Source organism: Carassius auratus, unplaced genomic scaffold (genome assembly GCF_003368295.1).
Source record: "Carassius auratus strain Wakin unplaced genomic scaffold, ASM336829v1 scaf_tig00215410, whole genome shotgun sequence".
NCBI lineage: Eukaryota > Metazoa > Chordata > Actinopteri > Cypriniformes > Cyprinidae > Carassius > Carassius auratus.
In genome coordinates, this window is record NW_020528076.1 from 1,146,726 (window position 1) to 1,205,968 (window position 59,243).

Genomic DNA, 59,243 nt, shown 5'->3' on the forward strand with positions numbered 1-59,243 from the left:
TAGCACTATAGGCTATAAGTTAATAAAAACGCAATAAGGCTTATAGCCTATAGAGATGCTTTGAAAGATTCTGTAAGTGACTATTCCTGCGTGTATAGGCTACATCTTTCAGCACATTAATAATTACGCTTCTTTTTTTTGTCCCGAGCCTTCATTGTGCACACGGCAGGGTTAAATAACACTTGTCTCTTTATTTTATCAGGAAGAAAATGCATACACATACGGGAACATGCGAAGGTCAAGGGTTTGATCTCACTTATGTATTTGCTAGATGGCAGCAGGGAAGGAAATAATCGAATAATTCAGCAAATCTGTCTCTCTCTCTATCTTAGTCCAGGTATCAGAGCAATGCGCGAGACCTATCCGTGAACTCTCTTTAGTGGGTTTAGGAGAGTGATTTACACGAGATCGTTTCATTAAGGCATGCAAGAACTCATTATTAATCTGAAGAGTAGCCTAAATTAATTCAGATAAATTCTGTAATCAGTTTTATACATAACAAATTAAGTTATTTTTCGTCTGTTTGCAGATATTTTGCTTATGTTGAACTGTATTAATGTATCACCGAGTTTAATCACTTCACGTTAATAGCATATAGCCTACACAATATTTAACAAACCTACAATAATTTTAATTTTCAAAATAGCCTATAGGCTACCAGTTTTAAACAGTTCCCTATGGGAAGATGTTGTTTCTGGTCAGATTATGTTAATTAGGCGATTTCTTGTTAGATTAGCCTATAGCCTATATTATTCATATAAAGGTTATTGAAGTATTCGTAAAATATCTATAAATTATTTATATTATTTATTATTTTTTATAAAATGATTTTAGATCGAGTTGTAATAAATAGGCAAATATTTCTTGTCAGGACCTTTTTTACGCTTGAATACTAAAACAATTACAGACGAATCAATTTCGACGTTTATGATCCTCGTGTAGTTGCACGCTATAAACACGCAAAATTATTATAAACAAGCTCAATTATTAGCCAAAGTTATAAAACAACTCTTCAATTAATGGCAAGGAATTCCGCACTGAGTGCTCGTGGTCGTATTAATTCAGGATGAAACACAAACTGAAAAAAATAAATGAAAATAAAATAATAATAATAACAATCTATTGGTGTTCATTCAGAGGACACCTGGCAAAGTTTGAAAACATGAATGGGCAAGTGCGCAGCTCTGAAAGCACTGATCAGGGCATCAGGCGATGCATCTGACGGCTTTAAGACACGCTAAGAAATGGCCCTTTCTCCAAGCAATTAAAAAGTTTGAATGCAAATGTAGCTTTTGGTGAAAGCTCTGGTCGTGACGTAAAGTGCATTAGGCTATATTCTGTGTTTGATATGATCCACATGCCTTATGTCAAAATGTATTATGCTGACAGGACAAAAACGCAGTTATGGCCTTAAGCGATAAAAAAGCAACAAGTGCCTGAGCACGAGATGGTATGTGCTTGACACGAATGAATATTTAAATAACATTAAATTTACCTGCCAGAACTTTATCATAACAAAATAATATAAATGTGGAAACATTGCTTGAGACTCCATGAAGGTCTGCAAGGAGGAACAAAACAGAAAACAAATATGTCTCGGAGTGTCTGACCTACTGGCAGTCACATGTCTTGACAATGTGGATGTTTCCAGCTTTCTTGAAAAGCCCGGACTCCTTCACAGGGTCCAGCGGTCGCCCCAACAGGCACAGGTCTGTTTAAACAGGGTGCTTTAGCCAAAGCATAGCAGGGTTTTACGATTCTCTTCATTGGGTCACTAGTGGCTCTCTTATATGATTCTCTTATGCAGTAGGCTATATAGATCTGGAGATATGAGTTTGGATTGTCTTTTTCACATAGTTTAAGCCCGGATTGTCCTAAAGGAAGTGTCTATGGATGTATCCTCTCCAAAATGTAAGTCAATAAACATTCTTAATCAAATGAAAGAAATTGGATGACTCTTAATACACGAAGGCCATGTCAATTTACATATTTATAATATATTTACAGTCTTAAGTTTAGCATTATATTCAGCATTGTTAATTATGAATTATAGATCACAATGTTTGATAGTAAGCTATAAAATTGTTTATTTTGTCTGTAGTTTTTAGGCAATTTACCTGAATTCTGCGACTCGTTTTTAGTGCAAAATTTGTGTGTTCTCTTAGGCGGGATAATATCTGAAAAGAAAAGAAATGTTTTCAGAATGCTTGTAGACTGAAGTCGAGTGCGCAGACGCGGCCGGCTGGTAGCGAGAGTAACATGCGAGGTGACCGCACAGTCTGTGTTTAGATATCTGCTTAAAATTAATTAAATCTAGAAATTTATTTGAAAACAATTATTCTCCAATGACCACGTGATTTTTTTGTGAATCTTAATGTTCTGTAAAGTGAAGTTTACCTAGGTCAGATCTGAACCTTTATTTAGGTTCATAAGTGTTTTCGCACTTGTTCATCATTTAGATGTGACGCATTCCGCGTACATTGCATTAGAGATTTGAATCACGCTAATGGAATGCATCCTACTTGATTTCTGTGAAGTTTACAGTGTTTTCCCTTTAGGCAATTGATACAGTTTCTTCTTAAAATCGTATTCTTTTGCTCAATGAGGAAATACGATGAAGGCTCGGTTATGATTAAGCAAGCATATTATGGTGTGTCAGATATTGTTTGCGTATGCCCCATCTGCACAACCCAGCCAAGCGCAAAACCAATGAAACGCGCTCTGATCCGTGACGTCAGTGATTCTGGTGCCCTATCGATGACTTCCTGTCCTGATCGAAGCGACTGACCTCCGCGTGAACCTAACTTTAGTCGCGAGCAGAGGCGCATGCCACACAGTCTCACAGGCGTTTAATTCGGAAAAAGGAGAAACAGATTGTTTATACTCCAGATTGTTCCACGTAAATAGGCTAATGGTCTCAGTACCTATACCAATAAGATTAGCCTATGTTGAAATGTCCCTTTAACGTTTCTTTTAATAACCAATCTAAGAGTAGAGCATGTAACGGGGAAAAATTAAAACCTTAGTCCTTTTCCTTCGTTAATCTGGACAAGGACGTTTGCCTTACAGAACTAACAGCAACAAAAGTTCATTTGAGGCACAGAAAATAATATTTTCGCAAACGAATAGCCTACTTTAAAATTTTGTGAGAATTACCTAACGCAAAACATTATATGTAGTCAAATACAATGTAAAATATTTCTCACTATTACTCGTAACAGGCCTATATGCTAAATGGTAACAAAATATATATATATATATATATAAAAAAAAAAAAAGGATAGAGAACGTAAAAACTCCTTAAAAAATACTCCATGAGCAAATACATGAACCACCGTCTAAAACAGTTATCTGCGGAAAAAATCTGATGTTTTTTGGCAAAATAAATATTTAATAAATCACTCTTTGAACTTCTAAATCAAAACATTTAAAAAAATATCCTTATGTGCTTAATTAATTTACACTGGTAAATGGTAAAATCATTTAAGAGCCCACGCACACACGGCTAAATATCATGTAGAAAACCAAATAAAAGCAAGATTTAAAAGACGCAGAGAGAGTGTTTGATTTTTTTGTTTTGTTTTTACATCAAATTAAATTATAGCTAGCTACATGAAACAATAAAATAGTAGGCTTTCTTAAAATAATAAATTACTACTTTGTATTGTACTTTGCAAAACTGCGTAATTATAAAGAGTAGCTAACTAATTGCATAGACGTCAGAGTGAATTGAGCTAATAATCATATAAAACAAATGTTTATTTTCCTTTTAGATTTCTCTTAGCCTAGTGTATTTTTTTAATGTCATCAACAACAACAACAAAAAAATTCCCAAACCATTTAAATGATCACATTTATCTGATAATTGCCTGCCTTAACTTCAGTTTCAGTAGCTAATTCATATGCGTTTTGTTTTCAAATATTTCAAAGTTTGAAAATGAATAAACAACATATAAATTGCCATTAATGCTAGCTTTAACAGATTGTAAGGCAGATTGATTTTTATATTTTATATAAAATAGAAGCCTCGGTTAACATTACACTGGCCAGTGGCGACCTGCCATTCATGCCATCCAAACAGAGAAGCAAACAAATATATTTTAATGGTAGCGACTCAAGCGCGCAGATTTAGCTACACTTTATTACGTAACATTTATACAAATAGTCTAATAATAACAAAATGTAATAATGCATTATTATTATTATACTTTTATTTTCGACAAGTAGTCTAATAGGCTTCTTAGGCCTACATTATTATGATTATTAGGTTATAAGTAGGCTATAGTAGTAGTAGGCCTATAGCATCGTTTTATTTGTAAAATGCTTTTTCTTTATTAAGAACCTCGTTTTTGTCATTTTGTTCATTCAGTACGAAAACGTCCACATTTTGACCGCAGTTACCGCGTTACTTTCTAGACTAGAGCAATTATTAAATATCTTTCTTGTTCCCCCTTTTTTGTTACATATACATGGCTAAAATGTGGCTAATATTTCTATAGGCTAGTGAAATAATACCGCCATTAAAAAAAAATAGGCTATTTTTGTTGCCCCCTCAGCACTTGGTGCCCTACGCACAGTGCGTCATGCGCGTAGTGGGAACGGCGGCGCTGCTAATATCACACAACGGTTCCGTGAAACCTTTAATCAACAACCTGACACTGAGATCTAAATCATATTACGGTCATATAGGCCTATTTTGAATAACATATTGAAGCTGGGTCATGTTTTTTCTGTAACAAAATAAAAATGGTTAAAACAATTAAAAATACATTAGGCTACTATAAAACAGTTTTATTTTATATTAATTGTTGATGCGATCATGCGACGAATAATGGTGCTTATTCTTCACTCACTTTGCTCACGTTTGCGAGTGCATGTAGTCCCCCCCCCCCATCAATTAAGTTTAATAATGCTTTATCAGATTTATCATTAATTTAATTTAAAAGTCTTTTAAAGGTTTGGGAACAAGAGGTCGCGAAAATATTCATCATTTAACCTCAAGAGGAATGGAGGGTCCTGTTATATTTATGGAGGCCACAACAGCTTCAAGATGGATATTGTACTTATTCCAATTAAATGCGTTATGAAAGAGAAACACTAGTCTCTGTTCTCGCGGTGTTACATCTGAGGTTGCCGAGCAACCGCAGACCGTAAACAAAGCCTGCGGTGACGCGCACATGACAGCAAAGGACTGTAAAGAACAAATTCTGTCATAAACCAAACAACCATGTCATATAAATGATTCTTGAGCCATAGAACAGTATCAAAAGAAGACCAGGGGTTTTACAACTTGAAGAACGAAGCCGCAGAATATTACAGGTCCAACGGGGTCCCGCGGAAGATATAACGAGATTTTTTGGCAGAAGCCAGATGATATCTATGGTTATCTGGTTGGACAAATCAAATAATTATTGCTTTTGAGATATACAGTAGCAGCTGTTAACATTTTATCTAAGAATTATAATTATACAATTATAAATGACAATTGTCATTGAGTCTTCTCCAGTTTACTTGTTAATCCACCAGAATGAAGTCAGTATTGATTTAGTTCAGATCAGACCCTCATAATTACAGACCAACATAATGAACTCCCATCAATAACTGCCTACTGGTCTTTTTCAGGCAAACTATTTTTTCCAGGCTCTCCTATATCTACTCCAGTGATTAGTAAAATCCCTATGAGAGAGGTGTTTGACAGAAGAGGATTGACAGCAGTTCAGACCCAAGTGTACTGCATCATCAGAAATGAGGAAAGGTATGTATATTCAGAAGTCATCAACAAGTTTTTTCCTACTTTTCAGAGCAGCTACCAGTTTGTCCCATGAACTTTATGTGTATAACAGCTGGTAGCTCTAAAGTATCCTAATTAAATTAGCATTGCTATTAAGCAAACAAGATGGCTATCAGATCTGAGTGTCTCTGTTTTGATGTTTATAAGGAACTGGAACCTCATTGCCCTGTAACCTTTCAACGTGTGCCGTTTGCACCATGCTGTTCACAGCAGAAATTTGTAGAGACAGTGACACAATGATGAATTTAGGTCACAGCAGGTCCACATACCTATGCACACACAGACAGCACAGAACAATTAAAGTAGCAGAGCGTGTGCATTTGTACTTTGACCAGAGGCGTCATGCACATGCCCCCTCAGATTTTTGAGCCAAGTGGATATTGAATGCAGCTACCAAAAGACAATAATAGCAGAATTTTTTTAATGATTTCATACAATCACACTGGTGTGATTAGAATGTGCAGTGCTGCACAGCATCAGCTGCTAAATTCAAATCTGCGTTCGCTGGCTGGTGCTGAGCCAGAGACACATGCGTTTTTACAGTGCTGCACATTGTAACCAATCACACACGATTCTGTTGAGTTTATGAATGCAATGACCAATCAGAGGCATTCAGTTTGTGCTTTGCTCTCTTGCTCTGAAGGAATTCTGCTTTCTGACGAATTCTCTCATCAGAAACAACAAAGAGTAGATGTGCCTACGATGTAAATAGGATTTCACATTGTAAACAGCTTTAGTGATTATAATGAGAGTTTTTGAGAGTGCTTAAAATGTTCTTTGATAATGTAAATGTTCTGTTTTCTTTTTGTACAATGAAAGTGTTATAATTATTAAATTACAACATATTTTTTAATTTATTTCACATTTAATACAAAGTCAGTCATATTAAAAATGTTTTATGGCATGACACCCATATCCGGTACTTTAGTAAAAAGAGAGGTTTTTATGTGTAGTTAATAAATTGCACTATTTACTGTAGGCTACTTTGCCCATTGCCCATTATAGATCAACTAACATAATCTATAAAGGTGCAAAATGCATTCGAGACAAATGAGAATCGAGACATCTCATGATATAGTTAACAGTTTTGGGAATATTTAGAATAAATAAAAAAAAATAAAAAAACAAAACATAAGCCTATATCAATATATATATATATATATATAATTTTATTTTCATGACTATGAAAATTGTAGAGTCACACTGAAGGCATCAAGGGCTATTTGACCAAGAAGGAGAGTGATGGGGTGCTACGCCAGATGACCTGACCTCCACAGTCACCGGACATGGACCCAATCGAGATGGTTTGGGGTGAGCTGGACCGCAGACAGAAGGCAAAAGGCCAACAAGTGCTAAGCATCTCTCGGGGAACTCCTTCAAGACTGTTGGAAGACCATTTCAGGTGACTACCTCTTGAAGCTCATCAAGAGAATGCCAAGAGTGTGCAAAGCAGTAATCAAAGCAAAAGGTGGCTACTTTGAAGAACCTACAATATGACATATTTTCAGTTGTTTCACACTTTTTTGTTATGTATATAATTCCATGTATAATTCCACATGTGTTAATTCATCTTTTTGATGCCTTCAGTGTGTACTGTATATATATTTACAGTATATGACTCTTGGCTGCTGTGTGTCATATGACAAGCATGATGAGTACCACCCCAAAAAAAAAAAAAAAAAAGAGTCCATGACGCCCCTGACTGTGACTCACGTGCTTCAGCAACCAACCACTATGTGTGAACATCAGATCACTCTCTGTCTCATTCTCCATTTGCTTGCCTTATCTCTATCGCTCTGTTTGCAAAGTAAGTAAATGATGCCTTCTGGCATGGTGGCCATATTGCAATTGAGTGCTGCTGTTTTCGTTTAGAAATTATGACAGTTTACATTGGGACAAAGAACAGGCCGACTGTAGGCTTGAGCTCAATGTTTTTTGGGAGTGCTTGAACGAGATGACTCCCTTTTCAACAGAACTTTCTGACTACTTTTCCAAATACAATACAGAGAAATCGAGCACAAGCTCTGTCCATCACAACAGCTCTGAAGTGGATCAGAGAGCATCTCAGTCCAATGCTGCAAAACTTCGATGCACTGACCAAACCAATATGGATACAGTACTTAGGTGATTACACATGCAATACAAAATACACAAGCATAAGTCAAAGAACATGAAGGTTGTTATTATAACTAAGCTTTAATACACACATGCACAACAGAGGTTGCGTGTCTTTTGTCGGCATTGATTTCTTCATGGCTCATTACCTGGAGTACAAGGACAGCCTTAATAGATAGGAGGAGGAGGATGAGCAGAGGAATGAATCAGTGTCTGAGGCTCCTACACCTGCCCATGCCGAAGACAAGAAAGAAGGTGATAAATGTAAAGGAGCTTAATGTTTTGCCATTTTAAAGAGTATTTAGCTGTATTGCACAGTGAAACATCACTGATGTTACATTTTATTTGAGCTCACACATTAAATATCAGAATAAAAAAGGGTTCCGAGTCATGTTAAGTGAGGTTGCCACAGGATCAATCAGCCCATCCTTGTACACCAAATAAAAAACCCTGTGGGATTCAAAGACAAGAGGTTAAACAAGATTCCAGCCAATCTTCTGCACTCTGCTGTCATCTCACTGACCTCAGACCTGTTGTAAAAGATTCCACACGTCTCTGTTATCATAGAAATCCTACTGGGAGCTACTCTCAAGAACAGTAGCAGCTTGTACTGAGTCACACGTTTCATTCTATGTGAGATGACTCTGTTTTAACCTTTTAATTGAATCCAACCTATATTGAAATCTTAGAAAAATCAAAGGTATACAGATTTAGAGGTGCCCCAGGTTACCTTTTCTACTTAAAAAAAAATGTATCCCTAAAGAAATTAATAGTACTTTTGAAAAGGATATTTAATATGATGGCCTTCAGTTATATCAGTGGCTTAGAAAAAGCTGTTTTATTCTGCATGGAGTGGGTCTTCTCACATGGTGGCCCCTATGTCGACATTGCATGTTTAGATAAATGTTTCTCCCTTAATTTCCACAACCCCAGCATTATTGGACATTTTTGCTTGAGAAATAAGCAGGAACTAAAAACTTTCATGCTTCAGCTCTCCTTTAAGATTCCGATGACATAGGATAATATAGTGCACTTTAAACTGCAGATCCTTCAGTTTGACATCTCCATCCCCTGCACTTTCTTCTGCAGTCACTGTTTTTGTATCCAGGTAAAAAAGGAAACAGCACAAAAGTTACTTCCACGTTCACCCAAAACAAGTACTGCCAATGTTTAAAATAAACATTTAAAATCCTTTTCTTGTTGTCTTCTAGTGACGTGGGAAGTATGAGGTAATATCTGTCTGTCACAAATCCTCAGATGAATTGGTGGACATATACGAGGGTCTAATTAAGTTTAAGTTAAATGTACTGATGAGTAAAATTCACGCTAATATAATGAGATCACACCAGTTTCATTGAACTTTCCCTAAACATAATTCACTCCTGTTGATCCAACCAGTGTTGTTGCTGTTCAGACTTTTGCCTTTGGGCAGAGTTTTCTGCATTTTTATGAAATAGGAAAGACCTGCTAGAGTTTAAGTTTTTAATGATTAGTTATTTTGAACATTTAAAAGAGTTCGAACAACATAAAATGTTTTTTGTTTGTTTTTGATTTTTTTGGTTACCAATGTGGGGAAGAGTAGAGCTTGTGCTTAGGTTTCCAATAGCTGTCATACATCCACATAAATGTTGTATGATCGTTTGATTGTGATGTGTAGAAATGCTGACAATATAGTCTGTGTAAATCACGTGCTGACCCTCAAACTGATTTATTTTATTTTTTATTTTAATTACCATATGTACTCTTATGAAAAGGTAAAAGCCAACACGTGTTCAATACTAAGTAAGATTCTTGTAGCATGCAAGTAATGATCAAGTAAAAATTTTCTCATGACATTAGCACAGTTACAGCTCATGTAGCCTATAGCTACATGAGTATATACTTCACCATAAAGGTAACCTCAAAAATCAACATAAACATAAACTCTTTTAAATGTCAAAAAATAACTAAACAAAAAACTTTAATATGTCTTTCCCTTTACCAAAAACACATCGAACAGCACTTCATTTCATCATTTATTTTCCTGGTCTCTCCCTATGCAAAGTGTGCTGGGAACTAGAAATCCACTGCCCAGTCAATGCAACATAAATGATTGGGTGGGTTGACAGTTCTTTTTTTATCTTTTTTAGGGAATTCATTTCTTAGCTGTATGTGTGCATGTACTAGTCTCTGATTAAGTCTTTTTATTAAGCCTGAAATCAGATTCATTTAGTTCCTGAATATGTGCCAATGAACATACCAGCCAAACAACTGATGCAGCTCATGAAATTACATTTTTATCATACTGTAGATTAAATGTGTTGCTGAACACAAACCAAATGTATGACAGAGTTCAAAGACCCGAGACCAATAATTTTTCTAATTAAGTAGAACATTTTTCATTAAAAGCTATGCTATTATAGGATGATTTGCACAAAAAGTGCAAAGAAAAATGTTTTTTTTTTTTCTTTTTTTTTAATTAACATGAATGTCAGAATTTAGCTGATTTGATTAGTATAATAATTACTGAAATGGAAAATCTTATTTAATTCTTAGTTTGATTTGTTTAGCATTTTCTTAATCCAAAAACTTTCAGGTTTAATGAAATTTTTAGGAGCAGATTCTTTCTTCTTGACCTGACCATTTACAGTATGTGTGCGTTTAAAGGCTGTAGGGTCTGGTGTATCCTTTCTCAAACTGGGCGGGCTGAGAGGTTGAGAGAAAATGGACAAATACAGTCGTCTGATGGCGACAGAAGAGGAACTGGAGAAGGAAGGGATCCTGGGTACGGTTCTATCTTTCACACATTCTCACACTTACATAATGGCAACTACTATAAGTTGCATCTATATTCAGAGAACAATGTATACCTTTGTGTCTTTCAGGTGCTAGAGAGAGAGAAAAAAAACAGCATCTTTCCATACATTTAAGTCCGGAAGCGGCTGTGACTCAATGTCGTACAATGCATGGCAAATGGTAACAGACTGTGACCATCTCTACTTGATGTGACTTCATCTCCTGTCTGTCTGTCTGATATTATCACAGTGTTTGTCTGACCTGACTGCATGACATCAAAATGCATATTTGTTCCAATTCACATGAAAATATATTTTTAAGTGAAAGATGACTAATCTTCACATGCACCATATTCCTGTGTGATATACTTTAGTGCTTGTACAATAGATGGTTTATACATTAAACAAACATATCCAAAGTTAAATTAATTGTGTGTGTAATGTGTCAGTATTTTTTTCATTCCAGGTCCTCCAGATTTACCTGTAAGAAAAAAAAAAAATTACAACAAGTTATTTTATATATATATATATATATATACACACACACACACACACAGTGAAATAAAATATGAATATGAATATGTAATTAATTACATAAGTATGTAAATATTTTTTGTATAAATTGTTTCAATTTGTAAAATACATCTGCAATTGGAGAAAACTCAGACAATGAACTCCGTCTCCCTTTTGTCTCCCCCACACAGACAGGTTTTTAGAGAAATCAAAGGTATTCTTCAATAATAAAGAGGCATGAAACAGCCCATCACTTCCTTCTCCACATCCTCTGCTCTCTATATACAGTACAGACAGGAGATACTAACACACACACACACACACACACACACACACACACACACACACACACACACACACACACAGACACACACACACACACACACGGTGACTGAATGGGGCCAATTATCCAGCCTGTTCAAAAGGGCAGCAGTGTCCGCTTCATACAAGTGTTTGTGTCTGTTTATGTGTTTGTGTGAAAGAGTGTGAATGGACTGTTTTGTGTTAACAAGTGAGAGAAAACACAAAACCACAGCTGTGCTGCTAAACTACAGACCACAAGAATGTGACATGTTCAGCTTCTAACCAACTCGTGACATGTTCGTTATCTTGTGTACCTCTCAATTGATTCATAGAAATCCTGAATTTACTAACATTTTAACTTTTAAGTGTGAGAAACAAAGCCCTAAACGTACATGATGCAGACCAGAGAGCATTTTGTAAGTGTACAATGGTTGAGATCTGTGAAAAAAAATAGCTATTTCCACTCGGCGGGAGTGGAATGGGTCCTGACAGCATCCGCAGAGACACAAGAGAGATTTCAGACCAGCATTACAAGTTACTGTGGCCACCCACCATGCAATCATTCTGTTTGAAAAATAAACAAAATTACTTACAAAACAGACTAAATTAAGCGTTTTACACACACAAGCTAGGCTCTAAATTTTGGATTTGTCAATAGAGGTCGCTTTGTGTTGCTTGACTATGGTTTTGAAACAAGTGCAGGACAAGTGTTCCAGAACACCATAAAAAAGGAAACGTAAGAAAGACAGAAACAGCAGCAGAGCAAAAGCTCAGCATGGCGTTACATGATTACAAGCTTGTTGAGATTGACAGAGTGTTTATAGTACGTCGATTAAGAGAAACACGGAGACCAGAAGACAAGAGAGAGACTACAGTTGAGCAAGACGTTTACTCATTTACACCTCGCATCTTCAACCATGGCCAAACCAGAAACATCAACAAAGCAAAATACACTATGAGCAGGACAGAAGAGCTAGTAAAAATCTGAGTCAATTATTGATTGTATTCTGAGTGCTGTTGGGGAATGGAGTTGAATTCGCTCTAAAAGGAACTAGATGCTTTCTAGAATGTTTATTGTCCGGGTTTATGATCTCTTCCATATCTAGTTTTAAGGTCACACTAAAGTCCAATAATAATAATAATAATAGTAACACTTCACACAGTAAGGTCCAATTAGTTAATACACTAACAACTATCATTAAGTAACAATGAGCAATACTGTATATTTGTTACAGTATTTATATTTTATATATTTTTTAACATTAATTGTTCACTGCTAGTTTATGTTTGCTAAATGTTGAAATTACCATTTATCTAACATTAATACATTAAACATTTTTATTGTTAGTTAGTTGTTGTTGATAGTTCACCTAAAAATGAAAATTATGCCATGATTTACTTATTCTCAATCCATCCTAGGTGTATATGAGTTTCTTCTTTCAGAAAAATACAGTTGGAGTTATATTAAAAATAATAAAGGTTAATAAAGACCATCTAAAACAAAGCGATCTGTTTGTGAAAGAATAATATCCATATTTAAAACGTCAAAAACCATAATCTCTATCTTAACTGCCGTACGCATGTTCACAAGAGAGTGGCGTCCAGCGGATGATGTAGGTGTAGTGTTAGACACAGGATATTTTTATGTGTGTGTGTGTGTGTGTGTGTGACCCTGGACCAAAAAAACAGTCTTGAAGGGATAGTTAACCCAAAATTGAAAATTAGATGTTTATCTGCTTACCCCCAGGGCATCCAAGATGTAGGTGACTTTGTTTCTTCAGTAGAACACAAATTATGATTTTTAGCTTCAGTCGTTGCAGTCTCTCAGTCGTACAATGCATGGCAAATGGTAACCGAATCTATGAGAGTAAACATGCACAGACAAATCCAAATTAAACCCTGCAGCTCATGACAATTCATTGATGTGTAAAGACGCAAAACGATCTGTCTATGCAAGAAACTGAACAGTATTTATAAAGTGTTTTTTTCACCTCTGATTCACGCAATGTCCCAACCGTTAAAAAGCGTGTGAAGCATTATTCTTATTCTTCTTGCATTATGGTGGATCACAGATTTATGAGTGCATTACCGCCGCCTATCTCTCAAGTGGACCATTGACACTCCTAATTGAGATTGTAGATAGATCCCTTTAAGTTACTGGGGCATATTTTTAGCAATAGCCCAAAAATCATTGAATGGGTCGAAATTATTATTATTTTTACTTCATGCCAAAAATCAATAGGATATTGAGTAGATTTTTTTTAGTGAGATTTTTAACATGTTTGTGTGTGTGTTATCATATGTTTCACCATTGAATGTACAATTTCAGCTGATCATTAGATGTAACTTAAATTTAATTGGACATTAACATTTATTGAATATGATTTAAATGAATATGTTTCAGCCTGTCTGAGTTTATCCTGCAATAACAACCTGCTGAATGTACATTATCCCACTTATTAGACGTAAAATATTGATTTGAGTTGAAGTATTTGAACGCAAAGCTTCCATGAAGACAGCAGTTGCGAGCAAGCGGCAAGTTCACACTAGAGGTACATTTAAGGGAAATGGTGCAGTCAAACCACTTATTACACAACATTTCACCAAAAAAATAATAATATTATGGTGATATTTTTCCAATATTATGGAAAAATTTAAGACGAAAATGTTTTAAAATCTTTTTGAGTTCGTTAGATCTCTTACAATCCATTACAGCGTACAAAACATTATAGCAAAATGGCAGTAGCTGCGTTTGTATGAAACAAGAGCAAGACAGCGATAATTGTAAACAATCCTGAATCAAGTTTTTATAATTTATTAGCTAAACAAATGCAAAGCTTCCACAAAGAAAAAAACAGGATAACATACCTCGGAATGTCGTGACTGACCAATCAGAATCAAGTAATCCACAGAGCCCTTTAATAAAAATAAATAAAGTTGTACCAGTAGAACGGCCTAAAAGCTGTGAGGAAAAAAAATACTAAAACTTACTAGACAATATACAAAATACTTTTTTAATATAAACTTGAAATATCTCTAATATTGACTTTCATGCTATGTGGGCTTTAGTATACAGCAAGTTGACTGCATGAACTTTTCATGAACAACAGTAGATTAATCAATATTTAACATGGTTGTTTACCAGATTCACAATGTGTGACATTACAAACATCCTTGTGGCTTTCAATGGACCTCAAAGATTCAAAGCTAGATCTGAAATGGCACAACAGCATTCCACAAAGCTCTTCCATTCTCACAGCACAATGACAGTCCACACTAACACGCTTTTAAAACACTTCTCAAACACAGCCTTGAATTGGAGTATACAGTGCGTGTTATTCCCTGTTGCAGGCCAGGGTCAGGCAGGTAAAAAGAAAAGAGAAAAGAAGAGGGAGAGGAAAAGAGAGAGAGAGAGAGAGAGAGAGAGAGAGAGAGAGAGAGAGAGAGAGAATAAAGTTTCATCTTGTGTCCGGGAAGATTTAACCCCATGAAGAGCTGTAAGCCTAGCTGGAAATTGTGCCTAAGTTTGTGAAAGCCGTGGAGAGTAGTGAGTGAGCCTCAGCACAGATACACACATCTCCGGTTTCACAGCACAACATCACAGCAACTGCAGCTCACCAGAGGGAATGAAATGCTGTTGAGTAACGAGGCATGACAAACATCACACCATTCTGTAAATCTGATCTAGTATGTGATTTGGACCGAATAAAATGCTTCTCTGTGGACTGGATGGGGTAAGATACAAAATTTCAAGGATCAGATTTACAGTGGAAAATGTGAAACTTAGAAAACGTCTCAAACTGCCAGTGAGTAAACACTTCATCACTGCCCTTAAGTCAAATGTGATGCTTTAAACCCATCCAGAATAATATTCTAGCCTTGTAGACTATCAAAAAATACCTTCACATCAAGGTCTAATGTTTTTACATTTATTTACTTATTTTTAAGCATACACACTGCCATCAACAATTGGGGGTAGGAAGATTGTTCTTTATTCTATTTTATTTTTTAAACAAAATAATAAATTTATTTAGCAATGTTAAAAATATTAAGCAGCAGCAAATCAGCATATTAGAATGATTTCTGAAGGATCATATGATACTGAAGACTGGAGTAATGATGCTGATTCAGCTTTGTCAACAGGAATAAAACATTTTCAATATATTAAATATATTCAAATAGAATTGTTATTTAAACAGTAAACTATAATAATAATTCTCAATATTACTTTTGAAATAGTATTTGATAAAAAAAAAAAAAAAAAAAAGCCAGCATTGGTGAGCATTAAAGATGCCTTTCAAAAAACATCAGAAATTTTACCTTATATAGTTCTACAAAGTTCTGAAGGGCATTAGAACATCATTAGCAGTATTTTACTTTTTTAAACAGTAGATTGCTTGTTATTTAAAAAAATTAATAATTAGTTATCACAATTTGACAATATAAACATTTTGAATTCTGCATTTCAAATAAAAAGAAAAAGTCATGACGTTTCCAAAAAAATCTATCTATGTCATCTTTGCTGTAAGTTAATATGACAAAAGCAGGTATGTGCTCAGCTCCAGAAAATGGGTTTGGAAAAGTATTCTGCTGTATAATAACACCTCACAAAAGTCTGACCTGCTTTAATGAAGCATTTAGAGCATCACAAAGATCAGCCGCCTCTCACAATTTCTCCTCAGGGAGACATAAATGAAACCTCCGGGCCCATGACTATACATATACCTGTACTTTCAAAATGCTTCACTTAAGCCACCCATTTAAACTAAACTGCTTTATACATTTTATTCAGTAATCTGTTATTGTCATGTTAGCATGTCAACAATTTGAAAAAGAATAACACATTTCATTATAGCCCAGTCAATAAATGTACAAATAGCATCAATTCATGTCTTTTATTTTAAAAATTTGCCTCAGGAATAATAGTCTTGTGAGATTGACGACCTGAAATTGCCTCTCTTCTATACTGCTGTAAAAAAAAAAGCCAATTTCTTTGAAAGAGCAGTGCTAAACCTGAAAAAAATATCCAAGTTCATGAAACAGTAAAAAGATTGTTAAAAGGGGATATGTTCACACCAGTGCCTTGTAATTACTAAATGGGATGCTACAAGGTTAATGCTAGTCTAGCCAAAGCCATTTGAAAACACACAAGGTTGGCACATGTTCAAGGCTATTCACCAGCGCCCCTCCAGAAATTCTTCTCATACAGACAAAGCATGTGTCAATAACTTTGTTCAGTGGGGATGGTCCAGCCAATGTATGAGACTCTTGATTTAGTTTCAATACTATTACACACTCAAAGGCATTCAAAGTTCCTCAAAGCAAAGACAAAAAAAACACGACTAATGTGCTTGTTCCAAACAGTCATTTCTTATGGGGTGCTCTTTCACATTTCCCAGAGACTTTGTGGATTTCTGAGTATTTTTCAAGCATCAACTTTTTATTTTTCTAAAACAGACTCAAATTGTTGACATGCTGTAACAGCATAAAGCTATAAAATGTAGGCCGACTGACAGTTGAGATCGATTGGTTTTGTCCTGAAATCTTTATCCCAAAGTGTGCTCAAATTTGCTATAGTGATCTCTTACTTCTTTCATTCTGACAGTTTCTTGTATAAGTGGCATGTACACTACCGTTTAAAAATTTGGGGTCATTATTGGGATTGTTTTTTTTTTTTTGTAAAAAAAAATGTTGAAACATTTGCTCATGAGGTTATACACTGAACAAAATTATAAACGCAACTGTTTTGTTTTTGCCCCCATTTTTCATGAGCTGAACTCAAGGATCTAAGAATTTTTCTGTGTACACAAAAGGCTTATTTGTGTCAAATATTGTTCACAAATCTGTCTAAATCTGTGTTAGTGAGCACTCCTCCTTGCTGAGATAATCCATCCACCTCACAGGTGTGGCATATCAAGATGCTGATTAGACAACATGATTATTGCACAGGTGTGCGTTAGGCTGACCACAATAAAAGGCCATTCTAAAATGTGCAGCTCCATGCATTTTGATTGTGTAGTCACATGGGTTTGTTAGTTTGGATGAACTACACTGTTTCAGGAAGAAATGTTCTGTTTGTATGTAACTTTACAGCTCTACATAAAAGAGCAGATACTCACAACCCATGACCTATGAAGGCTAGAGTTTATCAGTGCATATTGTGGTTGTCGGGTGCCGCAGTATGTCCTGGTCCCTTGTGTCCTGGCCTGGCTGTGGTTGAGTTTGCTTAATCTGGGGGAGATCCAGAGCAGTACTGGAATTCACTGGAGGGGAAGATTTGAAAAGTTAAACAGATGATTTGGTTCAAAAGACTGAGAAAATATGCTGAAGTGTGTGTGTGTGTGTGTGTGACTGACTATTATTCTTTGCAGCCTTCAGCGCTTCCTTTCGTCTATGCAGGGCTTTCTCCAGCTCAGACTTTGGTGATGGCGATGGAGGGCGTGTCCCAGGCAAAGAGGAGGAGCCGGGACACTTGACGGAGTTCTTAACAGAAAAACTCTGTTATACCAGCAGCTATTTTTAAACATATTTGAATTATATTGCAATATGTTTGTTAAATTATTTTTTTATTAAAAACATATATACTTACATCTAAAAACACATGCATTTTAAGTGATAATATTTATAATCAGTTATAAATAAAATAAATGAAGCACTCCTGATTTCCTGATGTTCCTGTACGGCAGAATCTGTCTTTTCTTTCTGCAGGGAAAACCCATCAAAGAAATAATTAAACAGACTATTTAAGTCGGTGTTATTGCTGCATATTTATAATGTTAGTGTAATAATAATTGTAAAAAATAATTTTACTATGCTGATTTGGTGCTCATGAAACACTGTATATTATTTTCCATGTTGAAAACAGTTGTGTTGCTTATTATTTTTGTGGAAATCATTCTGCTTTTTAAAAAAAAAAATCTTCAAGAGAATAGCATTTATTTGAAATAGAAATCTTTTGTAACATTATTAATATTTACCGATCGACTGAATGCGTCCTTGCTAAATAAAAGTATTTATTTCTGATTATATTTGATCGGCTAATAATATAAGTGATTTCATTTAATGGCACCGATTCACTGAATAAAAGAATGTTTAAAGTAGTGAGTGTTTTTGTGTTGGTATGAGTTTGTATGAAATGTGTACCGGTCCTGGCCTGCCTCTGCTGGTTCTCTGGGAAACACAGAGTTGAACTCCTTTTTTGATTCGCTGCATCATCTCATCCACAGCTTGATGTCTGATGTCCTTTTCTGTCAGACACACACACACACACACACACACACACACACAAAAATGGGATTTCTATTAGAACACATTTAAACAGATCAACACAGATGTAGATAAACACATCTGCTGCTTTTCATTAGCAGTCATTTCATGCACAGAATAATATCAGACATACTGACACCACTAAACAGAACTGCATGGGCTTCTAGTTGCGCTGGCATGCATATTATCATAAAAAAGAAATCAAAAGAAAGTTGATCTATGTTTTTTTTTTTTTTTAAAGTGGCCTTGGCAAACGCTTTTAGTCATTCTGTCATTAACTATAACAAATAAATGTGAATATTACCTGCTCACCATTTTTCTTACACTATAAAAACCTGTCTAAATATTCTCTTTTACAAAGGCTCTAAACTGGCATTGCGTTTCAGAGCAAGAGCAGAGTCAGAGCAAGAGTCCAATAAAAACCTTCTATTTATATGAGATCATAAAAATGTTGTTCAATATTAACAAGAACACCTGAAAGAAAACTGAAATGATTCGAGAAAGTATCTAAGCTTTGGCCCGCACTTATACTTATTATAGGAAGTGAAAGAATTTTAGTCAATCCATTCAAAGATCACCATTCCCTGTAAATATACAAACCCAGTGAAAAATAAAATCAAGCGTTAGTGATAAAAAGAAGGCTAAAGTTTAATGGTCATATTCTGTATGAATATCATGCCAATAATTGAAAAAATGTCAACTTTTAAGCATAAATGGGTTATGACTTATCCAAACTCTGTACAAAAGTGTTTGTCCTTCAGCAAAAAAGCTGCAAGTCTTTCATTTTTTTCTCGCAACTTGTTTTTTAGTATAAGGCTGAAAGAAATGCATGGCTAAGGACAAACTTGAACTCGACCAGATCTTTCATTTTTACCCACTGTGAACAGAACAGAAGTTTACTTTATGTGAAAGTGTACATTAATTACATTCCATCTGGCTGCATGCACTGCAGATTTTTCATTGACACTTAACGCTGATCAAACAGGTCAACATAACCGCCTGAAATCTTTCATATGGCTTGACGGCGAACACAACTGTAGGACAGCCCTGCTAAAGAAATGAAACAATGAAAAAAGCCTTGAACCATCAGCCATCTATGATTACAGGTGCTTTTAAATGATCAATCTATGTAATCTTTGCATGTCCTGTGTGAATTATTATAAAGCAAAAGGTTTACAGATTGGAAGTGAACTTCACACTTTACCTTCACATCTTTTTTCTTATGAAGTATAGACAGTAATGAGCTTAAAGAGAGAGAGTCAAAAAGAAAATAGAGAATTAAAGCAAAATGTCCTGTTTCAACAAGAAATATGTAATTGAAAGTTCCCAATGAGTAAACAGCCTATTGACCAAAGTTTCCATCAGATCCTCATTTGAATGGGTTTCATCACAAACAGACACTCACCTGAGTGGGTTGCTGGAGGTGGAGGAGGTGGAGGAGGGTGTCCTGGGGCAGCTGGTGCATAAGAGACCTGCTGGATCTTCTTTTTCAGTTCCTCCACTACAAAACACACAAAGATACTAACACTGGGTTATTTAGAGTGATGTTCAAAAGTTTGGGCCAGTAGGATTTTTTTTTTTATAAATTAAATTAATAGTTTTATTTGGCAAAGATGCATTAAATTGAAATACCAATAAAAATGCATAATGGTACAAAACTTTGTATTTCAAATAAAATACTGTTCTTTTGAAATTTCTATTAAGGAGGTGGATTTTTTTTTGTCACATTTTAGAGTGTATATTGTAGACCTTTTTAAAATGATGCATGGCAGATCTTTCTTTAAGATAAGTAGTAAGTTATTGCAGTAAAGCCTAAGATTAAATGCCTTTCTACCATACTTCCTGTCTAATTTGGCAGAGCTGCTCTCTTGTCGTCTCCAGATCGATCGTAATCTGCTTCTTCTCAGCCAGGATCACCTAGTTTATCCCTCAGCTCTAACACCACTAGCACAAATAAACAAGAAAATTATTTATTAATTAAAAAAACTGTACAAATAATCCTAAATTCTCAAGTGTCTTGTATCCAAACATCATGAACTGAGAACTGCATTGTTATGTAATGAAATTATACACTTCTCCTATCAAATTAATCTGCGGATGCAAAAAGTGACAAAAATATTTTATTAAGCATTACATTGTTTGACAGTGCACTGACCCACCTGTAATGACAATCGGACAGTGGGAGGAGTTACAGACACCTGACTCCTCCTCCTGTGGATCTTCATCATCATCTTCTTCCAGACTGATCTCAGCGATGACATCGGCACCCAGGTGGGACATATAGAGCACACTCTTCCTCGTCAGAGAACGGTTCTGTTTGTTCAACTGAGAAAACGATAAACATCTGTATATTTGAAAGATACTTTTATCCAAAGCAGCTAAAAGTGCATTTAAAGTATACATCTGAACTCATGATCTGAGTGCTGCTAGCATTGCAAAGTACCAATTGAACTACACTATCAAACATGAATTGTATCGGTCTCAGGAAAGAAAATGAAAACCCAGTGTCTATTGACAAAGCAAAAAAAAAAAAAAAAAAGTTAATCTAGTGAGGTCAGTGTCATCGCATTTATAGGAATAATCACAGAAATGACACCAGTAACACCACAAATGATATAAAACCCAAGCCGGTGATTTTCTGTATTTGCCACAGAGTGAAAAGATATGAGAAATCAAATCAGCAGCATGTAGACAGACCAGCCCACTGGAACCCCAGCAGGCGCCCATGCAATTCCCCTCAATCACACAGCCAAACACACACAGCACGAACACTCTGGAAAAGAGCAATAATCATGGGCAAAATAATAGACATTTTATTACAGGAGCAGCGGCAGCAGACACTCCTGTTTTCATAAATAATTACAGCATTCTATCATGTGCGGCCATGGACCCCCTCCCTCGCCACATGAACGTACCTGCATCCGAGAATTTACATTTTTTTGAACATCCAATTAAAGTAATTTAAGACTGGTCATTCACACTTCAATTAGGGAGGCCACTTAATGGAAATTCAGAGAGCCAATGGGAGTGGAGGTATTTAAATTAGTCCTGGATGACATTCCGGTCAGAGAGAGAAATAGAGTGGCAAAAAAAAAAGCCCCCTCTTTAACAAGCCTTTATTAATGATGCCGTCCTTTCTGCTGAATGCATCTTTTAAAAACCAATCAACAACACATAATATGGGGATAAACACACAGACACACACACACACACATACACACTCGCTCTGCGATAATCATCTGGCATTGATGAGAGCGCAGCAGTGAAATTACACAGTGTCAGAAATCAGACGTGCGTCCCGAGGTGGCCAGGCCCCTCATCTCCTCTGATCACACATCAAAACAAAATGTCATATGTTTGTATTGCACTTTGATTTGACTGCCACCACCCACGAACCCTCATCCATTACTGCTTTTTAATTCAAAATGTTCCAGAGTTTAAGAAATTGATTGTGCTTTTTTCCCCCTCTTCTTCTTTTTTGTCTGCCTCAGGGTCTCTTGGCAGACAAAATTACAGCCGTCATACACAATAAATCATACCGCTGAAATGTTGAGACTATTTGAGACGATTCCACTTGCCATCCTCCAATCGCACCTACCAAAATCTTTTGACTAATTTAAATGTAAATTTGGGATGAGTCAATGCTGTAATTTTCACAACGTATCCTTCACTCTTTAAAAAAAAAAGAGGTGAGATTTATTTTCCATTCTGCAGGCTGAGATGTAAAACAAATCAATGTCTTCCACACTTATTTTATAAATGTTTTCAAAATTAGTTCACTAAATTCAGTAACAATCAATATTTCATGTTAGTTATTTAGTTATTTACTGGGTAAGAAGCCTGAAAATAAGTGGAATAATGTATAGCCTGCTGCTCATTATGACAAGATATACATAAGAATGCAACAATACTACAGATATAAATAATACCAATAAATACACCGGTGATAATTATTTTCATGGCAGACAAATGGCCAGCATTCAAATTGAATACAGTTTTCTATAAAAAAGATTAATACAAACACTAAAAGCTAAAATCAATTGTTTTAAAGTTATCCAATTTAAGCCAATAATGTACATTATGAAAAAAATGATGATTTTAATGCAAGAAAATTGGACTTGAGAAACCAATCTAATGCAAAGTGTTTCCCGTCTTATTATAAAGACATGAGATATTTGAGATAAATTGACTGTGTTGAAAGAGCAACTAGTGACAAACACAAGTGCATCCTCAAACAGTCATGTGTCCTGACAGATGGAAGATGAGCAAACCTGTGGAGGCCGAAACATACAGGACTCTCCTGCTGTTAGTCACATGGACGTGAGGGGCTCGTTGCGGGGGTGTTCACAGAGCAGCCAGGACAAAGGGCATCGGCACCAGTTTTCATGCGCAGTGGCCGTTGGTGAGCACAGAACAAGCTGGGCTGTGCATTTAAGGATGTCAGGAAACCATTGATTGGTTAAATCGAGCTTTTATCCAACACATAATGCTGAAGCACAAAACGGCCCAGCTGCAGGTCTATTTCCTCCGTACAAATGAAATGTTCTGCGGTCTTCCTCAACTGCAGGTCTCAGAAAACATCTGTGATGGCTTCACATACTTCAAGGGGAAAAATGTAACTAAACCTCAAGAGAAATCTAGCAAGCGATTCTCAAAAAAAAAAAAAAAAAAAAATTGCAGGACAAAAATCCTGTCATCCACGCTAAATAACAATAAGGCAGCAGGGTTTTGTCTCCTCAGTCAATTTTGTGAGGTACAAAAAAAAATTGTCCATTTTCATATGCACAGTGAAATGTCTTGTTTTTTTTCAACACAGAAAGTCATCAAATGACAGATAGCCTGCTTCTAACACACAGGACAACAGTGTGCTTTTTCAATTTAAAGACTATTTTTCTCCTGGTCTTTATCTCTTTTATCGGTGTCTTTATTTCTTTCACTGCTACTGCTCTCTCATTTCTCTCTCTGTGTGTGGTGATCAGCGCTCATCACCGACAGACAGCAGAAGAAAGTTGATTCATCCATCAGAGAGACGGCAATGAGCCGGTAATCGTCCCCGCTAATCTGCCTCACACCTGGGCTTTTAGAGATCCATTTACCTGCTGAGCGCTCCGTGTAGATGCCACTTCACTTTTCAGACCTGACTGAGCCTGAAGGGCAGAACTGAAACCCAACTAAACAATGTGCTGAGCTGGGACTGATGGCAAATTGAATACCTCTGTAATGAGCGAGTCTGGTGAGGTGGGCTGGCAGGCAACACCAAGATGCAGGTATATGGGAGGGAGACAGTCTTTAAGATTGACTCCAGCATGAACTGAATGGATTGACTGCACATGTGGAGTACAATTGTGTGTACTGTGCTCAGGATGAAGGAGGAAATAAATGAATGTAAGGGTGGTTTGATAGAGGCATGATGGACCCCAATTTATATACCATGAAAGCGTAAGCGAAAACATGGGTATATGATACTGGAAATATTGTTTTTGAGAAGAGTAGAGCAGAATTGAATGAAACAAAGTATATCAGAACAGAACATAAAGTAACAAGAGCAAACGAAAAAGATAAAAAAGATAATCAAGAGAAACAGAATCTTATCGAACAAAAAAAGAACACAATGAAATGAATCAGAAAAGAACAAAGGAGAATCAAACGAAACAAAAGAGAACGAAATCAAATGAACCAGAACAAAACAGTAGGAATCGAAAAGAGAATCACATAAAAAAGGGCACAAGATAATTGAATTAAACATAATCAAATCATAAAAAAGAACAGAATCAAATAAATAAGTACAGAACAAAACAGAGAGCAGAAGAAAATCCAATTGATCAAAACAGAACAAAGGAGAATCAAATGGATCAAAACAATGCTGAGTAGAATCAAATGAATAAGAAACGAACAGAATCAAATAAAAAGAACAAAAGAGAATCACATCAAACAGAGCACAAGATAATTAAATGAAACAGAATAAAAAATAAATAAATAAGAACAAAACATGATTAATCATATCAGAAAAGAGAAGAACAGAGCAAAATTTAGTTAAACAGACCAGAACAAAACAGAACATAATTAACTGATACAGAACAGAATTAAATGGAACCAAACAGGGTCAAATGAGCAAGAATACAACAGAAACAAATGAACAGAACAGAATCAACTGATTCAAAACAGAACAGAGGAGAATCAAATGAAACGGAACATAACATAATGAAATAAAACAACACAATTAAATGACAGAAAAATAATAATCAAAAAATTCAGAACAGATGAGAATAAAATGAAACAGAAGAAATTTAAATAAATAGAATTGTATAAATAAACAGACAAAATAATACATTTGTACATGTTGCATTTAATACTTTCAGGTGAGATCATACTTAGAAAATCACGATGCCTGCAACAAAAGCAACTTCTGCATCAGACAGTTGCGGTCTGACACTCACAGACAAGGTAACAACTTCATACGGTGACACTGGCAAGAGCTCTGAAACTTTTCTTTATCAGTTAACATGCTCTCCAGACTGCTGTTAATGTAAGTTGACTAGGGACAACTGGTGTATGAAGCAGCTGAACCTACAGTTTTTATGGTGGAAACAACAAATGCTTACACAACGCTAGCAAGGATTTGAACTGTGTTTTGAATAGCTGATGTCACAGTAGTCATACAAGTGCTCTGTTGTGGGACATGCTATCCTTCATCTAAAATTACTTGAAACATCTTTGCAACTCTTCTATAATTATTATACATTTAGTTTTATTTCATATAATTTAAAGATGAATATGGACATGGAAGATTTGTATACATTGCATCACAATGAGAATGACAAATTAAATATCACCAGAATCAGCATTACCCAGGGCATGAAGGGATATAAAATCAACAACATCTGGATAATGTTTTCAAAAGTTATAAGCATTTTTGCAATAATCTTTATATCTCTAGAATGCAAGGTGGCGCTGTATTAAAACCTATTAGATACTTCCGGGACATCCTGTCAATGAAACCTACCTAACTTCTGACTAACAGTTGTAATGGAACAGAAACGGATGAAATTTTGACAGGAACAGAACAAGAAGCAAAATAAAATGTTATAGTTCCGAACAGAATTGAAAATTTGAAATGGTCATTTATCGCTGCATATGCAGTAAAAAAACAACGTGCTCAGTTGTAAACTCATCATAGGTAAGTTGCAATGGTAATGCACCAGCATTTAAAGTTTATCCAAGGATAGTGTAAGAAGGATTTAACAGATGTAAACAGAAATATAATTAAATCATTGACCGATTAACAAAAATAAAGAAAAAAAGTGTGCTGTAGTTCAATATGACACGTTACAAAGTTCTCTGAAAGGAAAACTAGACAGCAGAAAGTAGTATTCTTTTTGAATTATGAATAATGTGAGTTATAATGTGAGAATGTTGAGTTTTGAATAATGTGTCGCTTCTATCTGTATAACCAAAGACTATAGAAGACATGTCACTTGAATAGTTTTGAATGGGGAAAAATGCAACGCTCAATATGGCCGCTCAATTAGAGGAAGCCCCGTCTTCTGAATGAAAGAGCCAATCGCTAATCGGTAAAGTCAGCAGGTCACTACAGCAAGAGTCAGCAGGACTGTGCAAGTGCATTGGCTGATCTTACCAGAGAAATAAGCTTCTTATAATGGTATTTGAGCAAAAATAACAACATTTTATAACAACAGTCAGATTTCTTTGGTGATTTCAAATATGAAATTTAATCCTAAAATTAGTGAACAGTTTTGGAGAATTTTATGTTTCCCCATTCAAAGAGATTTCAAAGATGGCCACTGAGTGACATGACTCGTCTTAAAAAGACTTTGGTATAAACAACCAGAGTTGGTATGACCATTGCACCGGTGCCACACGCTCACACAAAACATTTTTGCAACATTGCAGCCGGTTCATTATCAAAAAAAAAAAAAAAAAAAACAGTTAAAGAAACAAATAAAAAGTAATGTAATGTAATAAGGCTAATAAAAATGTGACGTGAGCCTATTTTTTCACTCTCAAAACGCAATCTTATATAAGTAGCATTTTTTTTTAACTATGCAGCAAACAGATGATTCTGTATTGGCTGTGACTAAGCGCAGCGGGTTATAAAAACCCAAAATAATATACTTTTCAAAATGGACACTACAGTAATGCTATTGAATGTGATCAGCACAAAGAGAGTAATCAACTGTAATAAGTTAAATGTTTCTAGAGCAAAGGGTTCAAAAGTAATATATGTTTGAATAGCAATTTTTTTTACTTTTGGTGGCGCTACAGAGTTGGTCATAGAGACCCCAAAGTTGGTCAGATCACAATTCATGAACATCACCACAAGTGTGCCAGTTTTCAGCATTTTCCTATTTTCCCTTCATAGGGCTGCCATTGACTCCCTTTTGGGAAAAAAATAATCATAACAAGAAGAAACATACAGATACAATAATTAAATAAATCAGAATAGAACAGAATCAAATGAATCAGAACAGAACAAAGGAGAATCAAATGAACCAGAACACAACAGAATCAGATGAAACAGAACATAAATAAGGGCAATCAAATGAAACCGAATAAAACAGAACAGACAATTATAACTTTATTGTAAATCCCACCTTTGAGGCCAAAGCTTCTACACTTTCTCTGCATGTCTTCTCGATCTCTGGATTCTCCTGAATGTTGTTCCCCTCTTCGATCACCCTGTGTGACACTGAAGACAAGCAATATGTCTAATATGTTGATGTTTTCTTTGACACAAACACACTACAGTTGTCACTACTGGCAAGCACACAACTAATTTTCTGTCATGCACACGCTGGAGCAGTCAGCATGGTACATCGTGACAAGGTCACAACATCATACAATTACTCTGTCCAGAGCACTGAACCTTACAACAGCTCTTTATCAGTTATCATGCTATCCAGACTCCTTTTGAGCAAGTCCACTGGGGACATATGGTGTATGAAGTAGCTGAAACCACAGTTTTTATGGTGGAAACAACACATACTAACAAAATGCTAGCAAGAATTTGAACTGTGTTTTGAATAGCTGATGTCATGGTAGCCATTCAAGTGTTCATTAGTCGGACATGCTGTCCATCTAAATTTACCTGAAACATCTTTGTAGTTCTTATATAATTATTATACATTTTGTTTTATTTCATAATTTAAATTTAAAGATTAATATGAACATATTAACTCCATCTATCATCGTTTTCCATCATCATCTGCATATTTGAACCATTTCCAACACACACTATTTTTATTGTATTTATGATAAAAAAAAAATGCAGATCTGAAGAGCATAAAGAGACTTATTTCAAAAACATTAAAAACGGACCCCAAACTAAGTACATAAACATCTTTATGCTGAAAAAAATCATTTGTCCTTCTTTCAGATTTTCTTTTCCACTCAATCACCTCTCCAGCTTGGCCTTCACACAGCTGTTATCTATTCTATAGATCCGTTTGAATTAGTTCAGTGCTTCCCTTCATACTGATCCTATAGGGACGGGAGACTGAGATCAGTGCAGGCCTGTTTACCCAACGCTCATTGTTTGGGTTAATCAAATGATCTGCTGTGTTTCCTTGCTTTCACCGGCAAATCCAGTCTCTCTGAGATATATTTCTAAATGCTTAGGATTAGTCTGTCATGCACAAAAAGAGTCTCAAAACAAGCTGATTTGAGACTTAACTTAAAACATTCAAATTCAAAATGCAGTCAGTCTGATGAGAAACCGCAACCTATCATCTTCCAAAGAGGCGGAAGATGGCGAGATGCTCTTAATGCCTGCAGCTCTTACCTTATTTATGTCCGTAATCACCACAGACTGGCCACGGACCAGCTCACAGCCTCTTAACTAATTCCACATTGTGGATGAGAGGCAAAAACAGGAATTAGCCCCATCACGGTCAGCGTCTGCCTCCCAATGACACCTAATTAAAACTTGATGAACGCCCGTGTCTGCGATATCCAAGTTCCTGCTGTAAGCCTTTCCCTGTCACTCATTAAACAGTACTTAGCTGCCAGTTAGTCCCCCTCCACCCCATCTTTCATTTCTCTCTCTCACGGTAGTACTAGCACTAAGTGACAGGTTAATTGTAATAGCTGCTACACATAAACCAGCCTAATGTGAGGCAGTCGCGGAGCAGGAGGGGGACGAGGGAGAGACTTCAGACGTCGGGCTTGGCAGCTTTAATTGTAAGTTTTGGCCTCGCCATCAACATTACATCTTCAAATCTCTTTCTTCTCGCGCCGTTCCTCCATTTCCCCCACCCCCGGCTCTTCGTGCACGCGTCTTCTCGGAGACAGACAGTGATTACGTGCATGAGGACGTCCAGTATAATGCTATCGGGCCTGGGTGTTGAAGAAGTGAATTAAAGCCTCTGATGCTGTTTCTACAGCGCCGAGCTTGATGAGGGGGCAGATGCCTTTGTGGTTTTATCATTAGAACACAATGGTCATGTTGTCATCAACCTTGCCATCCCCAATTGAAAAGACATGATTGTGTGTTGGGGGCTTTTTCCTCGCTTGTTCGCCCCCCACCCAGCCAGCCTCCCCCTCAGTCGCTTTGCGCTGAATAGAAGCAATTTTCCAAGAGCTATGAAATCACGTAATAGCTCCTAATATGCAGCTGCTCTGCTAGAAGCTGCAGCCACTATTTAAGTGGAAGTCATATACAATACGTGTTTATGGCAGAGGAAACATGAGCAAAGGCCAAGATTATTCACAAAAACACACACTCTTCTCTATCAAATAATGACCTATTTCGTGCATTAAAATGAGAATGTAATGGATTTTCCACTCCTCCTCCCCCACACCACAGGCCATTTGTTGTGCTTTTTAAAATTTCGCCTTTTTATTCATATGTTTGAATTCCACGTTTCCCTGGTGAAGAAAAAGAAGGTGACATTTGTATAGACGCGCCAGAGAGGTGAAGTGTGGCAGTTTGACGAGGGAAGGACTGCCGATTGCCGAAAAACCCATTTGAGACTGAAACCTGTCGCTTTCAAGACTCAGGTATGTGTGATTGATATCAACCCCAAACTTCAGACTAAGAGATCGAAAGCGGTCGATAGCTCCACTCATGTCTGCAAAAAGAACATCTCAGATCTGAATTAGGTACCTAATGTGTTCATCAAAAAATTATACCCAGAATTTCACACCCATGTGAGCACAATCAGTGTACTCTCAAATACATAGTTTGTTCACAAACAAGGAATTTTAGCAGGATTTTGAGAACTACTCCAGTTGCTTTGATTTAGTGCAGTTTGAGTAACATTAAAACATGTCTTGTTGGAAAACAGGGAACTGGTGATTACAGGAATTACTAGGTCTGTCTGTATGGAACGGTGTCATAGTTCTCGTAATATCCTGTGATCAAAGTTCAAAAGAGCAAAGCTTATACTGTAGCTTGTATTTCCCCCAGAAAATCAATGGGATTGACATTTTTGTTTTAATGTATTACACAGGAGGATGTCTGATTGACAGTAAGTGATTCTAAGTGATTAAGATCTTAAAAACTAACCTTGTTCAAATTCTTTCAGCTTCTGTAAGGCCTTATGTCTCTCCTCTTGCATTTTTTTTTTTACACTGAAACAAATTAAATATGAATTAAAATTAAATAATTGTTCATAAAAATAAATAATATATATCTGGTTCTGTGGCAGTGAGTAAAGTATGTACAGTACTGAGAGAACAGTTGTTGTTTTTTATTTGAAACTTTAATTTATTTACATTTTTTAAAAGCAAAACAATCCCAAAATATAATTGTAAAGGGATAGTTTACCCCAAAATAAACATTCTGTCATCATTTACTCACCTTCAAGAATGTATAACTATTTTCCATTTTATATATTTTAAAATGTAATTTATTCCTGTGAATGCAAAGCTGAATTTCAGAAGCCACTATTTTACTCCGGACTTTAGTGGCAGATGATCTTTTAGATAAATGCATTCTTTGTGAACTTAAAAGTCTTCTTTCAAAAACACGTTTAAATACAATGAAATTCAGTGCAGTGCAATGCTGTTTTGACACCACTGACTTTCACTTTATGTAAAGAAAATGCTGAAAAATATTGGGGGGGGGGGGCTATCCCTTTAGTGACGTGCCATATAGACAAGTATGGTGACCAATTTGTGCTCTGCATTTAACCCGTCCAAAGTGCACACACAGCAGTGAACACACACCTGGAGCAGTGTGCAGTCATTAATGCTGCAGCACCCGGGGAGCAGTTTGGGGTTCAGTGCCTTGCTCAAGTACATCTAAGCCGGCCCGAGCCTCAAACCACAACCCAAGGGTTAGGAGTAAAACTCTCTAACTATAAGGCCATGACTTCCCCACAAAGACAATGCACAGGTTTTATAGAAGTGCAAGGGAAAAAATTGGGGCTGAAAGAAAGGACAGAATGACAGCAAATGTCTTACCTCCTCCTTTTATTTTTCTCATATTCTCTTTGGAGGCGTTCATCCTGGAAAATTACTGCTGAAATACAAGGACGCCAGTTTAACATGTCTTACAACTTCCCGTGAACTACACGGTCAGTTAAAGCAACACACTATAAAGGAGATCAGCTCCGGAGGAAACGTCTACTACAGCCCACAACTCATGTCTAGCGTGAGGACTGCTCATGGAAACTAGAGCTAATATAAACACAAGTATTTTTAATGAATAGCGGAAATTCTTTTCCAGGATGAAAAATACAGGGTAAGATGATAACTGTTATACTCATAACTCTACATTCTGCCTGTAGTATGAATCAGCATCAGCTCTACTGAATATGCATCACTGTCTCTGGGTTATTAATGTCACAGTGACCCAGACTACCATGGAAAAGGCCATAGCAGACAGTTAAAAAAAAGGGCTTTTGAACAAAAAGATGTCATACAAATATTGCCTTACATATTTCAGAGTGATTTCAGACTTGACAGTCTTGATTACTCAAATGACTAGAGCTTTCAGTGATGGCATCATAAAACGTCAAATCCAATCATATTAATTTTTCCGGACTATAAGTCGCACTTTTTTTTTTATAGTTTGGCTGGTCCTGCGACTTATAGTCAGGTGTGACTTATTTATCAAAATTAATTTGACATGAACCTAGGGAAATGAACCAAGAGAAATGAACCAATAGAAAACATTACCGTCTCCATGCTGCTCTGTAGGCGGTAATGTTTTCTCTTGGTTCTTGGTTCTAAATAAATGCGACTTATAGTCCAGTGCGACTTAAATATGTTTTTTTCCCCTCATCATGACTTATTTTTGGACTGATGCGACTTATACTCAGGTGCGACTTATAGAAAAATACGGTACTCAATTGAAACAAGTCATACAAATAATGATCACAATACATGGCATATAATTTTAATACACATTATATTAAAGTAAGATGTCAAGACAACCTGCAATAAACGTTTCATCTTTAAATGAAAACAAAAGAAATGCCAGGATGCTCAAAATGTGTGCTTATGTCCAAACAAGCCTCTCAAAGCAAAAGGATTTATGTTGTATTTGTAAATGCAACAAACAAGTAGGCTACAGAGAATGCTATAATACAATCTTTGCTCCACTTCAGAATTTGGTTGGTTGGTAAATAGATTATCTGTTTCCCTTGTACAATAACTATTATGGGCTTTTTCTGTCTGATAAAAAGGTTCAAATTAAGTCGACATCAAGATGAGTGTTGTAACTTCTTTCTGTTCTCCTGTTGACGCCATTGAGAGTTCCTGTGGTTACGGATTTAAAAACTCCAGGTTAAGCGTAACGCGAGAGACACAGGAAATGACACCTGGTCACACACCTATGGTCATCAGCATGCTCCGTTAAAGTAAAAATTTACTTTCGCAAACCATAGTTCTCCCTCGAATATAGTTACTAAAAAGTGGTTACATGGTACTATCAAAAATGGCTAAAAAAATAAAAGAGTACAAATTACACGATTTTTTTTTTTTTGTAGTTTTTCAACTATAGACAGTTCTAGAACTAGTATGGACTTTGAGAAAATAAATAAATATATAGTTTTACACACTTTCGTTTAAAAAACTTTTTTTTTTTTCTTGGTAATCATGGATATTTCTATGAGTTTAATTTTCACATCTTAAATGTTATGTTTTACAGCATTATGTGGCGGAAATTTTGGTGGTGTAAATGACTTGTAAATATTTTTAGAATAAAATAGCATTTTATAAGTAATACACACAATAACTATAATTTTCATTTTTTGCTCAGTTCCTTGAAATTATTAGATTACGCATTACACAAACAATAATAAGAATACATTTTAAAATAGATATTTACATTAATTTTTCCAGTCTTCTTTACCCATCAGATTTTAGATTTCCTCTCCTCCCTAAACAAATTCACTGAGTTAAAAAAAAAAAAAAAAAAAGGGGCAAGATTTTTGGACCTTTATAAAATGAGGCCACACTAATAAGAGACAGTAAAAAAAAATAAAAATAATATATATATATATATATATATATATATATATATATATACATATACATATATTTATATTAACAGTATAAATCTGAGACACAAGTAAAACAATGAAATCGAACATAAAAGCATTTAAATAATAGCACAAATAATATAACAAAATGAAATCTGTTACTTTTAGTAAAATCAACCCACTGGGGCATAAAAGTGCCAGAAGTTGAAGTAAAACCAACTATAAGGAGCTATAATATTGTTAAAACTATCTATCTTGGTAGATTTTTGCAAGAACAGTCCCTAAGCACAGAAAACAATCAACTGGCATTTTCATTCTCTTCAACTGATATTGCTATTTATTATGTCAAATAACTGAAGTAGTCAGCCAATCAGGATATAACAATATAATTTAATTAATCTGAGAGGTTTGACAGGTTTAACAGCAATCAACACAGGTAAAACGCATTTACACATACAGAGTAAGAGGGGAATATTTAATCAGTCTCATATTTCAGCACATAATTCAAAGCACAGATGTTGTAAACATCCTCCATCCTCCTCTAACAGGGAAATAACAGCTGTCACTGACAAGCATACACACTATATGATCATTCAACACCTATCATTTACCTGTCCGTCAGCATAACACAAACTAAGTTTGGTACGCAAACATTCATTTGGATTTGTTTTTTGGATATTAAAATAAATAAAAGTGTTTATTTTCAAGGGAAGGGGCCTAAATTCATTTGTAAATCAAATATTCTCATGAACTGCAAGGGAATGTTTCGAAATATGATTTTGTTTGGGCACTCGTTTCAAAATATGACTTTGTTTGTGCACTTGTTGCAGTGATGAATTGAGGATGTGAATTTTTCCCTTTGAGCTCAAATGTTTTTAATATTCTCTTTAGGCTGTGGTTAGTGAAATAACTCTCCAAAAAACAAATTCTTAAAGAAAAAAAAAGAAATGAACGACAGGAAATTGTATGCATTTTCAAAACGAAACAGTGAAACAAAAGCAAATCACGATTACATATTCTATCCACAGTAAAGCACACACAAACATGTATAACACAACAATGGGGGACAATGGAATAATCTCTGGTGGTAATAACACATGGGATAATGTCACACATGTTTCTGAAACCTTTTAACGCATATTAAATGTGTATTATCCCAGAGTTATGCCCTGTAATTCTAAACACCACTTGTCAGAGTATAGGTGGACACAAGGGATGAGGTTTTCTGAGGGAGAAAGGTCATGTGACCTTTAGCCCGGTCCTCCAGAAGCTGTAGTGGTCTTAGGAGTCTCAGTGACGGGCAGCGGACTCCCTCGGGTAGAATTCGGCCAGTGTGCTCTGAGGAATTCTCTTCAGCATTTCTTTGGGGAAGATTCGGAGCAACTGCCAACCGATGTCCAGCGTCTCGAACACGGTTCTGTTGTCATAGGGACCTAGAGAAATAGACACATACCTCATAAACTCAAAGCCACATGACATAGCACTCAAGCTTTTATTATGCATTATAGCTTTTGAATCATTTGTCACATACTCAAAGACTTATATCAGCTTTGAGCCATGGCCAACAAAACATAGATCTATTATTTCATTCAGTTACAAAATGTATGCGCCAGACTGTTCTGATTGCGTATGCTATACATAAAGGTTTAGTCTTACGGTTTTCTTAAAAAGCATTAACAAAAGGGGGCTTTCAAAAACCTTAAAACTCCCATAGACTTATATTGGCATAAATTAATAAATTAATTGTGCGCTCATATGTCAGAGGCTGTACCGCACTCATGGGAAGTTTTGTTCTCTGTAAATAGAAGCAATAAATGAGATTGTTGGAGTCCAACATGTGTCAGTGGAACTCATGTCCTTTTCTAACATTGACAGTAATGAGACAGAAATGTCAGAGATTTCATCCCAAAAATAGGGCTGTGATCAATATAAAAGATGCACATACATATATATATATATATACATTTTTTTTTTTTTTAAGTGAAGTGGAGGGTTTGATGGGGACGGAGGGCTTTGCACCTCGTGCCACACTGAAGAGCGACAGCATTGAGAAGAATATTCACTGAGGTGAAAGAGCTTTATGACAGAGCAAGAGCAGGTGCTGATAGAAATAGATGCTGTATAGTGGTTTCCAGTATACAACATAATAGTGTTGGCATACACACACAGTTGAGAGATCCTCTAGTGTGGCAATCTCTGCTTAAAACAAAACAACACCTCCAAAGACTGGTCCCTTAAAGACTGGTTAAAATGGCAAATTTGGCACATTTCTGCCAAATTTAGACCTATATAAGGTAAATGAGCATATGCAGTATAGAAAATCGCATGCTAGGGGTTTGTACCTTGAGCAATGAAATTCTTTTCGAACTTCTGCAGGAACTCCAGGTACAACAGGTCGTCCGAGGTCAAAGCTTCCTCACCCACAACAGCCTTCATAGCCTGAACATCTTTACCAATAGCATAACACGCATACTATGGGATTAAGAGAAAAACAGAAGGAGAATTAACCTGAAAAATCACAATTCAATGGCCAACTTTGGTATGAACATTGCACAACTTATCTACCAGCTGGTTAGAGACATCAGCATGATCTTTGCGGGTCATGCCCTCTCCGATGGCAGATTTCATCAAACGAGAGAGAGATGGCAGTACGTTGATGGGAGGATAGATCTTGAAGTAGAAAAAAATTAGAACAATGAAGAGTCTGGTTATGAAAAGAAAATAAAAACTGTATTTTAACTTTGAAAAGGTTCACCTTAAAGATGAATGATTAAATATTGATAATGATTTCATGTGTATGAAGCACATTAATGAGTCCTACTGTACTTTTGCAGATTTTGAAGTGGATTATGTACATCTAACCAATTTTCTAATCACACAAAGCTTTTCAGCTGTTGTGACCGGTCAAACTTCTCACCTGTCTGTTGTGCAGTTGTCGGTCAACATACACCTGTCCCTCTGTGATGTATCCCGTCAGATCAGGGATTGGATGGGTGATATCTGTAAATGGGGGCAAAAATGTAATTGTGAATTGATGTATGCCAAAGTATGGTGATCCATTACTCAGAATGCATGATCTGCATTTAACCCATCCAAGTGTGTAACACGCACAGTAGTGAACAACACACACCCAATCTTCGGGTTACAAGTTTGATTCTCTAACCATTTTTATGCAGTCAAAACTTGTTATTCTAGTCATGAATTTAAAATTTTATTATGCGTTATTAATAGCATTTTTAGACCATTTAGTTTGCAGACTTGATCTAAAGATACTAAAAGGTATAGTCATTTTGTGGTGTTCTGGACAGCACAGAGATATAGCGAGTTATCAAGATAAGAGGGCAAAGAAAGAAGAAAGATGGAGGTTTCCTGGTGCTGCTATTATAGGGAGCACCCATTCAGAAACACACACAGGTCCTTCACAGGGACGTTTCTATAGTAACCAAAGCCATCAAGAGTGCTAGTTACTGAGCGCAGATGCGGTCTCTGGCCTGAACACAAAATAAAAGTAGTGCACATTTTATATCATTGACCATCCACAATCATTCTAGCAAGGTTTTAACGGCAGAAGGACACTTTCATCACTGAAGAAAACTAATGAAACTTCATTCAAATCATATATATTTTATCCAGCAATCAAGTGTGCAAGAATGTGTGAATGTACTTGGCTGTAGCTTAGAGACAAAACTGAGAAGTGACCTAAAACTTGCGAAACCTTTGTTAGGGCAGATTACAGGATGTCCTCATTTGAAAAATAAAAATAAACGTACTTACAAAAATAAATAAGTAAATTAATAAATTAACTAACACAAGAACTGTAACAAACTAAGTAACTAGAATAAAGCTAAATAATTAAATACATATCCAAATAAATTACTTAAACTAACAAATGAAATAAATAAAAAATACAAAAATTAATAAATAACTGAATAAATAATAAAAACATTATATATCTTAATAAATGACAAATTAAAAATTAAATAAATGAATAAATAATAAAACCATTATATCTTAATAAATTACTAAACTTTACCAAATAACTGAATAAATAACAAAAAAAAATCATAATTAAATATAAAAAAAACACAAATAACTAAACTGAAATAACTAAATACACCTAACTAAAATAAATAATAAACTAAATTAAATAACTAAAAATACATTTAATTAAAAAAATAATTAATAAAAATAACTAAACTGGAGAAAAAAAACTATAGTAACCAACTAAATGTTAAATGATTTAATATTTGTTAACATTTTCTTTACATTTATTTTTACCAGGCTGTTTCATAGAAGTTTCATAGAAAAGTAATAGCACACTTCTCAACAAACTGCTTAAAAGAACAGGATGAGATACATGCTGAAGTTGAATATTTGATCAAATGTCTTTACGGTACATTATCAAAAATCAGTGTTCTATGAAAATGTGTGTTCATGTACCATCATTAGGCATGGTTAGAATGGGGATCTGAGTGATTGATCCATTCCTGCCCTCCACTCTTCCAGCTCGCTCGTAGATCGTAGCAAGATCAGTGTACATGTAACCTGGGAAACCACGACGACCCGGCACCTCTTCACGGGCAGCAGACACCTACAACCAGACAAATAAGACAAACAAAACATATCATATTAATTAAAATTCTGTGTATGAAGTTACACAGGAGCATCTCATAACCCTCGAGTGTTTTCAGCTTTTTATTTTCTTATAATTACATGGAACATGGAATTCAGTTGCTTCAAACAATAGCATAAACATCATTCAACGTAAATTTTGATAATCGTAATTATAACCGCATTTACAATTTCAAGGGAATAATCGACAATTACGATTGTTGTCAGCCCTACTAAACGGTTACATCTGCTCCACACCAACCGATCAATGACTGTCATTTCAAGCCGGTCACATGATGTTAATCTGTTTTCTACTTCTGCATCTGCAGAGCGAGGCGCTTTTATAAGCAGAAAATACGCTCAGATCTTCTCCCAAGGTTAAAACAAGTGTAGACGCTGTTCTGAGCCTCACCTTTACCAGGCTGAATGGGAGAGGGAGTTAAATGTTAATGCTCCCGCCGCTCTTTGGAAGCGGCTGCCTATTGCAGGAGCCAAAGCAGGCAGCTTCGACAGGGCTGAATGTATCCCAAGGTTACAGCGGCACAAAGACAGGAAGGAATGAATGGTCCTTTCACATGCACGCTAACTATTTCAAATTGTGCGTTTGACACATTTAGACATCAAAACATGTTTGTGGAACAAAAATGATCATCACTGGCATTAGGGTTGAAGAAAGGAGATGCTGCTAGAAATAAAACATCTTCGGAAGGCTGAGGAACATATGTAGTATGGAATGAAGTATATGTGAATCTGTTTGTCTGTCTAAACATCCCACTGTTAGGTTTAGAATGGCACACTACCATACAACTCATACTATTTTGCCGTTATGTGGACGGTTACTTAATAAATTTACTCAAATGTGCAGAATACCTCACTTTATGGTATCAAGTGTCTCTAATGCAACACACTCCATTTTCCTCACTCATTCAGTGCGACGAATCATTAGCAACATCCACCTTGATTTTTTTTTTTAAACATATTCACTCATGATTTAATTCCAAAACTACATTTTGCAACATTTAGTTTTTCATCATTTTTTGTGCAAGAGCATTTTTTTTTGTAATGTTTTATTAGAATGGTGCAATTTTTTTTATTTGTAATTTTTCATATAAAGCAATTCACTGCATGTTGTTCTACTGTATATGGTTGTGTGCGTGACCAATAACATTTTACACTGGGTTTTGTTTAAAACACGATTTTTAAACTTGCTGAAATCCATTCATTAAGATTGGACACAGTGGCTCTTCTTCATATGCCACGCAGAAAACACGATACTAACCGTAACACTGGCCATTGCTCCAGCCTCAAACATTGTTTCAAATGTCAAGAGAGGTTTACGGTGCTTTTGTTACACGAGATTGTGCTTTTCATAGCCGTCATATCGGTTTGTTGACTCCCAAACAGCTGGAATATGATATAAAAGAAAATGGCCCTGTACATGCAGTCAACTACTCATTTTGCTAAGCAGAGTCGAGAGATGCTAAGTAAAGTTATTTATATGGTACATGATGACGCAATATAAATGTGTTTGCTGTGCATGTAGCCTAAAAAGTGCACAGTAGTACGATGGCTAGGTAAATATAAAATGATATAGAGACTAGATAAGGAGATTTAGGATTATTTACTTGACAAGGTCAATTATGTTTAAGCAGGTATGAAATTCAAACGGAGAACAACACTATATGCGATGAAACAGGGCACTGGAAATATCACCAAAAAGCAGAGAAAATGTTTGCAGATTTGCTTGCCCTTGCATCTAATAGAAAAACCTACTTTTCCCTTGAGTGTCAACATGAACAATTTATATGAGATACAAGTGCATTATGTCTCTGTAAAGGAGACCTTCAAATATTTTTGTTGAAATGGCTGAATTTATCATAAGATTTAGTAAATAAATTAATAAATAAATAAAAGACAAAAAAAATGCATTGAGTGAGTTCCTGTAGCTTGTCCATTTACCAATATAGCCTAATCCCTTTATTTGATCCGATAGTGCAGTGAAAAGAGTAATATTATGATATACTGTTACAGTTTAAAATCACTGTATCTATTTGAATACGTTTTAAAATATAACTTATTCCTGTGATGTCAAAGCCGAATTTTCAGCAGACTTAACTCTAGTCTTCAGTGTCTAAAGTAAAATTCTTAAAAAAAATGAAATAAAAAAACAAAAAAAAAGTGATCACCATGCATTTTTGTAATGTGGAAAAAGTAGGTGTATTATTTTATTCTTCTCGGATTACATTTTAATTTTTTTCATATACACATATATATATTAAACCCCTTTCACACAGGGGTAAAGTGTTCCTGTAATTGTTCCCTGGTCGCTAGATTTGGCACTTTCACACTGCCAGTGATGACCCGGTATATGTGCGTGCTTTCACACACAACCCTTGAAGATCCCGTAACGACACGTGACATCAGCGCGTGACGTGTAATGTACGAGTCGACAACGCTAGGCACGTTATACTTTCACTGAAGCAAGCAAACGATCTTGGCGTCAGCGCGGAAAGTGAGGAACTAACTGATATCTGCTTCATTTCAGTTTGCACATATGTTTTCGTCGCGAATGTTGATCTTCCTTCAAAAAAGCCGGTAAAAGAGTCGCGCGATAACGCGCGTCATCACTTCGATATGGAATTAGATCTGGCTTTTGTTCACACAGCGCTCGTACCGGGTCGAACCCCGCAATGTTACTAGGTCCCCGATCCGGGTTCAATTCGGTAATCAATTCCAGGACGTGGTTGCTTTCACACAGAAGGCTACCCGGCAATGTTCCGGAAATATTGCGGGTCCGACGTGCAGTGTGAAAGGGGTTTAATTAAAATATATTTTAGTACTTTTTTAGCAACAATCTTTTTTTATTATTTTGTATGGAAGCTAATTAAAATACTTCTCTCAAAAATCTGAGGCTTTTGTACTTTAATGGACCTTGCTTCTGATATCAATTATGAGGAAAATTTATTTTACGGATATGATATCATCCTCACCTCTCTCAGAGCCTCTGCATAGGAACTCATGTCCGTAAGGATGACCAACACGTGCTTCTCACACTGATAAGCTAGATACTCCGCAGTGGTCAAAGCCAGACGTGGGGTGATGATGCGTTCAATGCTGTGCAGAACAATTCAAAAGAATAAAATAGTCAATGTTATACACAATATACAAATTGCATTACATAAGAAGTCATTAATAAATTCTCACGTAGGATCATTGGCCAGGTTCAAGAACAAGCACACGTTGTCCATAGAACCGTTCTCCTCAAAGTCGGACTTGAAGAAACGTGCAGTCTCCATGTTGACCTGGGATTCAAACAATCAAACAAACAAACAAACAAACATGTAAAAAGCCAAACAAATCCAGAGTAAGACCTTCACTTCCAGTTCCACCAGACTCTAAAGAACCAACAATGTCAGGTACTTTCTTGTTCATTATTCAACCAAAATCTCCACAATTCAGTTCAAAATGACCTCTTGAAGTACATTTCTTGCTTAAGGAAAATCCTTTGGCTTAGTATTTTGACCACCCGGCACATGAAATCAAGATCTAGAGTTACAGGGCGTCAAAAGCGAATGCATTAGTCTGCACCAGGAGCCCGTTGGCCACAGGACACAAGGCTGGGTCAGTGACATTTCAAGCACAGGTTAATGGAAGCCATTCACACATGAATACACAGGCGAACCTGAAACCGGACACAGGTAACACCCGTCTGAGAGGACAGACCGCAGCCACTCAGGTGACAATAACAAAGGTTTGGAGAGGAAGCTGACAGGTGAGGGCAGAAGGTTAAGGTGGTGTTGAAGAGCAGGATTAAGCCACCTATAAGGACCAACATTCACCCACTCACACAAAAGAGACACAATTTTACATTCTGTCCGCTAAGAGGATCATTTTACACATGCATCCTGAAAGTCATGAAAACAGTTGACCAATGCATAGACACCTAGATGTAAAACAGGATTTACTGTTGTAAAGAAAATGAACACGCAAGAAACCTCAAGTAAAACAAGCTTTGACCATGGTATAAAAATAAAATAAAAACATATACTTGGAAACTGGCACAGATTAAGAGACAGAAAACCACTTACCCCCATAGCAGCAAAGACAATAGCGAAGTTGTCTGCACTGTAGTCCATCACATCTTTCTGTTTCTGCACCAAACCAGCCTGACGACAGATCTGAGCAGCAATCTACCAGTCAAAAAGCACAGAACCAAAAAAAAAGTTAGAGTAGTACAATTTGATTAAAAAAAGTAAGGGGTCGGGTAAGTTTAAATGTTTTTGTAAAACGTTCCTTGCACTAATCATGGCTGCATTTATTTGATCAAGGACATAGTAAAAACAGCATGTTTGTAAAATGTATTTTACAATTAGTAAAATGTATAAAAAGTCATTTATTTCTGTGATGGCATTAGCCTTTACTCCAGTCTTCACTCTTCAGTGTCACATAATCTTTCAGAAATCATTCTAATAGGCTTATTTAGTGCTCCAGAAACATTTCTTATTTTTATCATGTTGAGTTCTTTGTGGAGTTCTCTGATCAGTTCTCAGATGAGTCCTTTGATGAATAGAAAATAGAAATGGTAAAGCAGCATTATTTGAAATGGAAATGTTTTCTAACATTATAAAATGTATTTACTGTCACCTATGATTTATTTAATTCATTCTTGTGACACAAAAGTATGAACTTATTTAAAAAATAATAATAATTCTGATGCCAAACTTGCGAACGGTGGTGTATAATACATTATTTGAATCTCAAATATTATTTTACTTGATAAGAAAAAAAAAAAAATCTGTTTAGCATATTGAACATAACACACTATAGGGGTAAAATGCCCATTTCTATTATGTACAATATGTGTGTGTGTGCGTGTGTTTGCAACAAAGAGATTAAGACCACAAGCATCAGGAATTTCACGCTTATCACTTAATATAATGGTCCTGGACGTCTAATCCAGCCTGACCCATGACTGAACTCTGACCCAGAACACCTGTTTCTCTGAGGGGATAAAGCCGGCTGTGACCCATGACTCCGGTTTAATGAAACGAGAAACTTTTATATCACAGTACAGCAGCTTCATTAGTGAGACACTGAAACCCACTTTACACTTGGGCTGTTGGAAGTTCACACCATTCAATCTTGGCCTTTGATCGTATATTTTCAGAACTGACAACCACTAGAGCTTTATGCTCTTTTCAAAGTCTATATACTGAAAACGGTAATTTTTTCCCTCAATTTAATCCAATTCATTAACTACTGTCCTGTTCTTCTTATTGCAATGACAGAATTCAGTACTCTCTCTTCCTTGATGATTCACTCCTTAAGACCTGGAACAGGTTTCTTCAGACATGGAAGAGATCTGAATGTACTGTACTTTTCACACTCGTAATTGTGTTAACTGTAACTCTTGAAGCGATTGTAATTCTGTTCCTTAACTCCAACATTCTAGCAGAACATTTTAACACTGTATTCTTCTCAATTAGCAGCGCAAAAGCAGAATTACTCTTGGTATTATGCATTATATATATATATAAATTTGTTTAGCAAAAAATTATTACTTTAAATGAAGATATGCTTTTTAGATGTAATGTATAATGCATGTACAATGTTTTTCTAAATATTTGGAAATGATTATGGATCATCTGTTCATAACTGAAATGTACATGTCTTTGAATGTTGGAGGCACTTGACTGAAGGTGGAAACTGTTTGCAAAGACTGCGCCAAAACTGAGGCTGAAACAATGGCAGTGAGGTTTAAAAATGATTTAACCTTGAATCACTAAGAACAACTTCACAAAACCTATTTAACACAAAATTAATTATAGTTATGAGAGTCAACCAGACTAGTAAACTAGCGACAAAAATGGTAGACATAATTGACCTTCCTACACTTCCTACAATTCAAGACAGCCTACTTATATCCTTAACAGCTCATGTCGTGGGCTATTACATTCATTTTCCAGCCTGAAGGCGGATAAGTTTGCAGCTGAGTCACTTACAGTCATAGCTGGAGGGAATAACCGACTATAATAGCCTATTTATGATCTCTGGGACAGAAATGACAAACGCAAACATCTTTATAATAATGAACAGAGTGGTGTTGTATACAACGAAAGTCCTTGTAATTTGACTTGAACATTATGTACCTACTTACGTGTGTATTCCTCTCCATAACTCATGCGATACAGAGTTGGTAGCAAAGAAATCATTTATGACCCCTGCTCTGTCCTTTTAAAGTTTGAGGAACCAATTTAGATTTCAAGAATCATTAATGGCTCTTAATATTATTAAGTTCAGCAAGGACAGCAAACTCATGTTGGAATGAAACAATCCAGCTGACCTAAAGCATGTACTGGATGTATTGATCAGTACTAAGTGGTTGGTTTTGTTTGCTTACTCTAGAGCTCTCGAAATCATAGCGTTTCCTCCCGCATTCACATGAGAGGAGAATGTGATGAAATGAACTCTGACCCACCTCACTGTTTCCACAGAAACACCACAGGGTGAAATCAATCACAGATCCCTCTCAAATTAACGTTAATCACACAGCCTTGTCTCACTTGCAAGCGTAATACAGAAAAAGGCACTGTGGCTGCCTCACTGCTGCACAATAAAGCACTACGTTTGATCAAAACACCTCAAATGAGGGAATTTAAATAAATCCCTCTAGGTTTTATTCAAATTATTTAAACACACTGGCAAGCAGCAGGGCCTGCATTGTATCATCTGTTCGTGAATTGGGTATAAAGACACATTTCTGCAGTGCACGTCAAAGACCGTTAAAATCGGACTAGTTGAATGCAAAAACAAGATGAATCGATTAACGTGACGTGACCATGCACTGAAACAAAAGTACAGGTAATGTGTGCTAGTGATGAAGTATAATAATTATCCAATACCATTCATCTCAAAATCAAGGCCAGATTTAATACCATGTAGTGTTCTTTTAATTTCTCTATAGATTATACTATAATATGAATTATTTACTGTGTGACGCTTCAGAAATCTTTCTAATATGCTGATTAGCGTTTAAGAATTTATTATTATTAGTAGTAGTAGTATCAATTTTAAAAACAGTTTTTGCTGCTTCCTATTTTTGTGGAATTTGTGATGCACTACCTTTCAAAAGTTTGAGGGTAAGCTTTAAAAATATACATTAATTAATTTATTAAATGTAAAAAGATTTCTATTTAAAATGAACACTGTTTATTTTATTAATCAAAGCATTTAAAAAAAAAAAAAAAAAAAAAAAAAAAAAAATCAAAACAGGAATTACCTGCCACTTTTTTTATATCAGCCAAACAAAATTTCATATTGGATGCCAACCTGCAGAGCAAAAATTAATGCTGTATAATGCACTGGCTGTGCTGTTACAAACACACCTCATTATGTGGTAGCCCCGCAGCGCTAAAGATGGGGATCTTCTGTCCACGGGCGATGCTGTTCATGGCATCAATAGCGGAGATGCCAGTCTGGATCATTTCCTCGGGGTAGATACGACACTGAGGGTTGATGGGCTGACCTAAGAAGAGTCAAAAAGAGTACAGTGATCTCACCTGAGCGGGAAAAAAATCCGGTACAAAGTACAACTTCTATTTCTAAAGAAGGAAAAGAGGGCTGCTGAAAAAAAAAAAAGAATTCTTTAGGCTAAACTATCCACAATGGCCATGACAAATGAAAAATGTTTTCTCGTTAAAGCATTTCAAAGTGCTACACACCATTTGGAGTGGTGTGACCTTGAGGCCTGATCAACCTTTTATTACACCCCCTCTCATCCATTCAGCTCATTCAGACGTTGCCCTGAATCGCCATTGTATACCTTTGATAGCTGAAAAGGTCACCTTTGCCATTTCAGTTTAGCAGAGATCAGGGTCATGAGGTCAGTAAATGGCTTAAAAAGCACAGAAAAATCTCAAAACATTCAAATATCAACAAGGAGGAATTTGAAGCATTTATGAACATATTCTGGCACGCTGGCCTCTCAGTAAGCTGCAGACTAACTGAGTGCACATCGCACAAACAAAGACAAAGAACATTTAACATGGCTGGTGGCAGCCTAAACTTTAAAAATCTAAAATCAGCTAAAAAATGTTAGCATTTTTATTTAAAACAGACCAAGAGTAAAAAATAAAAAATAAAAAGAAATCACAGAATTGTTCAATCATTTATGTCCCTCTCAAGAAGACACGTGTTCCTGCAAAAGTTACATAAAGTAAAAAATAAATAAATAAATAAATCTCTTACCCATGATGTCCAAATAGTCCTCAGCCAGAACAGTAGGACCCCGGTCAATGGGTTTACCTGACCCGTTGAAAACTCGTCCTGAAATAAAATGACACGTTTTTCATGACATCCATATTGGTTATGTAGAAAACACTTTGAGACTATCAATACATGAATAGCATTAGTTAAATGCTTACCAAGCATGTCCTCAGACACAGGTGTGCGCAGGATGTCACCAGTGAATTCACATGCGGTCTTCTTAGCATCGATACCTGAGGTGCCTTCAAACACCTGATGGGCACAAAATAAAAATAAAAAAAATATTTTTCAGTTATGACCTGATCTTGGCCTTAGAAACAGCAGATATTCATATCTAACAAATCTTTACAGAGAACAGTTATATTTGGCCAAACATCTGAAAATGCTTCTGAATGAAAACGTGCCTGAACGACAGCCTTGGTGCCAATGACCTCCAGAACCTGCCCACTCCTCTTGGTCCCATCGGGTAGGGTAAGGTGCACGATCTCTGCATAACGTGGAAACTAGAGGAATGGGATAAAATCAGAAATTAGGATGAGGATCAATATACAACACCATTCTAAAGTCGATTCATTATGCCGGGTAATTTTGTCAATTTAACTTAACAGTTTAAAGTTAATTCAGCTGTACCGTAACAAAGAAGTGACATAAAAAAAAAACATATATTTTTACATTTTAATAAAATTTCACAACATAAGCAGTTCTGATCAAATAAAAGCATCTTTCACATTTTGTTTTTAAATACAACATTTTTAACTGTATGTTATTGCTTAAACATAAAAGACCCTTAAAAAAAAAAAAAAAAAAAAATGATATATATATATATATATATATATATATATATATATATATATATATATATAATAGAAAATCTAATGTTCAGAAGTTTAACTATAAAATGATTTAAATTTCATATGTTAAAAAAAAAAAAAAAAATCAAGTTTACAACTCGCATATTTTGAAATGCTTTAGTTTTTGTAAACACTGAAAAGTACTCACTTTGACATTGTCCAAAATAACCAGTGGCCCATTTACACCAGAAACAGTAGAGTAGGCTGAAGATGACAAAAACAACACAATATGTAAAAAACTTATACAACAAACATTTATTTTTCTGACTTTTTACTGTCTGCAAAAGGAAGCCATATAATATCTGAAAATTAATATTCACATTTACACCTTCAGTTTGCATTTTTATTTGACCATTTGAAACACCCCTGAATAGCAAACATGCAATTACTAAACAGACATATGGGGAACTTTTATTGATTCTACGTTGCTGCATGTCTTTTTGACAGGCGTGAGTCCAGGCACGCGCACACACACGCACATAGACACACAAATGCATATACCAACTGTAAGCAATAGCTATTACCAAAAAAAGTGCATGAAATTTGCTACAAAAGCCCACAATCACATGGAAATGAGGACTCTTTCTCTTGACACCTGTGCATCTAATTGTACACAGTGACCTTTACTGGAGCATTCTAAATGGCTTTCATAAATTTCCATGTCCAAATGTCAGGACTAGAAGAATACTGTTAGCACATTCAAGGTGGCTTTTTCAGCAGATGTCAAGATGGGGGACGACATCTTACACCCTTCCATGAGGGACAATTACGTGGCTCAGACTATGGTAATTTATGATGGTTCCAGCTGCCCAAAAAGTCTCATATAGTCTATATAAACTATTACATTCATTTAACAGGCCAGGGAGAGTGGGGCACAGATGTCACTTTGAAAGGACAGTCCATCCAGAAGTCATCATTCATTTATTCACCTTCATGTCGTTTCAAACCTGCATGACTTTCTTTCTTCTGTTGAACATTAAAGAAGATATTCTGAAGAGTGATGGCAACTAAACAGTTTTGGTTCACATTGACCTACACTGAATGGACAGTGGGAACTGAAACTGTTTGATTACAAGACATTCTTCAAAATATCTTCTTTTGTATTCAGCAGAAGAAAGGAATACATATACATTTGGAATAACATGAGGCTGAGTAAATGATGAGAAGTTTCATTTTGGAGTGGACTATCTCTTTAAGATGACACTTTTTTCCCCACATCATAACTGAGGCTCATGTGATTCCTGAATCACTCCTTAAACAATGACTCAGAAAGCCAGCATAGTATGCCCAAAATATAACAGAAATATTAGACTTGAGAGAGAGAAATTGCTAATCGTCATAGCTGTGGTGTTCATCTGAGTGAGGAAGGTTCAAGTCTTACCTGCAACCTGTCACATTACCTTAATTTCTGTCCAATCTTTCAATTAATTAACTAATTACGCAGGAGCAAGAAAAAAAAATAAAAATAAAAAATAAATAAATAAATATATATATATATATATTTTTTTTTAATTTCCTTAATATAATAAGTGCTTTTTAAAGGAACACGCATTTTTATAAAAAGAAACCAAGTGTTTTTGGTAATTTGGTCTTTATTTCCAGTCTTCAGTGTGACATGATCCTTCAGAAACCTTCCTAAAAACCAGAGCTTTGGTGCTCATAGATGACAAAGGTTCGAATCTGACCTGCAACATGTCACAATGCCTTCTTTTCCATCCAATCTAATCATGCAGAAGCAAAAATAAAACTAGATTTTCTCATTTCCTCAATTTAATAAGTGCTATTTAAATGAACTCTTAAGTTTATTTATGGAAAGCCAGACAGTGTTTGTGGTCCAGGCTGCAGGTGCATGCTCAGGGTGGGCTCTCATTAGCAGCAGAGGGTGTGATCTAGTTTTGGCCTTTTACTTTGCATGGGAAAACATTAGCCGTCCTGTCACAGGAGCCAATTTGGTGTATGTCCTTTCACTTTGTTTCAGCGTGTGTGTATACGTGTGTGAAAGAGAGAGATTGTGCACGCTAGATGGAGAAGAGTCCGCTTTGTCTGCTCTGGGTCGTCCATCTCGCCTCAGTGTGTCGGTTTTGTGTGCACCGCAAGACTGCAGTCTAATATCAAAGGCAGTAGGAAATGAGAATGGACTGTCTCTAACGCCCAACACAGCAGCCCCACAGGGAGCAGACACTATGCCACTAATTAGGCTTCAGACAGCACAATCATTTGTCAGTGCACTATTGCCGTTTCCCACACACACACCTGCACATCATGACTTTCCTTACTGGCTGAGGAGAAAAGGAAGGGTGAAAAAGAGAAACATGGTTCTATCCTTAAGTTTTTTCCCCCTTGCAATTAGTATAAAATATAAAAAATATATGTAAAAAATATATAAAATTTTACCATTTTAGATACATTTTACCATGTAAAAAATATATGGCTTTATGTTTTTGTTGTGATACATGCAAGAGTTAAATATACACACGCACTATGATCAGACATTTGTTTGTTTTTAATACTTTTGAAAGAAGTCTCTTATGATAACCCATGTAGCATTGTTTTGACCTCAAATACAATTAAAACTTTGGTCCCACGTTATACTACTACGTACGTACATTAAAAATAAGTACAATGTACGTATTGTGTTCATATTGTATTGAAAACACTTTTACTGCTATTGGAGACAAATTTGGTGGTATGAGTTAAGGTGTTACGGGTGGGTCAGTGTAATTATAAATGTAATTACAGAAATTAATTACATGCAGGTAACATGCAATTACATGCATTTTTAAAATATAAGTACAATGTAAAAACATATGTACACAATAAGTGCATCGTACCAAATGATTAATTTAAATGCAAGTACACAGTAGTTAAGGCCACTTAATATTCAGTGTCACATGATCCTTCCAAAATCATTCTAAAATGCTGATTTGCTGTTCAAGTAACATTTCAATTTCAATTACTTGATATTTTTATGAAAAGCGTGATACTTTGTTTTAGGATTTTTCGATAAACAGAAGGACTTTATTAAAAATATATATATTTTGTAACAAATGTCTTTACTGCAACCTTTAATTAATTTAATTCTCTGTTCCTGAATAAATAATAAAAAAAAAAAAAACTTTTAAAATGTAGTTTATGCATTGAAAAAATATGGAAATACATAATAAAACTTGTGGAAACATTATTTTTTGTACATATTTTATTTTGGTCAGATGATTATCAATAGAATTTAAATAAAATTGTTATCATATTGAAATTCAACTATTTTCATTTAAGTATTGTCACAAAATTCCATTTTACCATGAATACTATAGACTGCTGATATTACAGCAAAATTATATGCTGTCTTCCAATATGTCTAATACAATAAGAAATCCCACAAAAAAGATGAGCAGGTGAAAGACTTCAGCTCCCATTATGATGATTCCCTGAGCAACACGTCATCCCTATATAAATGAGTCTCATAATTGTCGTTATTACAGTGAAAAAAAACCAGTAGTCAAATCACCCCAACACTGAATATTCGCTCTCTCAAAACACACAAAAACAAATGCGTTCCACAAATTCGCAAAACTCCCTAAAATGCATGCTTCCTGCAAATTCCATCATTTTTCAAGACATTATGGCTTTTCCTTCCCTCCGTCCTTTTTTGCCCAGACAAATTGCAGTATGTGCTTCACCGGGAGGTGCTTATAAAATGGATTTAATAGCTACACTTACCCTACAAATTGCCCATATGTTTCAAAGGAGATACATATGTCTATTTACTGAGAGGTGATCATAATTATGAGGCTGGAAAATTGCAGCTATATAATTGTACATCAACCCCTTAAAAGTCTCTCGAACACAACACAAACTGCTAATGGAAACAGTGAGAAGCTGAAATCTTTACTCAAACAGCTTCTGACATGCTCCGATATTGTGCACAACATTAGACGAACGCTAAATGAAGGCACGCAGGTGCTAATTTGCTCTGCCAAAACAGGACGCAGCTTGTTTTTTGGTCAAATAATGGAAGCAAAAATAAACATGCACCTAAATATGCTGGAATAAATGAACAAAACTGTGTACAGTGTACGAAAAATCTGATCATAAGCAAAACAAAAACAATAAAAAAAAAAAATGGGAATGACAAAACGACCCTGGCGAACCATGAGCCAATCGCCTTCCAGCTCTGTGGTGAAGATGGCGGCCCACTTCAACTCCACACACAGAGGACTCAGTGCCTCATAAGAGGCCTTGTAAAATAAAGATTAAAAATGGCTATACATTCACATGGTGTGAAGTAGCAACATTTCCCATTAGGCTTGAAAAACTTTCCCCACCCCTCCCAGGACACTTGAGTTTGAGTGTGTCGGTCCGAGGGCTAGGCATGCAACACCAGAGCGGGTCAACATGAGGCCTATGGAGCTGCCTGGCCCTTTTGTGTGCCGAGATGTTAATTGGTTCTAATCCGACAGTAGAAGCTGTTTTGGTAGCCTGACCCCGCGCCCTGAAGGACACCTTGGTGTGAAATACTAAAGGGCCCATTCAAGTGGTGCTGAAAGGAGGCATGGAGCATTCCAACACATTTCCATCTCTGCTGTGAAAGAGAAGCACTGACGGCGAGGGGTAGGGGGTACGGTGGTACAGGCGTTTTTTGGGGGCTGGTAGCATTGCACTGAAACTGAATTAACGATACAAAAGCACAGGCAAAGGTGGCAGGCTTGTCTCATTCATGCACATCCTCCTGTGCTTCTTTTTCTTTTTTTTGCTGAGCATTCCCCACAGTGGTTTCCCATAAGACGTAATAAAAGAGAGCGCTAATTGCCCCATGTTTGGGATCAGATAGACACAAATGCAACCGTCATTAAACAGACAAACAAGGCTCACACAATTCCGCCATGAAGACACCCGCTAAACTTAACCAATAAGAGAAACATATCACTTGATAATGAATTCTGAGGCATTGTGTGTTATAGCTGCACAAGTGTTAGAGGGGACAAATGTCCGTATCCTTCCATGGACAATCTATGAAAGCATAAGGAACAGTCAGGGTTTAAATTGAAGACTGGGATTTAAATGTACAACTATTTTTCCCCTAAGAAATTCTAAGGAAAAATTTGTTCTGAAGACACCAAAGTGGATTTTGCATCAAAATCGAATTATCGAACCTGTTGGCAATGGCTTCATAACTCAGATTCATAATTTGGAGACTTGATAGGACATCTACATTCTGACTGAGAGAATAATGAACAGACTATTTAAGCTGTATAGATGAAAAAATGTTCAATGACAAACTTAACTGAACCACCTGCTAAAACACTACAAAACTATGCAGTTATTCTGCAAGTATGGACAATGTTCAACTGACCGGTCGTCGCAAACATAAATGTCACAAAACGTATAACTGTGCTTTTGATTAAATGCACGTTAGCGCATTTCTGTGAAAAATAAATAAATAAATAAATCTATATTTTTGTGACAATAATTGGGGCCGCAGCCCTATAAATACCTATAATAGCTGCCGGATTCTGAACTCAGTGTTACATCTATTCAGAAATACGATGAACACTGAACAAATGTTAAAATTGGGGGGACACAATAAAATCCTTTTAGGAAAAAAGTGAGAAACGCTGGATGACCGATAGATAGATGTATGAAAGAATCAGCGCTCACAGGGGACCTTGATGGTATTCTCTTGGACTTCAATGCTAACAGAGGGAATCCAATTACGGCACTGACAGCACAATGTGCTTCACACTCAGAAGGGCAGGTTTTGAATTTAGTGCACTACGTATCAAAATAAACGGAGCAAAATTTGTATTGAAAGATGATCATTTTGCATGCATAAAATATGGATGACAAACTGGAGATGGCCTTCATGATTTCACACACTAACATATTAATATAGCCTCCTTGAATAACTAAAAAGTGCTAGCTAATTAAATTTGAACAATTCCCCAGCAAAGAGTTTTACTGTATGATTATGAACTGAAAAGTCACTGGCCAGAAAATAGTCAACGTGATAATTAATTACACATTTTGAATAAAAAAAGTATCAAATAAATGTTAAATTATAAAATAAACAAGTTTTCTGTTATTGAAAATAATGTAATGCCCTTTTCAAGAGACATTTCAGAGATACATTGAGTCTGAAGCTACGTTTGGAATAACGCAACATTAGGATTAAATGAGAAAATAAATTAACTTGACATATCAAAACTACTAAAGCTACCACCCGCTAAAAGTCCTCTAAAAAATAAACAAAAGCAAGACCTGCATGCAACACACAGATAGTCTGATAAAGACGGACACGTACATACACGCACAATTATGGCTGTTCATCTGTCCTAACAAAGACCTCCACAGTGATGACACCCCATCAAACAGGAATGCTTTTAACCCCACAGGTAGAGGCAGAGGCTGTAACGGAGGACTCCCCACTTGCATGCACTGATTGGGTCGTGTGTAATCAGACGACTGTATGTGTGTGTGCCTGTATGAGGGGGGAACGGTGGGAAGAGCTGTAATCTGTGTGTGTGTCCTGGCGGGATGCAGACTGAAGGGGTGCAGCTAAACTGAGACAGCTGGTTAACCCTGCTGCCTCTCGAGGAGAGGTGGCAAAGTGGTGCAGTTACAATAGATCGAAACAGCCGTAATGTCACTGCAACAGTTTGAGAGTGATTTGCAGGGATAGGCGGGTTTTCACCCATACGCTGCCTAGCAACAGACCTATAACAAAAGTCCAAAGCGGGCCCCCTATGACAAGGGAAGTTTAGGATGTTTGTCATATTTCATATTCAACTCCACGGGAATGGAGTACTCTTTGATGACTGAATTAACCAAGTATTTCAAATCTAACTTTCTTGTCTCAAAATCTTGATTTCTGAAAAAATAGTTAAAGACATGAGTTAATTGCATATTTAACACCTTTAATTCTTCCATTATTTCTGTACATGTAAACTGTAAAAAAAAAAAAAAAAAAAAAACTGATTTTTTTTTTTTAAATACATAAGACAATGAAGGGCAATTCATAGACAATCATCAGGCGTTTTAAGATGGACAGACTAAAGACTATAAATTATTATCCTCTATACAGACTTAATCTTATATTTTAAACCACAAACTAAAATATAAATATCATATAAAACATAATTATGAATGAATAAATAATATATAAATTATTAGAATTAAAAATATAATGTAACGTGTTATGTAATTAGGTTAGATTTAGATCATATTTATAAATAAATAAATGAAACATTTTATTATAAAATATAAATTAATTGTATAACACACATACTATGTAACTATGTAACATTTTGCATGTTCTGTAATGTGCTTGTCAGGTTTTTTCCTGCATCATCCTCCATCAATCTGTTTTTGTTTTTTTTGCATGATTTCTGTAAATTGTGCTGAAATCGTATGTAAATCTTATGTAAAAAAAGAATTAAAACTTTTAATCAAAATTGCATCCATTTATTCAAAGCTTACTAAAAACACACAATTTTTTTTTTACTTTAAACATACAATATGCTTTTTAAACATAACCATAGATCAAAAAGGACGAAAAGCAGTGCGTCTTATGTGATGCGCATAATGGGATAAAAAGGCTTTTTTCCCCTTTTAAATCTAAGTAGTCTATAATTGTATATACTTGGATACTATTTTTGAAAGTCGACTATTCTATACTCATCTTTCATTTACTTTTCTTTGATGACAATATGAAGTCGAACGCCCACCGGGGGCTTTCTTTTTCACTGTCACGACAATTGATTAATTACAGGACGACAAAAGGTTTAGCAACAGGAAACAGTGGATACAATAAAGGAGGGCTGAGACATCTGAAAGATTTGTTTATAACCATGTCATTACGGGTAATTGTTTCTTCACAGAAATACCATTACCATGCTGAATGTCTTTTCAGCACATTTAAACGTCTATTCAGCATTAAAACAAAGCGAACAGACAGTCTGGGTTAATTGCTTTTGTTGCAAATGACGTGATTAAGACAAAAAAGGCCTCTGCTTCCACAAAAAAGATGAACGCACTGTACGTTTACTTTGTTTGTTTGTTTCAACAGGCATCTTTGAAATTTGACCGGGCACAAGCATGCTAACAAATTACTTAAACACACCAGCCGATGAAAAAAAGTTATGTGGGGGGAAAAAAATGTGATTAAATTGCAAATATTTGTATAAATATACTCTAAACCTGCATTCTCTACATACCAAACATTTCGTAACAAAATGCAAAAATACCTTCCTGCTGCTGCGTCCTTTCAATGGCCTCAATATTATTGTCTTGTTTTTACATTTTGAAAAAAAAAAAAAAAGTTTTAAACTTGAAGGTCCGTTCAGGGTTTTTCAGCCTTTTTTTAAAGGACAAAGCAGGACCAATCAGACCTGCACTCACGGACACGGCCTCTCGACTGTGATGGCATATCAGGCACTGCAGGGACTCATGGGTACAGATCTGTGTGTTTGCCTTCCCATCAGTCTTCATTGCCTTCAATCACAGCCCACTATCAGCATGCACTCTGCAACTGATGAGGCACAAAATGGTGCTGCTATCTGGCATGCCTACATTAGAGAGGCTTTTTTTACAGTATCCTGAGAGGCGTTTCAGATCGGGGGTCTTTACGCATGCAGCTTCTTTGGCTTTCAGAAGGGAAGGCTTCAATTCTTCCATTAAGTAATTTATTTTCTTCCTGGTTTGCTAAGAGGCTTTTAGCCTGAGCTTTCCTTTGACACTCTTTAAAATAAAAATAGAGAGAGAAACATGCTATCTGTGCTCCGCAGTATGTTTTGAGGTCTAAATTAATGAGATTTACAGTGAATGACATCAATAATACACATTAAAGGGGAAAAATGAGAGAAAGATGCCAGACGAGTTGTAATTTTAGCAAGGTTCTCCATTAAAGGGGTAAACAAAATTAACTACTCAAGTGCTGAAACATCGTACACAAGAGTCAAATTCTGTTATCGAAGAGAGATGCCAGTGACTATGTGGCATCATCTGATGTTTCAGCAGGCTGAATGCAGGATATTGAGAGGTTTCAAGAAAAATGGAGAGAATAAAATATAGGTTATTAGGAAAAAAAACTACAGCTAGACCTACAATAAAAGATAAAATGGAAAAAAGCAATCATTGATCATACCGGTACATCTCCTATGAGTGTTTGTCTCATAGGATCCTACGTCCCCCATAAATAAAATATACACTTCCTTTAACCTCAACGCAGAAAAATCTCAATCTCTACCTCCAAACTCAAAACCAGCATACTAACATTTATTAGTTTTTTTTTTCTTCTGAAAGAAATTAATGTTAATTCAGCAAGGATGTATTAAATTATTAGAATGATCAGTTATATAACTTGTTGTAAATGTTACTTGAGCACCAAATCAGCATAGAATAATGTCTGAAGGGTCATGGGTCACAAAGAATGGATATATGGCTGTTGAAAATATATTACATACATTAAATATATTGAAATAGAAAACCGTTTAAATTGTACACTTCCAGTATTACTTTTTTTTTTTAACCTTGTTTTGATCAAATAGTTGCAACCTTAGTGAGCATAAGAGACTTCTTTAAAAGAAAACTTTACTAACACAAAACCTTTGAACAGCGGTGTAAAACAACTAAAAAGAATTAAGAAAAATACACAATTTTGCAAAAATTGAGTCATACGCACTAAACAGTGTACTTAAGGTCTACTTCCTCCATTTCGGTAACCATTGCATCAATCAGTTTTTTCCCTTGTTATAGCTAGTGCCAGGTTCAAATCTGACCATATATTGCACTGCATTACAGACCTCAAAAATAATATTAGATTTCAGATTAGCAACCTATATGACACGCAACTCCTAAACATTGACAAAGTACACTTTAAGCATACACACACTTACAATATACAGCACAGGGGCCCCTACAGAAAAACTGATGACTCGTCCTGTACACCACTTTGTCCAATCAAATGCTCCAGAATGACCCCCCCAAATAAGACATGATGGACAAGGATGAAAAGCACTCTTCAGTAGCCCATATTTCTGATAAGACTAAAACAGCACGAGCAGATTAAAAGATGGAGCAGAACCAGTGATCACACAGTAAAATTAGAGCCTGGCAAACCAATACTCTCATGTATATTTGTTAATTAACTTCCTGACAGAATCATTATGATAAACACTATTTTGCAACCTGGTAGTTAAAATATTCTAACATTATTCCAGAGGAAAATATGCAGAACAGTAAACTCCTTTGCGGCATTTGAAAGATTATGAATAAACATTAAAAATGACTACACCTCTGCAACAAGGGCTTTCAATCAGCCTTATTAAAAGAAACAGATGTAACTTTTTCTGTTACAAAAAAGTCACATGATTTGAGGGGAGCTGAAGGTTCCTCATTGCACATTATTCAGCAGCGCGGATGGGTGTCACGTGATAATGTCACATGAGAGGGATCATCACTCCATCTCTCTGTGTGCATTAGCTATTGCGTGAGAATCGAAAACAAAATCATAAAAACATCCATTACGATTACCAAATACACACCTTAACTGCATATACAAAATACATAGACCACATTATCAGTATTTAACTTATGAAGCTAAATAAACCATTCACAGATGGAGCCTTCAAAAACTCATGTACCACAGTCAAATACCAACCTATATAAATATATACCAACAACAAATATAGGATGTATTGTAGTTTTTCGATTTCAGGTCTCAGATTAAGCGATCTGCCTATAAATAATGAGATTTAATCCTGCTTGGCTAGCTAGCATGTTTACACTTGCTTAGACCTTCAAAGACACCAAAGGTTATTCCATTTTTTTAATTAAAATTAGCTTAAATACAACAATAATTTTGTTTATTTACACAATTACCGGTCAAGAAATATATATATATCTTTTTAGGCAAAGGTGCTGATCGATTAACGTTACTATAAACAGCTCAAGCTAGTGTTAGCATGACAGCTGTGCTACTTTGACTCCGATATGACACAACACTAGCAATAGATAAGCTCTATCCTGCTGGTGGTTAACCCCGATCAAATGCAAAATGCATATTAAAGAGCAATAAAGAGAATAAAACTAGAGAAACGCCAGATGTGTTGTTGCTATTAGCTGTATGAATGAAAAGTGAACGCCACTCACTCAGTCTGGGCTGGGAGATGTAGTTCCTGACCACGGCTTGAGCGTGCTGCCGCGCCGCTGCTTCAGGGCCGTTCAGATCCACGGGACGATTCGCTACTAATGTAGACATTGTTATTATTTTGCTTAATTAAATCAAACAGTCTAAGTGTAAACTGATCTGCGCTGAGTGCGTATGAACAGGCCAAGTCATATGACAACCGTGGTCAGGAAGTAGAACTCGTGCACGCTCACGTAAATACCGTGCGCGTCTCGCCCCTGACCCTCTTGTACAAGCGCGTTCGTGAGTAACTGTGTATTGTGTTATTGTATTAAAAGGAAAAAATCACAGTTTCCAATAATTTACACTTTGGGGCCCCATTTTATTATTGTTGTTTTTATTATTTCTTAAACATAAATTCTACGTTGTAACATGAAAGTAGCCAGTTATTAGATTTTGAGATGTTTAAGTTGTAAGAATTTAATAATTCTAGATTTCTGCCTGTTCCACCTATTGACTTCCTTATTCACACACACACACACACGCGCGCGCGCACACACACACACACGCACCAGCGCGCAAACACACACACACACACACACACAAACACACACACACACACACACACACACACACACACACTCACAACCATATAAGCATTTTATCACAGTGGACTTGTTGACACTGAGGAAAAATACTTTTTAATGCCAAGATATCTCTTTATTATTATCTAAAAAATAAAAAAAGTGAAATCAAAATAAATAATTTAATTGGTATTCAATCATCACTGGTACAGTCACTTGGTTTTAGAATTCACATTAATAGTTAACCACAGACTCAATGCTATAATTGTTAACAAACGTGCATTTAAATACTGACGAATACACTGTGTAGGAATATTTTTATTTTATGTTTAAAACATGTAATACATTTGCACTAATTTGTAAAAAAGAAATCCCTTTGACATTAATAAATATTATTCTGTTGATCAGTGTCAAAAAAGTCAAATTAAATCCTCTTCAGTGTTGTAAAACAATAAAACTTACATGTGGTGAATATTTTTTATAGGCAGGCACTGTAAGTGAATAAGAGAATAAATGAATCGGGAGGCAACTTATTTTACTGAGGTGAGGGCCCTGCTTATGAAATAGCAGCACAGTGTTAATTAAGGCTTGAGCATTGAAA

The 59,243-nt window shown here is 35.9% G+C and overlaps 1 protein-coding gene, 1 long non-coding RNA gene and 1 pseudogene across 3 annotated transcripts; 1 reads left to right on the plus strand and 2 right to left on the minus strand.

The window, feature by feature from the left end:
* Positions 1-945: 945 nt before the first annotated feature.
* On the plus strand, positions 946-11,105 carry LOC113094603 (uncharacterized). 2 transcript variants are annotated; one of them, XR_003288132.1, is made up of 4 exons: positions 946-1,911; positions 5,623-5,755; positions 10,553-10,670; positions 10,771-11,105. It is a non-coding gene; the product is annotated as an uncharacterized LOC113094603 (long non-coding RNA). The 2 variants fall into 2 exon arrangements; XR_003288133.1 differs by lacking the exon at positions 946-1,911 and adding an exon at positions 5,162-5,319.
* Positions 11,106-17,472: 6,367 nt separating this feature from the next.
* LOC113094576 (shootin-1-like) lies at positions 17,473-31,271 on the minus strand (annotated as a pseudogene).
* Positions 31,272-33,579: 2,308 nt separating this feature from the next.
* Positions 33,580-58,319, minus strand: LOC113094590 (V-type proton ATPase subunit B, brain isoform). The gene is made up of 14 exons (XM_026260183.1): positions 58,082-58,319; positions 47,085-47,140; positions 46,490-46,588; positions 46,244-46,337; positions 46,068-46,145; positions 45,206-45,345; positions 41,909-42,010; positions 41,025-41,122; positions 40,811-40,934; positions 37,650-37,800; positions 36,127-36,209; positions 35,775-35,879; positions 35,552-35,681; positions 33,580-34,642 (listed from the first exon to the last, which is right to left on the minus strand). Exons 1-14 carry the CDS (start codon positions 58,188-58,190, stop codon positions 34,500-34,502), a joined length of 1,512 nt encoding a protein of 503 aa, XP_026115968.1. The 5' UTR covers positions 58,191-58,319; the 3' UTR covers positions 33,580-34,499.
* Positions 58,320-59,243: the final 924 nt, after the last annotated feature.

Coding starts and splice junctions, on each gene's coding strand:
- LOC113094590 (XM_026260183.1), bottom strand. CDS start 58,190: ATGTCTACATTAGTAGCGAATCGTCCCGTGGATCTGAACGGCCCTGAA. Junction 40,935..41,024: donor AACCTGGCCAATGATCCTAC/GTGAGAATTTAT, acceptor TGTTCTGCACAG/CATTGAACGCATCATCACCC. Junction 35,880..36,126: donor GACAACTGCACAACAGACAG/GTGAGAAGTTTG, acceptor TTCTACTTCAAG/ATCTATCCTCCCATCAACGT.